A 67,013-nucleotide genomic window follows, 5' to 3' on the forward strand; every position below is an offset into this window, starting at 1 on the left:
TGGCATATTCTAAATAAGTCTCTTAGCAGCATATTAAAACATTCTATGAATTATTTTGACTGTATTTTATCGTAGTATTTAAAAGTTTAAAAATTGTCCTCTGTAGTGGACATCTGTAATTATTTTTCTGTTTTTTCTGTATCCATCCACCCATTCATCCATCCGTTCATCCACCCATTCATCCATCCATACATCTACCCACTCATTCATCCATACATCCACCCCCTCATTCATCCATTCACTCATTCATTCATCCATGTTGATGTTTGGATATTTTCTTTGGGATAAACTGGTTGCCATCAAGGTTCAGTTTCAAATGCATGGGGTTCCGATGTCCACTGTAGTGGACACATCATATTTCAAAAATTAAATTTTTTTTTCCAAAAACATTTTTTTTTCAGTATTCTAATTACCTTACAAAGATTGCCAAATTAAAAAAAAATAGGGATTGGACAATATTTTTTTCCAAAGCTGCTTAAGTTTGAGGAATTGCTTATTGAGGGAGGGTGAGGGTTCAGAACCAGAATGTCAGCGGAACCCCTCAGACCCTGTTATGCCCCCCCACATATTGGGGGTAACCTATTCATTCCATCAACACTATTTATATAACTTAATGGAGAAAATTGGCTCACAGTGGTTAACTTTTCCATTTGTACCACACAGTAAAAACGCTGTTTAAATAATTGGCTTTTTTACGTCACCAAACGCTCTTATGCAGTATTTACAGTAAGAAAATAAAGAGGAGACGCATGTTGAGAGACAGAGAAGGGAGGGAAGGAGAAAAGGGCTGATCAGCAAAGAGAGGGGTTTGACAATTCCCCCAACGCAAACACCTCCAGTATTTTTTAGTTTTATTTTTTCTTGGGTCTGTGAGGTACAGTAGCTGGTGGAACAGTAAGTTCTCAGAAGGTTTTGTGTAACTGGTTGGTCTGGTGTTGGAGGTGGTTTCCTTCTGCCACAGAATGCGCCCTTTCCATACTTTTGTGGCCGCCTTTGCCTTCTCTCACGTCTGAACTTTGCCTAATTCAGTAATATGCCATTAATTCTTTTTCGTTCCTCGAAATTAGATGAAAAAAAAAAAAACACCCAACAACAATGAACCTGGATCCATTTGTGCTTCTTGCTTCACCTACTGCCCAGCTGGCATCCATTGTTTGCAATTACTTCTAAGGCATGTGTTTGACAGCATGCGCACTTGCATACGTGCAAACTTGCTTGTTCTTTTCTTACTTTGTTCATGTGTGTGCCAGGCAGCAAATGTGCGTACGCATCAGAATACAAACATATTTGGATTATTTGATGATCAGCAGAAAATCAGCCAGTCTGAGAAAGCTATGCAAGGACCAAGGTCTTACCAGGAGTAATTATTAAGAACTATCGATCAATATGCAGGCTAAGCCCTGAAGCAGGCTCAGCAGAAAAACATGGCAAAAAAAAAGTGAAAGCAGGAAAAAAATGTGGTTCATACTAGTAGGGGGAGAAAAATCTGTCTTTACAATCCCCCTGTTTTGGCTTGCCAACTTTCTGCTGGCTGTTGGCAGTGCGGAAATGAGAGCGTGCTAGATTCTCCCCTCCCGAGAATAACACAAACCCCTCAAAGCTCAAATCAAACACACAATCCACGTCACAGGAAACCATTTTGAAGCGTAAAACCTCCCAATGGGAGCTCCATTTGAATGCTGCGGGTATGCGCTGCCTTGCCTGCCCCCTGCGCCTCCCCGCTCCCTCCCCTCCTGCTCTCTCAAGACTTCAACCACAATCTAACCCGAACCACACCACCTCTCAGACGACAAGACTCCCTTTCTATCACCCTGTCAACTTTCTTTTCACATTTCAGATAGATAGATAGATAGATAGATAGATAGATAGATAGATAGATAGATAGATAGATAGATAGATAGATAGATAGATAGATAGATAGATAGATAGATAGATAGATAGATAGATAGATAGATAGATAGATAGATAGATAGATAGATAGATAGATAGATAGATAGATAGATACTTTTATTTAGTAGCATCAGAGTCTGAAAACAGATCTAAAAAAATTAAATAAATCAGTATTTAAACCTTGTGGTTGATGAGATCAAACCAGAAAAAAACTGGCTGGCTAAGCAGTTTTAAATTCAATTGAATTCAGTTTTTATATAAAAAGTAAATTCACAACAAATCTCAAGGTACTTCACAGAAAAATGAAAATTTCCATTAATCACACATACATTGCAATTGATACTAGTTATCAAACAGTATAGCATGATCAATACATCATTCAAAATGCTTTAAAAAGTTTCCGTCTAATGAAACCATGCAGATTGCATCGAGTCGCTGACTTGCAGCCATCACTTCTCCTCGACGAGCACATAGCGACAATAGCTTGCGTTGTGTCATTGACTTTACAGCAATTCCTCAAACTGAACATCAACAACAGCAGCAACAGTGGAGAGGAAAATCTCCCCCTTAACAGGAAGAAACCTCCAGCAAATCCTGGCTCAGTACAAGCAGCCATCTGCCATGTCCGACTGGGGATTTGAGAAGATAGAGCAAAATGCACGAGAAGAAAGAACTGATATTGGATTATTTTTGATGTCCATGAAAGTAAAAAGTCAATTATCAGGAGAGGAAGAATGATTATAGTAGATGGGAACATCATCTTAGCCGATGCCCTCCTCCAGGGAGGTACCAAAGCCAGATGGATTGCTAGACCAGGTGTAGCTTCGATGAAAAGAAAACAAAAAGCTAGCATTTGAAATAACATAATGCAAATTGGAGAGTAGTAGAAGAAGAAAGTAAGAGCAGGTGGTCAGTTTGTCATCCAGTAGTCTACAGCAGCATAACTACAAAATAGCTTTCATCGTTTTGGGTAAGAGATGGCTTACTGTTATTTTCTCATGTCTACATATGTTTTCAAGACCAATTGTATCGTGAAGAAATCTCTTATCCATAGTACTAATTAGCCAAGCCCGCCAATTTAGTGCCAGAATTAATACTTGAATTTGCCTGAGTAATTTCATAACTTCAATGTTCTTTTAAGGAAGGTATTCTTTTGTTTTTGTTGTTTCCTGGACTCACTGTAACTCTAAAAAAATGAAATCTTTCATTATCTCAACTTTGCAGGACACACCAGAAGGAAATTTAACCTCTTACCCTAAGGGGTATAAATAAATTTCGCCTGACAAAACACACAAAAGTAAATCACTTATAGCCTCAGCTATTAGATTAATAAGAAATTTGTACCTCTGTAAGGTAAGATGTCATAGAATGGTTTTTGGTGTCAGCACCATTGTAGCTTTGACCCTGCCTAAATATTAGGGACAAATACAAAATATTTGCATTTTTTTAACTCGCCAAAATTTCTTTGAAATAAACATTGAAAACACTACCAAATAGTATTTGTAACACAAAAAGTAGTACAGACTTTAAATCTAAATGTTGTGTAAAAGTATACCAATTTGGACTCATCAGATGAATCATATTTATTTAGAATGGTATTAGTGAGAAATTTTTTAGGCGGAGAGGCCATTTTGGCACATTTATCCAAAATGTCACCAAACTGTGCCAAATGTGTTTTTTACATCAATACTGGGGGTTTGTTAAAATTAAATAGCTTATTACCACCTAATGACACTTTCTACATATAATATAACCATTGGTCATGACATTTACCCCATTTATATGCAAAATGTACCATTGTGCACAGTGTAATATGTATAATAATGATGACCTGAAAGCTCTTTCTTTGACTCCAAATAGAAAACTTTTATTGAAATAAGATAAAACAGTCAAAAATACTTTTTGAATAATTTAAAAGAGCAAATAAACAATTTTGAAAATCCACCACCACCATCACCACCAAAAAATGGACATCTTACCTCAAAGAAGGTGAAGAATCATGAGAGGTGGGGGAGGTGGGGGGAGGTTCAGCGTCACCCGAGCTTGATGGTTCGGCTTCCACTCGACTATAAATAAAAATAAAGTATTTGAAGAATTAGAGGTTTATTACAAAGTAATGAACCAAAGTAAACATGAAATCCTTACTAGTAAAATAAAACATATTTTAGTAAAACATAAGTAAACAAATAACCACATGGTTTTACTTCCTGCCGTTATTACAAGCATATAATCACTGAAATAAATAAATAAATAGAACCAAAACATCAAATATTTTGTGTGAAATTGCGGGGGGAAACTTACACATCACCGAGATCAAGTCTGTCTGCTGTGTCCTGCTCTTCCTCTTCCTCCTCTCCGAATCCCACCAGCTATCAGAAGATTTAGCTCCACTCGTAGCAAATCGAAAAACTGTTGTTGTTCAAAAGCCTTCAAAAGCCTCTAAATCGTCCAGTTTCTGCTGCTATGATCGATTTATCATAAATAAATCAAAACTGAACTCACGGAACCGAGATAACTCCACGTGCTCAGACTCCCATGTACCACACGTGCTTATGCACGGAGAGCCACGGAGAGCGCAGCGATAACGCAGCGAGAACGCATAAATTACGCATAGATTTAGATCGGGTTCCGGAAAATACGTCATGATTTTTCATAGCCGACATCTTGTGCCATACTCTGAGAGTCTTCCACTGTCTCGTGAAGCCATAAATGGCCGTGATGATCAGCTGATCGGTGTTTCAGGCAGTTGCGTCATCGCCCGAGGACCTTTAAATCTCATCAGCTGTTTTTAAATAGCTCTAAATCTTAACATTTGGCAAAACCTTTATGCGGAATAGTTTTGAAGATTAAGCCTTTTAGCGGATAATAATAAAAAAAAATTTAAAGCACACGGACCTTTGTTTACAGAGCGAGTCGAGGTCACATGGCAGCTGGAACCTCGGAGGGTCCGGGCTTAACAGGTATCACTTATTTGTATTTAAAACTGTTTAGAATATCACCTATTCTGATGAAGAGTCTAGTTCAATCCGAAGAAAGGTAACCCCAGAGGGTATGGTGTCGTTTTGGTGCCACATTACATTTTTGGAATTGTATCCAAAAATACAAGTTTGCTTTATTCAGACTGTAACATGTCCTTCCAGAAGGTATTGGGAGATTTCAGTGAGGCCTTGATGTTTTCTTTAGAAAGAAAAGGCTTCTGTCTTTCAGTCTCTAATACAGACTTATGGTGAATACAAGCGATTTGTCTCATACAATATTAAACACAATCACTATTCACAAGAATTTCTTGTTGCTTCTCCAGCTTTCTGACAAGTTTCCAGTATCAGTTATGGAGAAACGTCAAGTTTTAGAAATGTCTCTGTTGATCTAAACTTTCTTCCGATATTGATGAATGACTCAATGCAATCTGCTGGGTTTCCTGAGAAGAATGGCTGTCTTGTTTTACTTTGTGTCATTATGTTTTATCTGTGAAACACAAAGATGCTATATAAATACAATTTATTATATATACACAGGTATCTTCTCAAAAAATTTGCATATTGTGATAAAGTTCATTATTTTCCATAATGTAATGATAAAAATTAAACGCATATATTTTAGATTCATTGCACACCAACTGAAATATTTCAGGTCTTTTATTGTTTTAATACTGATTATTTTGGCATACAGCTCATGAAAACCCAAAATCCCTGTCTCAAAATATTAGCATATTTCACCCGACCAATAAAAGAAATGTGTTTTAATACCAAAAAAGTCAACCTTCAAATAATTATGTTCAGTTATGCACTCAATACGTGGTCAGGAATCCTTTTGCAGCCTTCAATGCGGTGTGGCATGGAGGCAATCAGCCGGTGGCACTGCTGAGGTGTTATGGAGCCCAGGATGCTTTGATGGCCTTAAGGTCATCCAGAGTGTTGGGTCTTGCGTCTCTCAACTTTCTCTTCACAATATCCCACAGATTCTCTATGGGGTTCAGGTCAGGAGAGTTGGCAAGCCAATTGAGCACAGTAACACCATGGTCAGTAATACCAGTGGTTTTGGCACTGTGAGCAGGTGCCAGGTTGTGCTGAAAAATGAAATATTCATCTCCATATAGCTTTTCAGCAGATGGAAGAATGAAGTGCTCCAAAATCTCCTGATAGCTGCTGCATTGACCCTGCCTTGATAAAACAGTGGACCAACACCAGCAGCTCCCCAGACCATCACTGACTGTGGCTATTGACACTGGACTTCTGGCATTTTGGCATTTCCTTCTCCCCAGTCTTACTCCAGACTCTGGTACCTTGATTTCCGAATGACATGCAAAATTTGCTTTCATCCGAAAAAAGTACTTTGGATCATTGATCAACAGTCCAGTGCTGCTTCTCTGTAGCCCAGGTCAGACGCTTCTGCTGCTGTTTCTGGTTCAAAAGTGTCTTGACCTGGGGAATGCAGCACCTGTAGCCCATTTCCTGAACACGCCTGTGCACGGTGGCTCTACTGTTTCTACTCCAGACTCAGTCCACTGCTTCCCCCAAGGTCTGGAATCGGTCCTCTCCACAATCTTCCCCAGGGTCCGGTCGCCTCTTCTCGTTGTACAGCGTTTTCTGCCACACTTTTTCCTTCCCACAGAGGTGCCTTGATACAGCACTCTGCACAGCCTATTCGTTCAGAAATTTCTTTCTGTGTCTTACCCTCTTGCTTTAGGGTGTCAATGATGGCCTTCTGGACAGCAGTCAGGTCGGCAGTCTTACCCATGATTGCGGTTTTGAGTAATGAACCAGGCTGGGAGTTTTTAAAAGCCTCAGGAATCTTTTGCAGATGTTTATAGTTACTTTGTTGAATCAGATGATCATGTTAATTGCTCTTTCAGAGAAACTTTTCATGATGTGCTAATTTTTTGAGACAGGGATTTTGGGTTTTTATGAGCTGTATGCCAAAAATCATAAGTATTAAAACAATAAAACACCTGAAATATTTCAGTTGGTGCACAATGAATCTAAAATATATGGCAGTTTAATTTTTACCATTACATTATGGAAAATAATGAACTTTATCACAATATGCTAATTTTTTAGAAGGACCTGTATATATAACTATGATGTTGCATTTATTTTAACATTTGGTCTAATGCAGTTATTTGTTTTTAAGTTAGATATAGCAATGTTTATATCACATACATCTCAGAAAAAGTGATTTTTATTTGCCATCTGGATAATATAGATTTCCAGCGATGGAACTTCGATTCCAGATCCCTCGTCACATTTTGATGGGACCTCTAATGTAAAGCAATTTCAATGATCAGTACGGTGATAAAAGTGCCATATAAACTGAGACTTCTTACAAAAACCTGTTACTTTGTGTGGCTGCCATCGGTGGCAGTTATACAGTTTGGTTTAATTTTATGATTTAAGTTGATGTAAATATTTTGTTTATAAGTTGTGAAAAGGTTACCAGAGCGGAACCAATGTTAATTTGTTGTTTCATTTAGGTACATATTTTTAGTTACACACCACACACTGCAGAGGGCAGCATGTTTTTCTTCTTTTCTTTGTTGGAGAGATTTGGTGAGGCACCGAGGCTCGTGTTGCAAGAAGCTACACGAAGTTTACTAACCCTTTCAGGTTGAAGCGGCCAATGAGGTACTCGTTTTGTATTTTAGTTTTGTTTGTAAATGGATTGTCTTTCTTTATGTAAATGTATTTTATCTTTTGTACAGTTCTCACGGCGAAGTTATTAAATGCCAGTAACAACCCAAGAACGCCTTGTGTCCGTTTTCTGCCTGGAGGGAGTTATAGTGAGAACTCAGTCTGCTCGACATGAGGTGAGGAGACGAGGAACTGTGCCGTCCAGCCACTGAGTAGCAAAGAAGATTCATCGCACTCTAGCATCACACAGATAAGATTGTGCTACACCAGAAACCGAAGCAGCAAGCGCTTTAAAGTTTACATTGATGTTCCAACAAGTGATACATTTAAAACAAGTTAAATGTTAGGAAGTGGATCAACTTTGTTAAGTACTTTTAAGGAGTAATCTGGTGCTCTGCATACGTTTTTTGTCCAAGTTAAAGGTTTTATCTAAGATTTTTGTAGGTGAAGTCATTTTATATATTCCTGTCATTTAGATGCTAAAAGTGTTGAATAATTAAGTGCTCAGTTTTGTACGTTGTTGGTTCTCGAAACAGTTCACGTTTATGTAATTTAAGCTGATATTTATTCAAGCATTTTCTTAAGGTTTGAAGTGGTGTGAAAAATATTTTCTATTATTCATTCTTATTATTCATTCGTTTGTAGCTATTATTTCAACTACTTGAGTTGTTATTGTTAAGTCATTAGTTCTGTAAACTATAGCTAAAAGTTATCTTGAGCCAAGTAATAAGTAAAAGTTGCATAATGGAGCAAATGACTGACACTGAAACTAAGAAGGGCGACTTACTTAAAGACAGTAATGGCGCAGCTCTACAGCAGTCATTTGAAACAGAAGAGCCAAGAAGAAGCCACAGGACTAGAAAGCTTACTGAAAAGGCTCAAGAACTGCATGATGACAAATCAAAAAAACTGCAGGATCGTTTTACCAATACTTACAATAAATGGAAAGTGACTGCAAAGCAAGCTAAAAAGGTGATAAACGGAACTCCCTCTATTGAGGTTGTGCAGGAATTGATGAGTAAGATAACTTGTGCATCTGCAGATGTGAAGCACAGTTATGAAGAACTGCGCAAATGTGTTCCCCCATGTAGTGAGATCCGTCGCAGAGTAGACACCTGTGATGCTGTATCTGAAATAATCTTGAAAAATGCATCCAGTTATCTTCACAACCAGGATGACGAAGATGATCAGACAGAGGATGTTGTCTGGCCTGAGTCTGGTTCTGTGTTTCTATCTTCAGTCTCTAAAGCCACAGGTAAAAATTCTCGAAGTTCAATCTCTGCTAGCAGTTCAAGCATTAAGTCCCGACAGTCGAGCCTTTCCTCTATTAGGAGACAGGAGGCTGCAGCAGAGCTAGCTGCTACACAAGCTGCTTTAAAGGTTCTGCAAGAGATAGAAAGTGAACAACAAGAACTTGAAAACCTTGAAGAAGAAGATAGAAAGAGGATGGCATTACAAGAGGAAGAAAATGTAGCAAGAAAGAAAGCACTGGAAGAAAAACGCAGACAAATAGAACGTCTACAGACCGTTAAGAAGTTAAGTGCGGCAAAGGCACGGCTGCAAGTTTATGAACAAGAAGCAAGCTCAGATGAAGAAATTGCAGAGTTACTTCATAACCGGTCAGTTGAACGACGTCGATCTTCAGGAGCTAAAAGAAGTTCCTATGAGCATCCACCCCAAGCAGACAGTGCCACAGTTCTTGCTGAAGCAATAGCAGAGTCTATTAATGTGAGCCGTCTCCCAGTACCTGAACCTTCTGTATTTACTGGAGACCCACTAAGATACAAGGACTGGAAGATGTCATTTCAAACACTAATAGGCAGGAAAAACATCCCAGTAAACGAAAGAGTTTACTACCTTCGTAAATACGTTGGTGGATCAGCAAGAAAAGCCATTGAAAGTTATTTCCTGTTAGGAACAGATGCAGCTTATGATTCAGCATGGGTTATCCTGGAAGAAAGATTTGGAAGCTCATTTGTGATAGCTAAAGCTTTCAAGGATAAGCTTGCATCATGGCCCAAAATAGGACCCAGAGACAGTGTTGAACTGAGGGATTTTTCAGACTTTCTCAGGGGCTGCCAGGCTGCCATGTCCCAGATTAAAAGTCTAGATGTATTGAACACCTGTGATGAAAATCAGAAACTTCTCACAAAGCTTCCTGATTGGTTGGTAGCCAGTTGGAACAGAAAAGTGATTGAGATAGAAGAAACTTGTAATGATTTTCCTACATTCAGTCAGTTTGTGGAGTTCATCACAAAAGAAGCAAAAATAGCTTGCAATCCAGTAACTTCTCTTCACGCCTTGAAATCTGGTGATGGTGAAAAAATAAAGACAACAAAGACACGAAATGTTGGTGCAAAGGTGCTTGTGAGCAACTCTGAAGAGAATCCAGAACAGAAGGGGTGCATCTTTTGTGAAAAACAAAACCATGGCATTCAGAAATGCTGGAAATTCAACGAAAAACCAGTTCAGGAACGTCTCAGGTTTGTCCAAACGAAAAGATTGTGTTTTGGATGTTTGCAACCAGGACACCACTCTAAGAACTGCAAAAGAAGAAGCCTTTGTGAAACATGTAAGGGAAAACATCCAACGTGTTTACACGAAGATCGTGAAAGAGTAAATAGAAAAGAGAAAAGCAGTGATGAGTATGGGGAAAGTGTAAAAACCTCTGAAAATAAAAAATCAAAGGAAAAAACAGAGCACAACCACAATATTGAACCCTCAAATGAAGCTACATCAAACAGAGTAGTGCAAGGGATGGACAACATGTACTCTTCTACAGTTGTTCCAGTGTGGTTATCTACGTCAAGTAACCCAGAGAATGAAATTCTTGTTTATGCTCTACTTGATAACCAAAGCGATACGACATTCATCGTGCAAGATAAGGCAGACATTCTGGACACGAAAGGAGAACCTGTGCAGTTAAAACTCTCCACACTTTCGTCCAGAAATACAATCATCCCAAGTCAGAGATTAGTTGGACTGCAGGTGAGAGGTTTTTATTCATCAAAGAAGATTTCTCTACCTGTAACCTATTCAAGAGAGTTCATTCCTGCTAATCTAAGTCACATTCCGACTCCAAAAACTGCGAGAGTATGGCCACATCTAGAGCATCTTGCAGAGGAGATTGCTCCACTGATAGAGTGTGATGTAGGACTACTCATAGGTTACAACTGTCCACAGGCTTTGTTACCCCGAGAAGTGGTGCCGGGTAAAGATAACGAACCATTTGCTCAAAAACAGATCTTGGATGGAGCATAGTCGGTTGTGTTAGCCCGTGTGTCGACTATGGTGATGCAATTGGAAGCAGCCATAAGATCATCATGAAGTCTGTGAAACCTCAGACATCTAAGAATCTCACAAACGAAGTGAAATACATTTGCAGAACTCAAGTTAAAGAGTTCATTTCTCCACCAGATGTGTTGAGGATGCTTGAGTCTGACTTCAGTGAGAGAAGAGTTGAAGATGCAAATTTATCTCAGGAGGATTTGCGGTTCCTATCTATAATGGAAAAAGGAGTCAAAATTAAAGCAGATGGTCATTGTGAAATGCCACTTCCTTTCAAGAAAGATCGACCAAATCTCCCAGATAATAAGGTGTGTGCAGTTCACAGACTCCGATGCTTGAAAAGGAGATTTGAAAGAGATAAACAATACCAAAGTGACTACACAATCTTTATGAGGAAATCATAACAAATGGAGATGCAGAAAGAGTCCCAGAAGAAGAAACTAACAAAGGTCCTGTGTGGTATATTCCTCATCACGGAGTCTATCACCCACACAAGCCGGGAAAAATACGGGTCGTATTTGACTGCTCTGCAAAGTTTGAAGGTGTGTCATTAAATGACTACCTGCTCACTGGGCCAGAATTAACGAACAGCCTGATAGGTGTTCTCTGCCGTTTTCGTAAGGGACAAGTTGCCATAATGTGTGACATTGAGCGCATGTTCCATCAATTTCATGTTAAAACAGAGGATCAGGACTACTTGAGATTTCTCTGGTGGCATGATGGAAACTTTCAGGCTCAACCAGCCATCTACCGCATGAGAGTTCATCTATTTGGAGCTGCATCATCGCCAGGATGTGCAAACTTTGGGTTGAAGCACGTTGCTGCCCAAGGTCAAGGCCACTACAGTGAAACAACCATCCAGTTCATTGAACGAAATTTTACGTGGATGATGGACTGACAAGTGTTGCAACCAAAGATGAAGCTATAAAGTTGGTGAAGGAAGCAAGACAACTTTGTAGTGCTGGCAAGCTGCGACTTCACAAGTTTATTTCCAACAACCAAGATGTTCTTGTATCCATTCCAGAAGATGACTGTGCAGATTCAGTAAGAAATCGTGACATGACTCTTGGAGAGTCACACATTGAGAGAGCTTTGGGAATTAAATGGTGTGTTGTTTCGGACCAGTTCCATTTCAGAGTGATTGTGGATGAACGCCCCCTTTCTAGAAGAGGTGTTTTATCAACAGTAGCATCCATCTATGACCCTCTTGGGTTTGTAGCACCATTTATTCTGGTCGGGAAGCAAATACTCCAAGAGATGTGTAGAGACAAGATTGGATGGGACGAGCCATTGTCTGAGGATCTCAAACCACGATGGGAGTCTTGGCTGTTTGACCTAAAGAACCTGTCCGACATCAAAATACAAAGATGTTATCTCCCAAAGGGTTTTGAGAAAGTCGAAAGATATGAGTTGCATCATTTCTCAGACGCAAGTGTTAAAGGATACGGCGAATGTTCTTACTTGAGAGCTGTCAGTATATCAAACCAAGTCTACTGTTCTCTGGTTATTGGCAAGGCCAGGGTGACCCCTACAAAAGTCACCACAGTACCCAGACTTGAGCTGTCAGCAGCTGTTATTGCTGTTCGAACAAGTGACCTGCTTAAAAGAGAGCTCGAGATCCAAGCCCAAGAATTCTTTTGGACTGATTCAAAGGTTGTTCTTGGATACATTAACAACGATGCTAGACGATTTCACATATTTGTGGCGAATCGCATTCAGCGCATACAAGAAGGTTCCGATCCAGATCAATGGAGATATGTGGCTTCTGAAGACAACCCCGCGGATCATGCATCGCGAGGTCTGACAGCTAAAGGACTGATCACTTCCAACTGGTTCACTGGTCCAGATTTTCTCTGGCATGACAAACTTCCTGCTAATGATGTTAAGGTGGGAGAGTTGGAAGCTGAAGATCCAGAACTACAAAAACCTTTGTACATAAGACACTGACGACAGAAGAGTCTCTGCTCAATCGTTTCTCTAGGTTCTCAAACTGGACAAGACTGGTTAAAGCCATTGCACGACTCATGCGATGTGTCAAAGAGGTCAAGGGTTTGCTCTCCAGAACCAACAAAGTCACCAGTCTTGAGGAGAGAAAAGAGACTGAGATTTTCATCATAGCTACAGTCCAAAGAGAAGTGTTTTCTGAAGAAATCAAAGATCTAAATCCAAGGAGGAAACAAAGAATATCACAAACAGGCTGCATAAACTGAATCCTTTCTTGGATGAAAAGGGTGTGCTCAGAGTAGGAGGTCGGCTGGAACGTTCTTCTTTACACGCATACATTAAACATCCAGCAATCTGCCAAGCAAAACCATATATCACAGCTGCTCATTGGTCATTTCCATCAAAAAATTCATCACCAAGGACGTGGGATGACCATGAACGAGCTCCGATCAAATGGCATCTGGATATGGGATGCAGTCACACAGTGTCTTCTTACATTTATAAGTGTGTGAAATGCAGGAAGTTCAGAAGAAATGCTGAAGTACAAAGAATGGCAGATTTACCGCGTGAAAGAGTGGAAGCATCGCCTCCCTTTACCTATTGTGGAATGGACTGCTTTGGCCCATTTTACGTTAAGGAGGGAAGAAGGAGCTTAAACGCTACGGTCTGCTATTCACATGCCTGTGCTCGCGTGCTGTGCATATAGAGCTACTTGATGACATGACGTCTGACTCTTTTATTAATGCTCTTCGAACATTGATTGCCATACGTGGAAATGTTCGGCAGCTTCGGTCAGATCAGGGAACCAACTTTGTTGGAGCAAGACGAGAGTTCTTGGAATCTGTAAAGAAATGGACCAAGAAAGCCTAAAACAACTAGGTTGTGAATTTATCATGAACCCAGCATCTGCTAGCCATATGGGTGGAGCCTGGAAAGGCAGATCAGGACAGTAAGAAGTGTGTTGACATCCATTTGGATCATTCATCCAAAAGGCTTGACATTTCATCTTTACGTACATACCTTTATGAAGTTATGGCGATCATAAATAGTAGGCCCTTAACAACTCACCTGCTAAGTGATCCTACTTCTCCACAACCTCTTACGCCGAATCACATTCTGACCATGAAGTCTTCAGTGATTTTACCACCACCTGGTGAGTTTGTGAAAGAAGATCTTTATCTTCGTAAAAGATGGCGCAAGGTACAGTACTTGGCCAATGAATTTTGGACCAGATGGAAAAGGGAATACCTGCTGAATCTTCAGCAAAGAAACAAATGGCACAAGACACAGAGAAATGCCAAGATCGATGATATTGTGATTCTGATGGACAATAGTCTACCCAGAAATGAGTGGAAACTGGCCAAGGTCACTAAAGTGTACCCTAGTGAAGATGGAGTCATTAGGAAACTCGAATTGTTGATGAGTGATGCAACACTTGATGACCAAGGAAAAAGAGTTAACAAGCCAGTATGTCTTGAGAGACCCATCCACAAAACAGTTACTCTTGTCGAAGCCGAGTAGCTCAGAACACGTGACTTTCTATAACTCATGTTGGACCACAAGCATTTTCTTTTGTATTCAGGTTTAGTAGGAAATCACCTGTGATTTGGTGGGAGTGTGGCTGCCATCGGTGGCAGTTATACAGTTTGGTTTAATTTTATGATTTAAGTTGATGTAAATATTTTGTTTATAAGTTGTGAAAAGGTTACCAGAGCGGAACCAATGTTAATTTGTTGTTTCATTTAGGTACATATTTTTAGTTACACACCACACACTGCAGAGGGCAGCATGTTTTTCTTCTTTTCTTTGTTGGAGAGATTTGGTGAGGCACCGAGGCTCGTGTTGCAAGAAGCTACACGAAGTTTACTAACCCTTTCAGGTTGAAGCGGCCAATGAGGTACTCGTTTTGTATTTTAGTTTTGTTTGTAAATGGATTGTCTTTCTTTATGTAAATGTATTTTATCTTTTGTACAGTTCTCACGGCGAAGTTATTAAATGCCAGTAACAACCCAAGAACGCCTTGTGTCCGTTTTCTGCCTGGAGGGAGTTATACTTTGACAAACTTGACAGATAAAGCAAGATGAGGCAAGACGTAATTCTCGGGTCATAGAAAAAAAAACATTGATTATTCCAATGTCATTGTGCAGAGCAGGAAAAAAAAACTTTGGTAAAAGTACATAAGAGCTCATTGATCCAAGGAAATGAATGCACCCAATCTCAGAGGCTCATTGTTCCCATGATCTCTTCTCTGAAGTGTGTTTCAAGTAAGGGTGACCTCCGGGCAGGAGCAGAGGGGGTGATAGATTTGCTGATCTCTTCTACTCACCTTTTAGCCGGGCAGCAGCTGGACCGCTGTGCAGGTACATGAAGCACTGAGACTAGCTGGGACTTCCAAGAAGTTCAGCATCAGGGATCAGTCTGTGTTATTGACTTGGCAGCGACTCCCGCCAGTATGATTCCACCGGCGAGGGGTTCACTGACAAGTGCACATATGTGTATGTGTGTAGACCGGAGCTAAGTGCTTTGTAGTCCAGATGGGTGGCCAGGTCCCAGTTGATTTTTGTTGAGCTGAACTCATTTTCCTCTCTCTCTGACATGCACACATACTGTGCAGATTAAACCAGCTGCCTTCGATTCCTTCGCTCCTTCTCGTGTATGAACCACTGTTATCAAGTTATTTAAAATAAAATTTATGTTCCGACAGCTGGCAGCAACAGGGCCACCCGTACTGTAGAGAATTAGGTTGTCAGTAGAAACGTAGAGTCAAAATATATATTTTTCCTTTTTAGACAAAAGCATGATCATCCTATAAGCCTTTAATGACTGCGAACAAATTTTCTCAGTCCCAACTACCAGTTGCTGAGAACATTTACAATGCCCTTGCGGTGAGAGGATACGTAATGTCATAAATAGAGTTGGTTTTGTCGCATAGATAAAATAATGTTATGAATGCACAAATCTCAAGCAATATCTCAAGGTTGAATTTATTTAAAGAACAATATAATAAAATCAAGACAACATAACTGAATGAAGACATTTTTAATAAAGGAACATGAAAAGGTTTAAAATCTGAAATTCTGCGGTTGAACATTTTTTTCTGTTTATATTAGATACCATAATGTTGGATCTTTCTTTAGCATTGTAATGCTAAAGATGACAAAAATTTTGCTTTTTATTCCTGTTTTACATTGCTTAACTATCACAGAAACTTGCTGCACAGCTGTCAAAAGTGGTTATTTTTGAAAAAGCCTATTTCCTTCACAATTTGATAAACTAATGAGTAAAATGTAGCCATACGTCTGTGATAGTCTCTTTCTGAGGTTCTTTAAATGTGTTTTACACCAAATTATGACTGACTTAATTTTAGCTATTTTTTTATTGTTTATTCATGACTATTTGGTTATTTTATCTGGCATATCAATTAACACACATCCTGAAACATCCTGTACATTGTAAATGAACGAAACTGGACTCTTAATTTTTCTGCACATTTTTCTTTTGTCTTTTTGTCTGTTTACCTATTCTTCTTAGTCTTGTTGTTTGTTGTAGTAACTGGATAAAATGTGAAAACGCTCACGAGCCACGAATACTTTTGCCTGGCACTCATAATTGCAAAATTACAGTAGAAACGCAGAATCAACTTTAGTTTGCACATCAAGCTAAACAAATAGCTTACATAAATTTAGCCTTCTCTCCCTTCTCAACATTAGAAAACAAGTGGTAAACTCAATTGCATATTGATTTAGTTTCGTCCAAGCAACGATACACCCAGTTGACCTGTTTTCTGCTGCGCACTCCTTCAGTTGTTGCTCCTGGCTCATAGCCAGCACGCACACAGTAGTGAGTGCAGTCGGGCCCTGCACAGAGGGCCATATCATGGTAATTTTCTGCATGGCTGAGTGGTTCACAAGAAGCAATGAATAAAATCATACAAACATGCCTTTGTGTGTACACAAATGCTGAAGATAACTTTCTATTAAGTTAAAGATGCATGCAGAACATGGGCCCACACTGGAACAGGCACGCACACACATACACATATGCATGCACATATATGCACAGACTTATGGGGTGACAGAGTGCACTGGCTGAGCTCAGATGAACCAACAGCAACCTGGGGAAGGAGGAATGCATATGGCGATAGTCCAAGAGAGGCCGTCAGAATCCTCAGCAGGCAATCCCGGTTGTCTTAGAGAACAGAAGTGAGTGTGTGAGAGTTTGTGCATCTGCACAAGGGACTGGTAGGAGTAATAATGGTCTTACTGTATGTGTACATGTAACTTTATCAAGAGGGCAAAGAAATGTGTTGACGTCTTTCAGTTTGTCCTTTCTTTTTTGTTAAAAAAAAACAAAAAGTGCATTTGTGTCCGTTTTGCATATAGTAAAGTCTTTAACAGCTATTTGATACAGAACCAGCCGTAGACGCAGACCTTTAAAGAAGGCTGTTATTACAGACAGCCAAAAAAAAGAAAAGAAAAAAAAAGAGATCTGCAGCCTCCCTCAGCTGCAGAGAGGCAGAACAGACACTCACTGTACCGCTGCTCATCCCAAAAATACAAAATGATGTCATGCAGATTCCAAAAGTGGACTGCAGTGACAGAAACAGGGTCATGTGTGCACTCTACTAATGCACAGCTGAAGGAGGAGGGGAAAAAAAGACAGACGAGCAAGGAGAGGAAGGATGAGAGTGAAGCACAGTTTAAAATATTCAACCCCCCTTCCATTAACTCATCATGTAGGGAAGAGAACACTACCAGCACTGTACATCTCAAGAGAAAGTGAAAGGGGATGGAGGTAGGAGGGTGTGGAGGGGTAGCACTGTGGGATCAGACCTGTTTTATCCAGTAGCCCTTAAATCCAGCTCAGCATTTTCTCAGTGATGTCATCTAACTCCCTCACCTCCTGCTTTCTCACTGCGGCCTTCCTGAGCTTTCCGCATCTTGCACGAAACAAGCTCGCTGTTCCTCTCCTCTGCTATTACACAACGTGTGGTGCATAACAATATGGTGGTATTCTCCAAACAGAGATCAAATATAAATCAGGAGCTGCGTGCACTTATTTTTAGTTTGGGTGAAATAGGAAGTGCACGGCACGCCTACTTGTCTTTCACAGACAAGAACGCTCCATAAACAAACACGGACACAGAACAGGTCTGTTTTGGTGTCGACAGCTTTTCATGTGGTTTGAAAAGACGCGAGGATGACGAAGCATAAAAACCTCTTTCGACAATGTCAAAAACAATTTCAGTGTATAACTCAGATTTGCAGGACATTGTGATAGTTCGCATCTGCAACTGAAACCAGATATTTACATACACTGAGTAAAAAGACAGTTTTTTTCCCCTCACTGTCTGAAGCTAAGGTGGACATGCTTTTAATGCTAAACCTTTTACTTAAGGGTTATATAAAGTAAAACTGCAATACGTGGTCTAAATTCATAATTATTGTAACTCCACAGATCCCCATATTTTAGAGCAACTCGCTTTGCTGCGTCTTTTTAAATATTGAAACATTTCACGCCCCGCGTGACGGGGCGGAGTCAAAAGCTCTCCCGGTCGCAGAGCTTTTGGCTCCGCCCCGTTCGCCCATTTTTGTAGTTTCACAGCAGCAATACATTTATCTACCAAGTTTATTAAAGACGTCAACAACGGAAGACTTGTCCATCCAACCTTGCATGTTGGAGCCAGAGTCTGAAGACGATAAACCCGCAGAACCATGAATTCAAATTAATGCATCACAATGGTGTTATTGCGATATTTACCATCTGTCCAATTACATCCTCAACGAGGCAGATATAGCGCACAGTGCTAACAGACACAGAAAGCGCAATGACCAGGATCTTATCAACACATGAAATTCATGTCCAAAATAAGCTTTCCTGTTATTTTTAATGTTATTTTGGAGCTTACTGCTCTGTTGTGTACCACGTTTCCACAGAGAGAAGAAACTGACCCTCAATCAAATGAAATATTTCGGAAAATCCCTCTTGATATTGGCGGAGGTTGCCGAAACACTTGTACTTAAGTGCTCCGCGCAAACAAACTTTCCCTGCTGATGTGGGTACATTTCCAAGAAAAAGAAATGTAACCAGACACTTGGAGGAGTCTCTGATGTCAGGGAGCAATGTAATGAATTGTAGAACCAGATTTCAAAATTGCTATTCACAGATGCTTCTATCCAATCAGAACTGGAGTTAATTTCAAAAGAAGAGGAAGAAGCTACTAAAAGGCATACACCAAATGTCCCGCCCTTGTTAATGCACCAAAAGGTGAGATGAATATACTCAAACCAGAAGTTCACATACACTACATAATAAGACACATATGTATTTTAGGGCTTTTGTAAAGAAATATTTTAGTAATTGAGTAATTCTTACGATTAATCGAGTAATCGGATAAAAAAAAAAAGATAAAACATTGGTAAATCTAACATAACAGCATCAGATATCAACATGCTTCCCTAATAATAACTTTATTAACAAAGTTATTGTTAGCAATAATAAAGTTAATAGTAATCGAAATAATAGCTCACTTTCTAAGTTAACCTGAAGAAAAGTTGTACAAAAATCTGAAATTATATTAAATTTAATAAGAAAGAGGCAGGCTCACAAATATGGTAATAAAAAAATGCTTATACTCTAGCTTTTGGTTTCATCTTCAGTAGCCCTCACCTTGTCCAGCCATTTATAGTTTTGTGCCTATGGCGGGATTCGACACCTGGTCACACATAGAAACGCTACCAGCCATGTACCGTCACGATGCGCTCCGCCAGCCATTTGTTGCGAATGACATGAACGATATTAAATTTATTTCCAGGTTAGTCAGTAAAGCTGTGCATTTGAAGCACAGCGGCCCGTAGTGTTCGGTCTATCCGCTCACCTGTATAAATAATCCCGCCGTTCGCTCTGAACCAGTGGCTCCTGGGGGGGAGAAAAGCTGCTGTACTCCAAGCATCAAGCAGTAAAATCCTCCCAGGCCGAACTTGAAAATTGGACTTTATGCTGCTAACACTTAGCTAACAACTCAGCCGGAAGTGAGAGCGCTGCACAACGCAAATAGTAACGGTCGGAACAGGGTGCATAAAAAAAAAAAAAAAACATAAATTAAAGAAGCTTCGAGGCAGATACATTTTCCTTGAGGAATTTTAATAATCGAGGTGCTCAAATCATTGGAGGAATCGTTTCAGCCCTAATAGTATTTTTTCCACACTGTCTGACGTGAAATAAGAATAAGGTTTTCCCCTTTTTGTTAAATTAATTTTACCAAAACCTTTTTCTCAAGACAACAGCCAGGAAGTTGAAGCTTGAGCGCGAATGTGTCTCCCAAATGAACAATGACTCGAAGCATACTGCCAAACTGGTCACAAAGTGGTTTAAGGAAAACAAGGTCAATGTTTTGGAGTGGCCATCACAAAGCCCTGATCTCAATCCTATCGAAAATGTAAAAGCTGAAAAGGCATTTCAGCTTTTAAATTGAAAAGGCATGTGCGAGCAAGGCGGCCTACAAACGAGGCTCAGTTCCACCACTTCTATGAGGATAAACGGGCAAACAATTCCTGCCTACTATCGTGAGAAGCTTGTGGAAGGACATCCAAGAGTTATATAGTTTAAGGGCAACAGTGCCAAATACTAATTAAGTGTACTTAATTTTTTTTATTTTAAAGAAAGTAATGCAAATTGCCTTAAAGTCTTTTTCTCATTATTCCGGCATTTACCAAATGGGAAAAGTTTTGATATCCTAACTGACCTAAAGCAGTAAACTTCAATCAATATGGAAACTATGCATATTTGTCTTTTTATAGGTGTATGTAAATTTCTGGTTTCATCTGTACTGAATGTTCACAAGTTTTTAGATTTTTATTTGGTAATAATTTGAATCCTGCATCCTTTTCCTGCCCCATCAGACTAACATTTGTGTTAGTCTATCACATACAATTCAAGCAAACTTGACTCGTGTCTGTTTTTGTGTTTTCACTCCTACACTAAATTGTTTTCCCATTCCTTGTGTTGTACCCATTTAGTCAATCAGATCATTAACAAAGTGTGTCTGAGGAAAAACTGTAGTTGTTTTTTTTTTTTATCGCAAAGCAGTAAAATAATTTACGCAAAATGCTACACAACCAAAACTCCTAACAGGCTTTAAAAAAAGAAGTGATTTAATCAAGAGTTTAATGAGAAACAATTGTGGTAGGTATGTGTTGTTGGTTTTAAGAGGAACAGGGTATCCCCAGCACAAAGATCAAGGGGACAACAGGGAAAGATTATGGCTTGGCAAACATCAGAACTTGATTATCCAACTATCATAAAGGGGTCTGTTCAGGCCAGGAGGTGTGAAACAAAATGAATTTGGTCTTGCACCTTAGTTGGTTTTTCAGCTGTTTCTCACAGGTTCAAAACTAGGCAACAGACGAGATGGAGGAAGAGAGAAAGGGCAGTGAGAAAAAGAACAGACTAATGGTGAAACAAGAAGCTTGTTTTGTTCAAAATCTGATTGCTTTATAGTAACAGTGGAGGATGGTGGGGTGGTTCAGTGGTTCCAGGCAGCAGACAATGGGCCAACAGGATCAATATTGACATTCTCCTTAGTGATAGATGAGTTGGCTGGATGAGGTCAGGGACCGGACCTTTCTGTTAGCCAGCCGACATTAGCGGTCATGGCTGGGGACACTTACTGTAACTTTGGCCTCTAAGCATAATGGAGGGTCTGAGTGAGCCCAGAAGGTCTCCCCACCCTCCGCTTTATGGGCTTTATTACGGTAAGAGAACTCAGTCCTTCACTGGCCCGATTCAAAACACAGATCATTACTTTGTCAAAACAGCTACCAGACCACATTGGCACTTGCGAAGGCCAGCTTGCACTGCAAACAGCTTCTCGAAGTGCCAGTTTCTCGGCACGGCATCAGTGAGAGAGCAGGCAGAGTGCTTTTGGAAAGGTGACCATTTAATAGTTCCTATGAAAACAACTTTAACATTTAAACACACACACACACAAACATCGGGTAAAGACTTTATTTATGGTCATGGCAATAGTTGTTACCACAAAATATAATGATGCCACTGCAAACTGCACATATCTGCTTTCTGAAACAACATCCCATCTTTTGTTTACCAAATCCAGGTAATTAATCCAAGACAAATTCCTGGAAGAGGAAATGATGCGACTGTTCAAGCAGTTGGATCCAACCAGCTGGGAATATATATATATATAGATATATATAGATATATATAGATAGATAGATATCGATATATGTGTATATCGATATCTATCTATATCTATAGACATATATAGTTATATTTATATATATTCTGCTGGGGCTGAGGATCAAGTATCTCGCAGAAAGATAAAGACAAGAGAGACAACAGGGATGACATACGAGAAGGATACTTTCACAAAACAAAAAACGAAAAGAAACAAATGCGGCATGTGTATGGAAAGAACATCAGGACGAGAAAGAAGAAGAGGTTGTCTGAGGTGATGGACAATGTGTGTGGTGGGGTTGTTTCATTAAAGACGAAGCCTTGCTGCTCTCCTCCTCCAATTCCTCTTGTCTTTTGGTTCTTGGACTCCAGCCTCAAAAACACACTGAACACATGTCTGCCATATCCCACACACACACGCACACGCGCACACACACACACTTGCTCTTTTTCGCTACACGCTCGTGTTTCAGCAGTGAAATAAAAGTGACATCACAGAGGTTGCATTTCAAATCAATACATGTTGCTCCAAGGGCCCCCCGGTTCAGAGTCCAAACCACTCGGTGACCCCTCCTCTCCTGGGGTCGGGTTTCTGTCTCTGCTTCTCGTCCTCCATGAACTTCTCCTGCATTTCTTCCATGGAGCCCTCCTTCGGCGTCCGGTCCTTTTCTGGGAAGATGTCGGGGAAGGTGAATGTCTGGCTTTGTGCCTGGGAATAAAATAAGCTGTGAATGTTTTTTTTTTTGTTTTTTTTTAATTAATAACAACAGCTACACATCAGTTTTCTACTGAATGTCAATTAATAAAACACAAACAAGAGAAATGAGATACCCATCTGGAACTCAGGACACTATTTCTGTCACCATATCCTTCTTCCAGTTACACAAATCCTCTCTTTATATCTGGCATTGAATGTCTCCAACTCTCTCCCACATTTAATCTCTCATCTCTCTCCATTTCTCTGGTCCTGATTTATTTAGAGGGAAAGGATGGTATCCATTATTTATTCCATACCAACCCATCTCTGGCCATAGCTAATGCATTACTGGCCCAACTGTAGTCTGTGTCAGGGTGCTATAGAGTACAGTACACACACACACACACACGCACAATGCTAAATAAAAGATAAGAGGTCATACAGTGCAGGTATGCACAGGCCTATTATATCACTCTCAGTTTCTTCCAAGTACACCTAGCAACAAGAGCTACACTGACATGTTTCTTCAATCACATTGGACCTCTAAAAGTGCACATTCCCATATTGTGACAAAAACAAACAAACAAAAAAAAAAAAACAAGCCCATATTAAAATAATTTAAAACAACATTTTCCACATATTGTGACATTTATGAAGTACAATTCACCTGAGAAACAAACTGTTGGGAAGGACATGAAGAACATTTTTAAAAATGTGCTATTGCCTGGTTGCAAAAGTGTGTGCAACCAATAAACTAGTGCTTAATGAAGCAACTCCTTCTTGAGGTCATACCTGACCTGACATCAGCTATATGGAATCTGAAGCCGCTTGAATAATGTTCAGATTTCCAAGCAGGACTTTCATGAGCTATCCATGCTTACATCTTTTGGCTAATGTAACAGTTTGTTGAGAAGTTGTGAAGGATAAAAATGATAACTGCAATACAATGATATCTGTCAGCAGACGGGTATAAAAATGTCCAATTATGAAAATGCTGTAACACAGTGACTTTACAAAAACTTGTTTCTACGAAAATCAAATGTCAAAAACTGAGATGAGAATAAGCTGCACAAACAGAAAGTTGTACAGCTGGGTTATTGCACCCATTTTCAGTGAAACTGAATAGAATAACTGCACATATGTAAAGAAAGTTCTTGAAATTATGCATTACGGTCTTACTAGTCACAAAACAGGGGTTATTTAGACTTTCGAGAACAACTCCATAAAGTCTGCTTAAATCTGTTGTAGCACTTTTATATTACATTTTTATTGCTGTGTTGGTCTTTCATGCAAAATGTTAATGCTCGCAAAATACACCAAAGCGATTAGAGATCACAAACAACAGATTTTACACCAGCAGCTTCATCTTAATGCTGACAGTCAAATGTCTGGATGCGAGTCATAAACTTTTCAACAACTCTAGAGTGGCCCGCCACCAAAAAAATTAATTGCCTCAGTGAACACATCTGTCAATCAACTGTTCAACTTAAATATATGAAATATTTTTGCTTGGGGTCAGTGCGTAGGCGTCAAAGAATGGTGTGGCGCTAATGTGAATGTTACTTTGTCTCCAACCCCCAAAATACCAAAAGAAACATGCATATAATTACACGCAGCATGTTTTTATTCCTGACGTGGGAGACGCAGAGATGCAAGCTTTTGTTTACTCTAAAAATATTTAAAGTCCAGATCCCACTACATGCCCCTGGACACCGGCGTGGGTATTGTAGGTCGTAGAGTACAGTTCAGACAGAGCACAGTATCTGAACTGCATCTATACATGTTTAGTCGGGAGGCATCCAAGTTTCATCTTTAGATATTTTGTGCAGTCATTTTTGACAACAAATTTGAAATTGCTTTTTTGAATTTGGGAAATTGCGGAATAAAAGAAATTATAACATATGTTTTTGCACAGTCCCATAACCGAATTATATTTATTTTTATAAGAAGTTGTCAGACCAAAAACAGCCTGTAAATCTGAGTCGTTTCTGTCTCTGTATTCTACAGATCCACTAATAGTTTGGTTTGAGAGGGTGCTTATCTAGCTAAGCTCAAAGCAAAAAAAAAAAAAAAAAAAAAAATTAGGGTAAACTTGCAAACTCTTTTTGCCAAGGAAATTAAAAGCATTTTGAAATTAGCAACATCTCCTCATTTAGCATATAAAAATCACAGCCAGCTTTAACCTCAGACTGTCACAATGATGTGCCTAATGCCAAACTGTCACATTCTTTCTGTTTTTACAAGGAAACATGACATGCCCTTGAGAATAAAGCATTTTGTAAACCATAAATGGTGGGTAATTTAAGGCTGATTTATGGCATTTGTGGAATGTTGACAAAAAAGCAAACCAAAACCAAATCTGTGACCCCAAAACTATGAACTTTGTATGTAGAATTTCAACAAAAAATAAATAAATCTTGTATACTTCATTTTGTTTGTTTATTTTTTTAAGGATTAAGGTTTTCAATGTTGTGTCCAGATTTTGTCTACACAGTTAAATGAAATACAAAAAATAAAAAATAATGATAAAGATACACAGATTACGGTACCAATAGAGTAGCAGCTTTTGGTAGGGGCTGTGTGATGATGTGGGGAGGTATATCAATCACTTGAAAACTAGTTAATCTCAATGCCGGGAGATAAGATTCGGCAATCCAATATCTTCACAGTCTGAGACCGAACTATATCCTCCAAAATGTTAACAGTTTCCTCCATGAGGAAGAGTTTAGCAGAGACTACCTCCAGAATCTGGAAGTGGGAAGAATGGAAAAGTCTCATAAGATCTCAGATCACATTATCATTTTAATCTGTGGTATCAGCTTGCCATTTTTGCCAGAATGAAAAGCACAACTACATTTGCTAAGTTGCAACAATCCCATCTCGGAGCATATTTGGACCAAACTGGTGACCAACACCAGTCCACTTCAACCTCAGACTGTCACAATGAGGAGGAGTTATCAGGGTGTTATGGGTGTGTGCAGGGTTTCTACTTAGGACACTGGATGATAAATGAATAACTCAGTAGCAAAAATGTTGTTCACTCTGCTGCTCAGTATACAAGTACAATAAGTGGTCCTTGCAAAAATCCCATTTATGGGATGTTTACAGTGTTTCAAAGATATCCGATCATTCATCCATCCATCCATTTTCTTACACCCTTGTCCCTCAGTGGGGTCGGGATGGTTGCTGGTGCCTATCTCCAGCTAACGTTCCAGGCAAGAGGCGCGGTTAACCCTGGACAGGTCGCCAGTCTGTCGCAGGGCAACACAGAGACACACAGGACAAACATCCATGCACACACACACTCACACCTAGGGGCAATTTGGAGAGGCCAATTAACCTGACAGTCATGTTTTTAGACTGTGGGAGGAAACCGGAGTACCCGGAGAAAACCCACGCATGCACAGGGAGAACATGCAAACTCCATGCAGAAAGACCGGGGCCGGGAATCCAACCCAGAACCTTCTTGCTGCAAGGCAACAGCTCTACCAACTGCGCCACTGTGCAGCCCTATCCGATTATTCATGGGAAGCAAATTAACCATGTACAATGTTTTAGGTATTTGGGAACATAGATGGGCACCTGAAGGTCCTTCCAAATAACAATAATAATTTATAATAAAATCCTCCAGTCTCTCCATCTTTGCGTGATTTTAAGGTTAGCAAAAAGATTTCAATCATGGTTTACCAGTCACCTATAGAATCCATTTTTCCTTCAATTATGCATTTCGGTACAACTTTATCACTCACAAACAGAAAACAAAACTCTTACATAGAGCAAATAAAGCAAATAACTGCTTCATCACAAACTTCAGTGTCCCATCTGTTGAAGCGCACTGTGATCAGTAAAGGCTTCCCGATCTCAGAGGGACCCTTTGGTCCCTTCTGTCACACTGTCTCCTCCCACTGGGTCAGAGATACAAAGTCCTAGACTAGCAAGGCAATCACCCACACACACACAGACACATATTAAAAAAAAAAAAAATTATTTCCAATAGCAATTATAGCCTTCAGCAAAAGAGGTATTTGTATAACCCATTTATGATTTTTATCATCTGTATATGTCACCTTTGGTGTCAAATATGTTTTTCTATTTTACAAGTTTTATTCGAAAGCTGTAATCTCACCAAAGAAAATATTCTTATTTTTAAGGTAAGTCTTATTTGAGTCTTGCTTTTTGAATCCAATTACTACAATGATATTATTTATTGAGATGCACCCTTATTTAAACATGGATAAAGCAGTAATACTAAGGTGTATGGCGCTAAAAGGTGTGTCATCCTTCATTCTCTATAGTTAATCATCTACTTTACTACAACACAAGCTTTAAAAAACAGCAACCTTATGATAAAAACCCTTCCCCTTTCTGCTTCTGTTTTGCAGCAACACTTGAAATTCAAGCTACAGGAGGTTTTCTCGTGAAAAAAGCCAAATGTGCAAACCCTGTTGTAAGAAAAAAAGCTTAGTCAAGCACAAGCAGAGAGCTGCCAAACACCACAGCAGCACCTGGAAACCAGCGGCACGGCCAAGGTCCTCTGTGTCTTTCTGCACACACTGCCATTGAGGAATCCCGAGTACAAACACTGAATCAGGCAAAGGCAAGTTTGCTGCAGGAGTTAAAAGGAGGACACCAAGAAGCAGAGGGAAATATTTTGATGGATGAAAGGAGAAGGCTGGGAGAAGAAGTAAGCAGAGGTGACATAAAAAAGGGTCTACCCCTGTGCTATAAACACCAGACCTGGAAACAAGATGACCAATGAAGCATTGAACCAAACAAGACTTCTCCAAACTTGAACCAAACATTGTCGCATGACAACTCCCAGTTAACAACGCTGCCTTGGACGCCTTATGTATACACTCAGTGAAGATTAATACCGGCCTCGGAGAGTGCGATTCACAAGAACAACAAAGCCCTGAGACTGAAATCAACAAAGCGATGAGACTCATTAAACAAGTCTTATTATTGGCAGCAGGCTACAGCCCGCGTGTGTGTATATCCAATGTCTGCTGGACACATTTCCGCAGCCGGTGTAAGTGCTGCCAGAGAGCATTCATATTTTTCTTTGAAATATGTACATCACACCACAGCAGAAGCAAATGCCCATGTCCTCTCCACCTCCATGAGCTCATGTTTAAAACAATCTTTCCTGACTCTACCGCTCCCTGTGTATGTGCACGTCATATACAGTGCGCATGTTGACTGATTTATGGCGGGGACCTGCAAAGACTGGCCAAGAAGGACAAAATCAGAGAAAGAAATTAAGTTATTATGAGCCTCCAAGGGATTTATTTTTGTTCCCTATACTTCCTACACAACAAATTGAGGAAGGGGATACTTTCACTGACTCTACCACAATCTTTATATTGCCACCGATGGAATCTAGTCGCTATCCAGGAACACAGGGAAGAGGCCTCAGACTGCTAGCTATATAAATATACTCCTCTTACGCACATGAGCAACCCATTACACCCACAGTTTCCCTCAACAGGGGAAAAGGAGGAGAAGTAGTGTAGAGTAATGGAATGGAATAAGGATTAAAGGAATAATGTATACTTTGTATGTTCTTTATTTCTGCGAAGATATACATAGGTCTTTAGTAAGCCCAAATTTCATGCCTTGTTTTGTCTCAGAAAGTGAGAATTTATTGTGTTTTTCTGCGCTGCGTCACATTTAAGGACCACAGTCACACTTTTAACCTGTTAATTGACAACAGCTGCCAAAATGAGTAAACAATTGGTGCCTCGCTGTTTTCTTAGCAGTTACATTCAGCAGACGTTACAACTGACTTGCTTGTGGTTAGGACAAACCTCTGAGGCAGAGCTACTTCAGACAAATGTTCCCAAATAACAAGAAACGTTTTTCATGATTATTGGTCTGATTTGGGGCACGCTACGACGCAAAAGCAGATATATATGCGTGACTTGAGTAGTCATGCTTGGATCTTCAGAAGAGAAGAGTTAAAGAAAAGGAAAAGGTAAGAAACCAAGTATTGCCTAGATGAAACGGCAAGATTTTACAACCAGCGGCCAATTTTCAAAACCCGAGAGACCACACACACATGACGATTAAGTGTCTAAGGAATAACGGGTTTGGTCATACGATGTGTGGTGTTGAGCTTCACGACAGGAGAAACACACCACACACACACACACACACACACACAAAAAAAAAGCACTCACCAACATTCAGATGTCAGACGAGAAATCTCGCAAAACCTCTCAAGACCAAACGTGAAGTCAGAGCAAACAAACTGGGCTGACTGGGGAGAAGCAATGGTGATAGTTTGTGGACTTTCTGGTGCACCATGGCAGTTTTTTTATATCTTCTGTATTTTAGATTCCCCTCGGTGTTTACACTACACATCTCAATTACCCACTCCAAATGATGTTTACAGTTTGAAATGCAGATCTGAGGACAGCTTGGAAATCAGGGTCTTACCCAAGCTGGAATCAAACACACAATCCAACAAAAAAATACTTGTTTTATTATAACTTATGAACTTATCAAGGAATAGCTTTAAGCAAGGCCTGTCCAAAGCGCGGCTTGGGGGCATTTGTAGCCCTTGAAATAATTTCGTGTGGCGCCGGCCGCAGTTCAAGAATGGTGAAAATTTGAGGTGAAAAGTTTAGGATGAGACTTTTGGTAACAAATATGGCTCTTCTCAAATGAACAAAGTATAAGATAGAAAAAAAAATCTTGCCATGTTTTTCTTTTTTTTTTTTTGCTTTGGTAGAGCTTTAAGTAGAATCACGTACATCCAGTGACTTTTAGTCAAAAACAGTCTTGGGGACACTCATTATTTAACTGGGCTAAATATAGCAAGGGTTTTTGAAAAAAGCTCTTGTTGGTGATGGGAATAACCTTAAAACACTTTTTAGGCCAACAAAATTAGGTGAAAATACAAGAATTAACAATAAAACTATTTATTAAAAAATTTAATAAATAGCTGCTTTCATCAAGTATTAAACTCAGCGAAACAATCGTAGCAAGAGAAATGCTGTCTGAAATTTAAGTTTCATATAGTTTTCTCTTTTTACATGGACTAGTGTTGAAAATGTGCATGTTTGCGAGAAAGTGGTTTACACTCGTGTTTGTATTGTCCTGTATATTGTATTGTATACATTATAATCAATTAAGTTCTTTCAAATGCCTTGGAAACTTTGACCATACATGATTATTTTTCTTCAATGACAACTATAATCAATTCCTCCCTTTAAACCCTTATTGCATTATCTAAAAATCCCCAAAATATTTAAAAACCTAATGACTAACATAAAGAGCAGGATAACACAAACAGTCTGATGATTACAGAGAATTCCTGCAACAAGGCTTCTGGGTGGACCACACATTCAGTCTCCCTTTATCTCATAGACACAATATTAGAGTGGTGCCTCCTTTAGTGCTCTGATAAAAACGAGGAAAAGAAAACTGAGAAACCTGAATGGAAAACGGACTGCAGGGGTAAAGAATGTCAGTATCGAAAAGACAAACAGAACGACTTTCTTCCTTTGTAGGGACAGGCTGTCGAAGAAAAACTCTCCAACTTAAAATGTGTTTAAACTTCCTTCAGAAACCTAAACTGATATTAAAGAGTCAAACTCTTTGTATGAAAAAGACTTTGAGAAAAATAACTGCTGAGCATGAGAGCGGGAGAAAAGTAAAACCATCAGTCTGTAAAAGTATGTGGCAGTGAGAGTAGACCACTAACCAAGAGCATCCTGCTACGAGTTCACTCAGGGTCATGAACCCAGCGCTCCTGCCAATTACAGAGAAATGTCCACATCCCGCCAGTGGTCAAATAACTTAGTGGGCTTTGGCTCACAGCAGTGTGTGTTTGTGCATGCCTCTGTGTCATTCATATTAATGGTGACATATGGTTCACATGATGATGACATAACAATGTTTTGGATGCTGTCTGAACACTGGTTGTTTAAATTCATATATTTGGAAAGTAGCTGACCGTGGAGTTTGCATGATACATACGTGATTGTGGTCATGAAGAGCTAATGTTGCACTCATTTGCGCCAACACCAAACAAATTCAATTCAATTCAAGCTGTAAGGTGCAGGTCTATTAAGCAGGAGACGGCCTTCTGGCTCGCTGAGCAGATATCCTAAATAATTAGGATTGTGTCACTCTCTAGAATAATCTGAACATGTACAATGTAATAAACATTAGTCTAACTTAAATGTGATTTTTTTATTAACTTAGAAATAACTAAGGAGTAGAAATATATGTTTTTCTATTTTCAAACAAAAGTAATAAATTGGCAGCAACGTTTGTGAAAATGGCCCATCAAATTATTACATTTTTCACTCAAGGTTATAATAATGCAAGAATATTATGCAGGCCTACGCCTACTTAGCATGGAAAAATGCATTAGCTCAAGCTTTATCAATGTAAAAATATTAGATAAGTGTTTGTTAAGACTGGATGACTAGTAGGTGTGTAGCAGGATCTCATCGTAGAAGATCTTGTGACATTAAAACACCACAATGCTTCTCGTTAAGGTGACTCATGAGCACTAGCCAGCTCTATTCCTTATGAAGCTGGAATAGAACAACACTTCAGTCATTTGTTAAGCGGGGTTTGGGGTTTCTAGTGGGAGCTATAAATGCAACAGAGGAACAAACAAGACACCAGAAATGTGTAAGCACAACCAAGAGGCAGAAAACGTTGCCATCACAACCGAATAAGGGTACGTGGAGCAGCAGAACAATCACGGTACACTCTTACCGAAAGCAACTATGAAATGTTGTACTGCACACCATGCATAGTTAAAACACTGTCGTAAGGTCTGAAGAGATAAAAAGAAATCAGAAAAAGGAAGAACAATTACTTGAGTTTGCGGCAAAATCCATGAAAATATGCAAGAAAGGGTTTTTTGGAGAATCCATTTTTATCTTCAAAAATATCAATCCCTGTCATTCTTAAAACTCAATATCATGTCTTGTTTCTTTTCATGAGGATTCAGCATTATTACACCCCTAATGACCAGGTGCTCTTTGCAAAAAAGTAAAAGAGTTGCACTGCATTAGAGATTTTGCTGGTGGGAACCATTTTATGCAACAGAATTATTCTTATATATATATATAGTTGAGAGTTTGCATCTTATTATCAATGACACTGCATGAAATTAGGTTATTTACATGAAAATAAACATTTCATATGCAGTTCAGCTTATAGAGATTATTAGATTTGGAAGTTTTCTGCTAGAAACAAGCTCATTCTAAAAAATCCAAACGATTGTACATTTCCAGTAAAATGTGTGGTGAAAAGCATATTTTTCTTTTTTCTTTTACATATTGCACAAGCCTTTTTTATCATGACGTCATGCAGAAGAAAAATGTGTTTCAGTTTTATCTAATTGTTTGGGATGATAAGATTCCAGCGCTAATGTGTACAAGATTACTGGGAAAAAGACCAGGAGTTGGAAGGATGGGTAAACACCGCCTCTGGTGTTCAGCTGAAAATACTTGATCTATCGCAGAAACCCCCTTGACGTATGGTGGTGCACAAGCACACACTTCTGCCCAGAGACAAACAGTGGGAGTGGGTGAACAAATGTGTGTGAGTGCGTGTGTGTGTGCGTGTGAGGGGGTGTGTGCGTGTGTGTGTGTGTGTGTGTGTGGGTGTGCATGGTAGTTTTCATGTCTGGGCATGTCTGCTTCCAGCCTGCTACTGGAGACATCGGACCCTGGTAACAGAGCTCTCAGGAAAAGATCATCACCATCTAAATACACACCCAGCCACCCACAAAGACATTCCCATCAATCTAAGAACTGGACACTTCTTGGAGAACAACAACAGTAGCCAATAATAACATTAGTAAATCTGCCCACATTAACAGTGATGATCAACAACACATGAGCGATGGCAAAAAAAAAAAAAAAACATTTCGACTTCAGTGATTCCTACCTAGTTATTAAACCTTAAGCCCATATGACACCTCAAACTTATTTTTGCAGCTAGTTCTCATAAGACACAAATAAACATATACGTAAACATCTGCTCACCATCATTATCCTCCCTCATGTATGTCATTCACCCCTACAACCCCCACGATGTACCCCATTTCTTTCACAAAAACAACCCTTACCTACCCTCCCCCTCAATTTCAAGCATCCCCTCCACCAACCCCACCCACCTCTCATCTTCAGACCCAAACATCCAGGCTACCAAACACACACACACGCACACACACACACACACCATGAGACCCTTAAACAAAACCTCGCAGACTCACTCCTACTTTGCACTTGAACATAAACATCCAAGCAACACCCCTGCCCCCTCCGTGACACTAACAGGAATGCTGGGACCAGCTGGTTGAGAAAATAAAAAACGTAGAACACCAAAACAGGAAATGCATCACTGGGGCCTATCAGAGGGCTTTATCAGGCTTGGTGGCACCCCTTCTGAGAACATGGGTGGTGCCATGGATGACTGGTTGATCAAAGTGGAAGCTGTGTTGAGAGGTGAGTTACGTGCATGCAACTCAAGAAAAAGTTACATGCGTGTGTGTGTGTGTGTGTGTATTGGTGTGTGAATGAGTGATATATAGATAAGGGGAAACTGAAGGAAATGTGGGTAGCAATAGAAAATGCTGCAAACTCAAATTGAGGATCTAATAATAGAAATAAAGATAAAGATGCAGAACACAGAGTTGAGACAGATTGCAGAAATAGTGAAAATATTTGAGAGAGAGAAAAAAAGAGGGGTTCATTTGCTCTGCATTTCTATACTGATCATCATTTCTTTACTGCATCAGTATTTCATACGGTGATGAGTTGAGTTAAAACGAATTTACTGCAAAGAGCTTCAAGCTTAAAAAAAAAAGATCTGCGTGCAAGATCCTGCTCTGTTCTCCATAATTCATGTTCTCTCCCCACCAAGCTTTTATGAAACCTGCACACATACACTCCTAACAAGCCACATAAACACAAAATTTTACTTGAGCGAAATCTCCAAATCAAAGAAGGGTTGAGCAAAGTTTCAGCAGCACCAAAGCTCCTCTTTTGATTGGCCTCACCACCTACAAATGCAGTGAGTGAGTGCACTAGATCATTCCTTTCTTCTATTAGCCTCCAAACCTACAACACTTACAAGTACTTTCAAGTGAAACTAAAGCTGCAATGCATGAAAACTGGATAATAAATGGCTTTATTATCCAATCACATTTTTGTTAACTTTTTAATGAGGCCAATTTTTCTCAGTCTAAGTGTACAGAAGCAGCCTCATTGGTAGTCCCTCAGAGCTCCTCACAACCCTGCTGCTGGCCCCACCAGCTGTTCTTCCATCATCGCAGCAAAAGATATCAGGAAGTTAGTCCTTAATGTTTTATGCCATGTGTGATCCAGGCTACTGATCATTGCCTAAAACTGTCAAATTATTGTAATCTACTAACATAGAAAGGTGGTTTTGCCCCAAGGCTCCCAATTTCATCGCTTTTCCGTTCACTAAACTTGAACGGAAGAGGAAATTATGTAAATCGCAGTTTCTTTGTTAGAAACACGAAAGTTCTTTTTATTTGTTTTGAAGAGCTGCAACAATCAATCTTTCCTTGGTGAAAGCTTTAAAGTTTTAAAGCTAACAGTAAGTTAAGGACTTACGAGATTATCCTCATTAATGCATAAAAGAATAAACATTAATTTGATTGTTTATAAAACTTAAAACCCAGTGCATAAAAAGACAACCTGTTGGTTGGTGAAACTGAAAACCAAACACACGAGTGCCCAATTGATTGGTTTAACTGCATAACAACTACATTTTTTGTATTATTTTCCTTAAAACAAATGGTGTTTTGTCAAAATTTGTTTCAAAAGAATAAAAAAATAACACAAATATTTTCAGATCTTATTTCAACAAAAAGGTACAAAATCAAAAACCCACCTCACCTTCAAAAGACAGCATGTGTTTTTTTTTTCTGTCTAACAAAACTAACCAAATACACACAACGTGGGCAGTAAATACACATCACATTACTACTGAGCATATTTGTTCTAGCTGCCAAGCTAATAACCGCCAAGATAGGAACTTGAATAAAAGCAAATAAGAAATCCACCAATCAAACTAATACTGATTTCCAGTTTTCTTAAATATCAATCCCAATTTGAACAAGTCCTGATATTTTTCAAGCAGCACATCCACTCTTTTTGTATTATAGCTAAAACTATAAAAGAAAAATAAAAGCAGGAAAGGTAAAATTGATGGAAAATCTATCCCTTCCTCCCTGCCTATATATGTACCCATTTACTTAGTAAGTTCTTAACATCATGTAATAATGCATTAAACTAATACAATCATTTATAAAATGATTTCAAAATCATTTTTAAGGATTAGTATTGTCATCTTAAAGTAATTAAACTATTTGTGTCATAATTGCCGTTGATCGTAAACAAAAATTATGACTGATTTGTAAATAGATCATTTGTTTCCTTTTTGAAGATGGATATTAAGATTTTAGCAAATATTTCAATACACAATATATATTTAAATTCTTTTTTAAACAATATTGAAGCATAGAAAATGTGACATCAAGTGAAAAGCAGCTGGACACAGAGAAATGTCAACTAAATAACTTAAACTAAATAAATTAAATCCCAAATTTTCATAGCTGAAAAATGAGAGGCACACCAAGGGAAGAAAGCTCTGAAAGAAAAGTGGCAAACGTTAAAAATGTTAATTGGTGCGATAAGCAAGGGTGAGGCAGCACAGGAAAGGGAAGGAAGCTCAGCGGCAGACAGGCAGGCCTGTGTGAGGAAAGCCTGCGGTTGCGTGACAAGGTGAAAAGGGAAAGGAACGAGGGAGAGCAGGAGCGATTTCGATCCAAATACTTGAAAATAATAAAATTCCTCACAGATAAGCAAGATTTCCCGCTCAGCCCCGATTCAGCACCTCCAGCTTCGTAAAAGCAGACGCTTTCCTACAGAGCTGAACGGAGGGGAGACATGGTGGTCGGGGTCTCTGGGGGGTTTAAAAACCTTCCTTCCCCAACGTGTACCCCCTCTGTCATCACCCTTAGTCAGCCTAGCTAAACACACACACACACACACACGCAGTCACACAACTCATGTCCATTATTAAGCAACACAGAGTCAATAACAGATAGGAGATAAATGAAGTTCTGTAAAGGAGACTATACAGCAAAACGTTGCCATCTAGTGTTAGGCTAACATGACTTAGCCTTGCTCTCATCATCATTCTGAATACAGCTGTTTCCTCCCCCCACTTCTCCCATTTGAGCTGTGTCTCAACTCCTCCGTGCTTGCTGCTTTCCAGTTACTAATGTCTTCTTTTTTTCCCCCTCTTTACAGCTGCCTATTCTCATTTGATACAACTCAACTTACCTGGGCACTGACGGGAAGCAAGTTATGGGACAAAAAGAGACCAAAGAGAATGCACTGAATTTTCATCAAAGTAAAGTACAACTTAACATTTCTTCAATTCTGAGAACAATGACTTGTGTTGTCATCAGAAGCCTGGTCATTTTCTGTAATGTACTTCTAACTCCTTCAACAAAGCACTTGTCTAAACATACGCTGTATGATCAGCTACACGTCACACTAACAGCAATACAACTTTGCCATAAAAATGAAACATAACTTAAGACATTTGACTTTGCAATTTGACGCCTTGAAATTGCTTTAAGAAGTTCCCACTCGCTTTCAGAACAGAGTCAGAATAATGCTTCTCCATTGTGCCATTTACTGTTATTAGGAGCACTGCAGTTTGCATGATTAGCTCAGTTTCACCAGGTGTTTGCCAGTTGCTGCTGCTACTGCTGCTAGTCTGGTGGAGCTGTGTGGGGAAGGGATGCTCAGTGGGGCGGGAGCTCAGCTGGAGGACAGAAGGTCCAGGGAGGAGCACAGCGGGATTGGATAATACAACTGAGTAGGACTTTATCCCAATACAATTTAAAGAACTAGGAGCATAGAGATGTACATTTTTCCAAAGCAGTTTTTAATGTCTGCAAAGCTCTAGACTGCTAATAACCATTTCAAAGTATTTTTTTGTCATTAGGTTTTTAAGTATTTTCTTCTCATGTCTGGTTGTATTAAAAGTCGACTTCATAAAAATTGTTTTTTTATTTTTATTTTAAAAAAGTCTTCTAAGTCAATGTTGAAGAGCTTTCTTTCTCTTGGTGTCCATAAATCCACAAATATCGTTGACGGTCTTTAAATAAGTGATTTCTGTGACAGGTTAAAAACTATAGAACACCTGGAAACATAAATGTACACCATATCACAAATATTTTTATTCCCCAAAAGCCTTGCATTTAAAACTCTGGCTGAGTCACAACGTTTGTGCAAAACTCAGATTTATTGTTAGACTTGCTACATTGTTAAATCATTCATTCATTTTATTGTAACCATACTGTGAAATTTAACAAGCCTTCCCTGCTGTGAACGGTCATTAGTTACAGTCTTGGTAAAAAAAAAAGTACACCCTCATTACATTTAAGGGTTTTATATCGTTTATGCATATTTAGGATTTTTGGGATGTACTTTATTTTTCTAAACTTTTTTTTTATTTTGGCTCAATGTTTCTTTAATAAATAAGGACGTGTTTATAATATGTAATGCGTGATTACGCTAGAGGACAGCGTATATACCTTATTTATAACCACCAGCCTGTAAAAACATCAGATATACTCAAAAAAAAAAAAAAACAGCTACAGTTTTTGTAATGTTTTAAACCTTTGGTGTTTTGTGAGGAGACAAAGACAAGTGAAGCAAGTTTCAAGTCATTGTAGAATAAGGGGTTGGATTTTACCAGGCTGGTTTTTTGTGCACACTGGATCTTTTTGTATAAGATATTAGAACTGAGAGAAAAAGGAAATATTTGCTCATGACATAGAGGTGCAACGTCAAGATGTGGTGAGGGAGCTAAGTCACTTAGAGCCCTTTAAAACACTTAACTGTACTATGACACACTGTAAATAACAGTACAATTATAAATTATAGACTGCAGTGCAAGTAAATGATAATTCTTAAATTATTTACAATGTCTACTACATTGGATAGTAGCTGTTTTAAATGGTGCTCAATACTTAAAAACGTATTTATAAATTAATTATATAACAATAATATAAAACAGCAACCCATTTATCAGAATACCATTGTCCGATATATCCTCCACAAGTTTTATCTTCTCTTCATAAATCTAATTCGTTAGATTTTTTTTTTTTTTAAATAAGGCCACAGCAATATCCCCAAACTAAAAGAGATATGTTGCTGTTAAACTTACTGGATGCTGCAAATATTTCTTCCATTTAAAAATAAAAATAAATTATTTGCCTATCTGCGTAGGCTATGATCTAGCATTGGAACCACTTCGGTGGAAGAAAATGTATTCTCTGAGACCTTCTGTGGGTCATTTCTGCAGAGTCATTGTAATACGACACACATGTATAAGAATCATAAGAGAAAAGTACTATTTGCTTAGTGAGGTGTGCGAGTGTCCTGCAAAAGTGCAAGTATAAATGTATCCAAATTGCTAAAAGGAAGCACTGCCATGTCAACGGATCTACAGTGAAGGATTTCCCACAGCAAAATGCAGATATATGAACAGAAACTGGTGAGAAAAGACGAGCATAAATCTCTGCACATTCTCCAAAACACATCATTGCTTTTTTTTTTTTTTTTTTTTTTTACACTGGCTCAGACGACATTTTCAGCAGTGTAACAGTAAACTGAAAAGATGGGTATGGTCACATGTCCCATACTCTCAGCATCGCTCTTCAACAGCTTTCAACTTGCACTTCGAGCACTCAGCCCACTGAAGTGCTGCTGCTTGTCCCAGTTGGTGAAGCTTGCATCTAACTGATGCGAGCTTCGCTGCTCGGTTAGAAGCAATGACAAAGTCTCCAAAAAAGTGTAGAGCGTTTTTGTCAAACGAAGCACGGAGGACTAAGTTGTAAATGTTTGGAAATGATATTATCTAAAAAAAAAAAAAAAACAAACAAAAAAAACCCTGTAGGTTTCAAATAGGAAAAACAATTACTTAAAATGGAGGGGTAACATATGTTAGATGGGTGAGATTAACCCAGGTAATTTAATAAAGGGCAACCACAAGGTTTGAAATAATAATAATATGTCTCAGGAAAAAAAAAAGCTTTAAAGCAACAGAATTCACTTTTGAAAAAGGCTTTGCGGCACACTTTTCACACAGCATTCTCTGATAAACGTACTGCTATTTTTAAAATTTCAGAGGTTATTTAAAGCCTCATGACAATTTTGTTATTCGAATGCACCGTGAACCAGACAAATCTAATTATACCAACTGTACATGAAGTAATGTCTACCACAGAGGTCAAAATGTGCAATCCAGGATCAGATTTTCCAGCATCCACCCATTACAGCATCAAACGGACGGAACAATATGAGTTGGGTGCGAAAATCTGAACCAAGTGTTACCTTGGGCACGGCGTTGGATAAAAGCAGTCTGAGTTTAAACCCTACTACAAGGCAGCAAGGCCTAAAAGTTGCAAGCTCCAGGCTTTTTCATTTTCTGCTGCTGTTTTTGTCACCCCAACACCACCCCTTCCTTCTCTTACATTCAGCTTCCTCCTCCTCTGCCCGAGAGCTTTGCCCCATCTCTGGACCTCCCTGTTCTGGCATAACTCCACCATGGCCTTAGTCACCACCCCCAGTTACCCCTCGCAGCCCCTCACACACATATATACACAGTTTCCCACACACAGCGCAAATTTCACACATGCAGATGCTATCTCTTGCCCCGATACTGGGGTCCCCCTCTCAGCCTGAGGAAAATGGCCGTCACGGAACCCCGCTATTGGGAGGCCTCCCCTCAACCAAAACCCAAGAGCAAGGAGCAAGAGAAAGTGCACAAATCTATTACTGCTGCAACACTAGCTGATGGAGGGAACAGGGGAAGCGAAAGGGGGAGCGGGAAGGATGAGGGTTGTTGAACAGGGGGGACTGCGGTGTGAGCATCTACCCACAGAACACTCTTGGACATGTGGAGTCAATTAGGAACAATCTTGTTTTCTCCCGACCGCTGCAAAAGAAGGGAGGGTTTTTCTTGGAGTGTGTGTGTGTGTGTGTGAGCGTGTGTGTGAGTGGACCTAGAAAAGTGTGTGGTAGGAAAGGGAGTTGAGGGAACATGTTTTTCTGAAAACCTGCCAGAGAAATAGGCCGGATATTTGGTTTTGTATCAAGCCATTTTATGCACAAAGAGCTTGCATCTCAGCATGCCTGCATGCTGTTCATCCCTAAATGAGCATGTCTAGAGAAACTTAAACGGAATTTCATCCAGAGAGTCAGGCAAGTTATTGAATGATGGAGCAGGTCTCAGATGTTCACATGTAGGTGTGTGTTCAACAGCCCCCTACCTATCATTGTCTGGTCCAGCTGGAAAAACCAGTAACAACCCCCTCACCCCCCCACCCCCCCCCAAAAAAAAAATCACAAGCCACTTCCTTATTGTCAAACAAGAGGAAGTCTTCTCTTTAAAAGATTCATTATCAGATCAATTATGTATCGCCTTTCAAACTGTCTTGTTTAAACAGTTTTCATTATTCATCCTTTCATGATTGATGGCTCCAAGGTGCCTCACGATGTGAGGTAAAGAAGTGTCTACACCACATCCGATTCATTTGAGCAAGTTGAAAATATCTATCATGAAACAAAAGCCCTTTGTGTTTCATGTAAGTATCAGGAGCAGTTGAAAAATTATTTTGTGAGGTTGGAGTTAAAGCATTCTTAAAAATTGGCAAACCTCAAACTCCCTGAATTTAATCTAAACTGATATACTGCCATAAAATGGCATCATTTTTGTACAATTAATTTGTGGCACAACGAACAAACCTCAGCGGAAGAAGTACGCCACATAATACCATCTCCATATTTACAGTAAAAGTAAAAGAAAGAAAAGAAAACCACCTTAGGCTCTGTGAGAACTCAGAAGGGCAGATAGAGTGCATAAGCCACTAAAGAGAAACATGCAAAATAAAAATGGTTTTGTGCAAATTGTACGAGTGTATTTAATGAAAAGCAAGTCAAAACTCACCTTCCACAACAACAACTGCCCAATTAAGCCTGTAAGAATTGACAACCACTGACCATCTCATCTCTTTCCCCGGCAGGTTTTTCCCACAAAAACATTTAACGGCATTTGACAGTTTTGTTTTCCCTTTTCTGTCACTCCAAACCGATTTTAATGTCAAAGATAACACGACTAAATACAAAATGTAGATTCTAAACGTTGAGTTCATTAAGGAAAATATCTATCTAAACTGACAACACAAAAAAAGCCATGATTTCTCTTATTAAATAATGGATGTGCTTATATATTTTCAAAGTCTGGGTTCATTTTAATTTGCCAGTCCGTGTCTGATTAATGCAAGAACTGTAAATTTAAGAAATAACTGTGTAATAACATGAAGTAGTTTAAACATGCCATTAAAAAGAAATCAAAGGACAGATGGGAAACAAAGTCATTAACATTCATCAATCTAAAAATGGTTTTCAAGTCATTTTTAAAGCTTTTGAACTTCAGAGAACCACAGAGGAAGCCAGAAGCAGAGGTTGTGGTAGACTTTTTTTTACTGCCCGTCATTTTGACAGATGGGGTCAAAACAATCCAGTTACAATCGTTGTGCGTCAATTTTAAAAATGATAACAGCACATTGAATTTAATGTTCGGCTCCAACAAGCTGAACCAAGAATGCAAATTGTGCCACCACATTAAGCAGAGAAATACATGCAACTTTTTTTTTCTCTGCAGTGATAAAAATCACTGACTGTGGTCCCTGGAACTACATATAAACAATGAAATTAAACGATTACTCTTATGAACGCACACAACTGCCTCCTGGTTCTCATAACCTGTATTTCTTACCCGCTTGTGCGTAACAAAATGTCTCAAGGGGACTTGCTGCGCACGCTGTCGTCATAAGGTTTCGGACCTTTGACTTGGACAGGCAACTTATCATGGGTGTTTTGATGTTGATCTGCCATGGAGGCTGGAATTACGAGCCTCACTTCAAACAAAGTTCAGGGAAGATTTCTCCCATTGAAGAGATCAAAAGTCGTCAAGACTCTCTGAACCAGGGGTTTCCTGATCCTGCAAGATCTTGCTTTAGCAGGATAAAATCCAGCAGCAAGCGCTCCTGTGGAGCTTTGAATGGCTTAAAAAGCTAGCTGAAGTATAAATGGACGTGACAAAGTCAAGCTCTCGGTTTAACTGACAGAGACGCTGTGGCATGACCTTAAATATGGTCAAAAACACTACAGTGTGGCTTTTTCCCACATAACAGAGAAGAGGGGGGGACAAATTACTCCATATCAATGTTTAAAAATCCAGTTATTGCAAATGCTTGATGGCATTTATTAGCACCAAATGTGGCACAGGCAGTAAGTACTTTTTCACTAATGGCCAAGTTGGTTAGGCTAGATTTATTTTCTTTAATAAATTAAATGTCTTAAAAATAAGAAACAGAATTTTGATCATCTGTCCTCCTTGTTGGTGATAAGAAACATGTCGGTGCCCCCCTGGCAGCTTTCTGAAATACTTTTTTCACAGCAGTGTAAATGATTTATAACTTTAAAAAAAATAAAAAAATAAAAAAAAGGAGGGCGTACTGGTTGTTAATGTGGTGAAGTCTCTGCCTCCCACTGTGTACTTCACAGGAGTTAGTAAAATAATCCTGCTTACACAAAACACTAACCAGAGAAAAAGCAGATAAAATGCAAGTTTAGCACCATTCACCCTAAGCTGCTTTGGCTTCATTAACCTGATGACAAATGAAAATGCAATTCAGTTTGATATTTTGTCATAGTACCAATTAACTGAGATAACAGATTAAGGAAGCCTATTAGAGCTTTAGCCAATGTGACTAATTATAGTCAGTCAACATTGACAATCTAATCAACTACATTTCTCAGATTCAGTTGCACTGGATCATATTTAAGGGTATCAGAACAGAAGAGGCTTACTACAAAAGCATCCCACATGTCAAATTTTTAGTTGCAAAAAAAAAAAAAATGTAAGAAACATGTATTCATTTACATCCATATGATGACATGCAATAAAACACTTGCAGGAGTGAATACTTTTGAAAGGCATAATGTTAACATGAGTTCTCACCAGCTGAACGTAGGCCACTTTATAATCTGGCTTCTTGACCTTCTGGTTGAGGTGATTCCTCTTCTTGTTGGACCCTGAAAAACACAAAGCAAAATGGTTTTTAAATGCAAAATGTGTGCCAATCTTATTGTGACACTACTTATTGATAACTGTGAGGAGCTTTACAAAAAGAAAAAAAAGATATTCAGTGTATTTTTCACTTCAACAGTTTAAAATCGCATGCTTTGAAATGTTTTGAGGAGAATGGATGTGTTTAATTTCCCTGTTGGTGTAAATGCCTGACAATGCTCCATCCCATTGAGAGCGCAGCATAGATTACGCTCTTTATCAACCTCTTCTGTCTCACCTTTCAAATACCTTCAAGTCTAGAAAACAGGGGACATGCTGAGCTGCTCAGTGTAGCAAATGTGTACACTTGTGGGAGTGGGGGAGCATTTAGTCAAACTGAGATCAATTAATTCCTACAACTTCAAGGGATTTCACACAGGTGTGAATTTGACAAATGGTACCGTCAGTGAAAGACAATGGCAAATTATCAAATAGATTCTCCCTCCTTGAGATGCAAATCTCAATAAGACCCTGGTGGTCAAGTCCACAGGCCCATGGAGTAACTGCCACTGCCATGGGAACGGTTTATGACATGAAAAACAAGGGAAACATTCCCCTGTAATGACTCATTTGTACATAAGTGTGTGCCTGTGTGCGCTTTGTGCCACACACACAAAAACACACACAATATATAGCTAGTAATCACTAGCTAGGCAGCGCACAGCTCAGGGAAAGCCCTAAGCAGGGTTGTAAAACACCCCCTCCACACCACCATGCTTAAATGGAGGCCCCTGTGTGGGTGGGACACAGAGGTAACCAAGTGTATGTGCCAATGTGTGTTTGCACATTCGTGTATGTGTTCAGGTTGCTGAGGAAAACCAAAAGGAAACTACTACTATAACTCTTGTACGGCAATATTATGACAAATCGAAAACATAACTGCACACCTTGAAAAGACACCAAACGAGGTATTTCGCCTCTTGAAGGTTTTTTCTAACAAAAAAGACACACAGACAGAGCTTTCACAGAACACTCGCAAACGCAAGCACAACTTCTCCCACATTGAGATTGCGGTCTGGCAACCAGCTATCACGTTACAAATCCCAGACTGGAGAGGTAGCCATGGTAACACCTTCCAAAATACCCCTGCCGCACAAGAGGGAAGAAAGAGTTGCTTGCGCCCCTCGCTCTTCTTGGTCCAGTCCCGTCTTTACACTGCCAATGGAGTGGAACCCCTGACGCAGACAGGGATACCTTCTCTGACGCACCTCGGGAATACCAGTGGCCTTCAGCTGCCCTTTGTTCTCCATGCCACTTCATCCCTTGAAGACTCGCTGCTTTCCTTGAACTCACTACAACAAGGAGCATTCTTTCCTCCTGTAGCCTCTGACACAATCCTAATAAACAGTGTTAATTGCTTCTCCACTCTATATGCTAGGCGCCTCTCTCCCCATGATACCTTCTTGGTCTGACTGGCTTGACTGACCAATCTCTACCTCCTTCACAGGTAGACAGTAGAAGCTTAGGAACAAAAAAAAAAGAAAGAAAGCAAACAGCTTTTTAATTTGTTTGCTCTCTGTATGGAGCAACCAAATGAGTCTGTAAAAAATACTTGGCTGCATTTTTCTTCCTTAAATAAAAACAAAGATGTTAGAAAGCATTGTTAATGCGGTAAAATACCACTAATCTTTTTTGCGTAGAAATTTTTGGCAAAGAGATAATCAACGCTCCTAATAGAGGATCCTTAAGTTAGGTAGACTGTGAACTGTATGTGCATGTCTGGAGGAAGCATGGTGTGTTCTGGAACAGCTGGAGGCCAGAGTGCTGCAACAGCAGATTGTCAGATAAGCAGCTGTGTGTGTGCACAGAAAAAGGAGGACCAGGCATGAGAACCAATACCACAATTGGCCGCTGAAAAACACTCCTGCGGCTGCATTTCAATAGAAAATTGTGCACATAAGATGAAACTGCTAATCACAGTTAAATGTCTTTTAAACAGAATCGATTTGACTTTATGCTTCCCAAAACACTTTTTCTGTAAACCTTGCAAGCCCTAAGTGGAAAAAAAAAAGATTTCAACTCGATTAAACATTTTTTAAGAAAAGTGGGATGGCTCAAAATGCAACAGCTGATTTTCAAATTCATTATTCTGACAAATTACTAGAGAAAGCAGGCTCATTCAATTTCTAAATATTCTAAATTGTTCTCAAGATATATAAATTGATTGTTCTTTCTATTTATGATTAGCTTTAAAGTTTAGTAGAGTATTTGGCAGACAATAAGTTTTTGTTCAAATAGCTAGGAAACCTCACCAAATTGTATCCTGGTGCGAATTACTCCAACGGGGACGTTATAGATCTTCTCCAAGTAGTTCTTCACGTCGTACTTGGTCATGCTGTTCAGAACAAACAGGAAAGAGAAAACAGATCAAAGCAAAGGTCATAAGATGTCAGCAGTATCACAATTTATGTGCCACGAAGAGCCATCTCAATACATATGTGCTGCGGATTCACATTCAGGTACGACATTTCATCGTATAACGCAGCATTCTCTTAATCGACCTTAATATAGGAATAATGTAGCCCATTTCCAAACTGCATTACAATAATCTCTGCAGTTATATCATGTGCTGTAAAGGGACAGGACACTCATGTGAAAACCCATTCAGCTCCTGCTGAATGGACCATAAAGTGGGGAGAGGAGAAATGTGAGTGTCAGTGTTCATCCAATTAACTGTCTAGGAGTATTGATCGTGCCCAGTGAAATTCTACACAGGAAGTGGACCTGGCACCAACTGATCTGGCGGGCTGGCCTAGCTCAAGGTAGCCCACTGGGTAGCACTGGGAACAGATTCCTCTGCCCAGAGGAAGAAAGGCTTTTAACTGCTAATCAATCTAGTCAATTGAATTAGCCCAGTAGAAAGCCCTTCTCAAATGCGTCAGACAAAGTGCTTAATAGCGACGCTGTGGTCTGACAAGAGAGCCTCGGATGTGGTGTCCTCTATCATCTCATATGTTTCTTTGACAGTGTAGGACACGGTAATTTTCGCTGTTTGTAAAGCAAACAGCTCGACACCTTGAGTATTTAGTAACAATATAAGATGAAGCAAAGATCTGCCTGAGGAAAATCCCATCTGTGAATACAAAGACTCTTTGTACCAAAGAGTGATGTAATATTTGTTTCCATGCTGTAACTAACAATTGCTGTTCCTCCATAATAAGTTCAACTTTGGCAAAGCTCGCAGTAAAGTAGAAAGACGATGTTTGCATTTTGAGAGTACGGAAAAAGGTAGGCTCGGCTTTAAAATGATTACATGTTTCCATATTTGATTACATAAATTCACAATCATTTCCCTTACTTCCTACAATACAAGGGCTTTCTTTCATTTCATAATGAATGAGTTGTTAATTAAGATCTCTGCGTTAACGATGATTTGAGACAACTGTGGGTGTTTTTGAAAGATACAAAAGAACTTCCCAGCTCTCACTTAGATTTTTTTAATGCTTTTAGTTAGAAAATCTGTGCAAACAGCAACATTTGAACTAGAAATATATAGAAAGTAAAAACATAAAAATAAAATCAGTTACAGTTGTTCTGTCGACATCCTGAAGCAAAAAAGATGCACCTTAACAAAATATATTCACCATAAACTATATTGCAAATGGTCAACTCTTTGGCTGTGGTGCAGAGATGCTCTTGTACTAAGTGGCTAATCAGCACTGTTAGTGTTTTCAGTCCACTAATCATCCCCAACAACTAAAAGTAGCATACCAGACCTTGTAAATTGGAAATGTTATGAATTTATATAGCAAATATATCGAGTACTAATCACATTAACTTCTCAAAGTACTTTACTCTGAAATCTAACCTATTGCACACATTCATACACTGATAAAGACTAACAAACAACTTGAGGTTGAGTGCCTTGCAAAAGGGAAAAAACTGGAAATCAATCCACAATTTTTTGATAGCAAAACAACTACAACTCCAACTGAGCCTCAGTCATCCACTGGTGACAGAACAGGAGCTTTGCATGATACAACTTCAACTTCATTTGGTAATAAACATCACAAATGGGTTTTTTCCCCCTCAAACAATTAAGTTGGATGTGCTTGATTTTGTTCATAACCAACTCCAGTAATCTCAACATTTTCAAAGTTTCATTAAATTAAACATGATGCCTTAAAATCAGTATACTCTGCTTACAGATACAATTATAAAAGCTGAAGTCTGTAAAACTTATCAATAAACAGCGTCAATTTTATTGTGCCCAAATTCACAAAATCTTCTAAATAGAAGGTGGATGGTTATAATGTTTTGTCTTTTTAGGGTGCATATGCAGATGCTTGCAGGAGAGCACTCACTGAACCTTTTTTTTCCCACTATGCCAATTTAGAACGAAGGATCCCAAGATGTAACACGCAGATGAGCCTTTCTGCTCCATTTGCACCCACCTCTCCCAATAACCACCGTCTCACAGAGAGTGTGCCAGAGGGAAGCAAAGCAGAGCGGAGTGACCAGGGGTACTTGAGTCCATGAGAGCTGGAAAGAGTAATTGCTTAGAGAGGTGGGTTTTCCTAGAAAGCAGGGTCGGGGAACTGGAGGAGAGGGAAGTAGCTTGAGGTCTGTTGAGTCTCATGTGGATCATTAGCAGGACGAACACTGATCCTGATTAATGAGAAGAACGTTTTCTAAATAAGCAGTGCTTTTAACACTTCAGATATCCAGCCACCACAAACCAACAGATGGTATACATGAGGTCTTGGCACAGTCATGTCTTTTACTATGCTTGTAGTTAATGAATAGGTACTTGACATAGCTCAGGAACTGAGAAAAAAAAAAACATCAAGAAACATCATCTTAAATAGCTGCCAGCTAACAAGATTTTTTGGAAAAAGCTTTGCATCTTCTCTCAAAGAAAGAAGGGGAAAATATGATCCCTCCCCCCCTCCTCCCTTGGAGAGCAAAGCTAAAAGCATTTATTCTCAACATATAAACAAAACTATTTGCAGACATCAACATATTTTTTACAAGCAAGAAACTTCCTCCAGGTTGGGAATGCCTTTCTTTACTGTCTGTAAAATATAAAGTTTTAGCCAATGTAAGAAAAAGCATGAATTGAAATGAAAGCAGACATGAGAAAGATGATACATGGAACTCATACATTTGTGTTTTCCTTGAAATGGACTAAATGTCCAGATGTAAATCAAAACTAGCTGTTAACAGATGATGATTTCCAGGCAGATTTCAAAGCATTCTGTTCCCTCCTAATGTATATAGAAGGTTACATTAAACCCATATACAGTAAGACAACTACCCCAAACATTCAGGTATGTAGTCGTAGTGTTAAAAATTATTCCCTGTGATGACAAGACCAAGGAGTTATAAAAACAAACTAAGAGGCCCCGAGATCGTCAGTTAAACGTAGTAAAAGTTGAATTTTAGAACAGCACATCATAGTTGTGGTCAAAGAGAAAGTCTACGTAGTATTTTGTTAGAAAAGATGCAACATTTTTTTCCCCCATTTTCATCACCAAATTTGGCACAAGATGAACACATTTATCTTAATAGTCAATTTAGATAAGAACTAATTTAAAGCCCCTTTTAGCTGAGAAACCTTCTGTAGTACTCAGAAATACTGACTGAAGATTGCTGAAATAAAATATGAAAGTTGTTCCAGTCACTGTTTCAGTAAAACTCAAGTTTGTTTAATCAGTGTACATGCACTTAGAAAGCACAAATTAATGTTATTTCCCTGGGAATTAACAGTAGCATATAGTTTATTGTGTTTTGGCTAAAATAGTTACTATGATCGGAATAAGTCATCAGAATCATGTTTGTTCGCCAAGTTTGTGAACACAAGCAAGGAAATTGACTTTGGGCGCAGAGATTTTAGCTTTTCCTAACCCTAGACCTTTACAACTCCTGGATGGAGGGAAGATCAGCCTCAATGATCCTCTCTGTAGACCTAATTGTTCACTGCAATTTGGACCTGTCCCATTTTGTGGATGAGCCAAACCACAGTGATGGATGATCACAGGACAGACTGAATAACGATGTATAAGTGTAAAAGACTAGCAGCTCCTGTGGCGGGTTGTATGTTTTGTCACAAGAAGTGGAAGTCTCTGCTGGGCCTATTTCTGAACAGTGTCTATGTCTCAGAAATATCTCAGCACCCAAGAAGGGATAGCTCCTGTGAACCATAAGGGAGGCACAGTAGTTGATGTGTTGTTGAGAAAGGAGTTTAATGGAAATCAATGGTCATACAGGCTTAAGCGAGTTGAGTACAGGTGGTTCTGACAGCACCTGTGGACCAGATGAGCCACTTCCTGTCTCTATGGACACTGTTGGGAAATGAGATATTTCTACCTGTTGCTCGTCTCTCCAGGTCCATTAATGTCGTGTGTAAAAGTGAAACCACAAAGACAACAGTCACTGTTCAACTTCACAATCAACCAGAATTTTATTCAAACAATCAAGTGCATAAAATCACCTCAACAGCTCAATGTAATCATCAGAAACCAAAGCCACAAAGAAGAAATTAAATACCTTAGAAAAGTACAAAAATACGAAGACGCGCCTTCGGAGACCACTGCGTGTGGCCGTGGTGACAATCTGATATGCATCTTTCAGAGCTGTGTTGCAGTAGTCCAGTGTGTTTATAAATCGCTGTAGGTGTACAATATGTGCTATCTGTATTTTGGAAGTACATTGGAAAGATTTGCACTGTAAAAATCGCCAAGAACAATGACAAGAGAGTCTGGGTGCATTTCCTCGACATCAGTTAACTAGCCGTTGTTCAACTTCTGATCTGCAGGCTTACAAGGTTGCATCTTTATGCGCAATCTAACTAAATTAAAAAAGTACATTATTTTTGGACTTTATTTTTCACCAACATTTGGTTTGCAAGACTGGCTGTTGGCAATGACAAATTATTAATGTTTTTTTTTTAAAAGCTCTTTATGTTCCTCTTCATCCTCATTGCAAGAAATACCGCAAATTATCATGATAAAACTTCAAGTCCATATTGCTCATTGCTAATATGTATTCTAATTCGTGTATATGATTACAACAGGCAATGTTGTATCAGAAAACCTTTTTCCTCACAAACCTCAATCAATTTAAGCCTCCCATCTTGGCTACAAACTGGAATACAGTCTGGAAAAAGCCCTGGGCTGAAAGTTGAGGAGAAAATGTCCAGTTGCAACTGTACATAAACAAGGCTAAACTTAGACAAAGGGTGTGGTGTCCCTAAAAATGATGCAGGCAACATCTGATCATCGTCCCAGTATAAACATCCACCCGACTCCATAAGCTAACATTTCACACTTCTGCCTCTTAAGAATAAAAACCAGTCTCGAGCAACTGCTGAGGCCGAAGGCATCGTTCCATACCAACTGGTATATATTTATAAGCAAACACAAATGCTAGAAAGATTCCTCGACTGAGACGATGAAAGAACTCCAAGCACAAAACCTAGAAGGGAATCAGGTGACGCAAACCAGTGATAAGGTTCAATTTTGGTCTGTTGTTGCCAAGCAAGCTTAGGCTGAGAACACTGGACTTGATGACAAAAATCTTTTTTTTAAACTTATTCTGTTTTGTCATTTGAGAAAAAGTGTAAATGGGAGATATTTATGACTGTGTGCACAAAGGAAAAGAAAAACAACTTGGAATCCACCTCACTAAAACAGTTGCTTAAACACAGTCAGTATGTCAATTTACAGATTAGATCATACATCTCTATCAGCTGCTTTCAATGCAACCCTTCATCAGCATTAATCTACATGCTCTTAGATATTTCCTATTTTTAAATGTGTGCTAACTCACGCTAACCCGAGAGGATTATGAGTATCATTTACAACAGTTTAATGTGGTTCATGTACACCTGTGCTCCAAAAGCACGAGAGAAGTAGGTGAAAGGCCACAGTTAGAAACTCAGAAGTGAAACAGAGGGCAGGGGCAGCTCTGGTTAGTTTTAAATGACATTCAGTGATGCACTGTTGCCAACAAGTACTGCATAATAATTTTATCCATAAGTGCCTTTGCAGTAGTATATGTTTGGACAAAATGCACAAAAAAAGCTTCTTTTTTTGCTTTTCTTGCCTTTAACAGTAATTAGCAAACAATACAACTGCATACTTTTCATTTCAAGATTCCAATATTTTTTCAGACTACACCGTCTAGATTTTTTCCCTGTAATTTTTATAACATTCTGAACAACAGAGTAGAAGTATTTGCCATATTCAGTAGTTTCAAAATACATTTATAAGAATCAAAATGGTAAAACTTAAGAGTGTGGTACAGGGGCCATGTTACTGCTAATTATGACCTGAACACACTTTTGAACTCGCCAAATCAGGACTGGAGTGTCCCATCATGAAGGAACCTCATTTAAAAACCCATTTATGAACTTTGAATCCTTTTTTGATATCTTTCTTGGAACCCCCTAGAACTGCAGCCTTAGACTTGGTTTTAGTCTTTAATAAATTTGTGTGGATTCAGTCAGTAAGTCGAAGGTCAAATCATTGATGGCTGAAATATTCAAATCAAGGGTTAGTGTGGCTAATCAAAACTAAAACATATCAACTGCATATTAATCAATGTAAGACCTGCACGATTCTTTCTCTAGAACTAAAGGCAACAAGAAAATGGTTTTTTTTTTACTTTTTTTACTTTAGACTTTGATAATGGTAAAAAAAAATTCTATACATTTCAAGTTTGCATAGGAATTCCCTTTTAAACTGCAAGTTTGACCTAAAATAACCCATTTGAAGACACAGAGGAGGCAAACTGATGTAAACCCTTTCATACAGTTAGCAACAACACAATTGGTTTGGCAGATGGTGAGTGGGCAGTCGAATAAATATTGTGTGAAACAATGATGATCTGGTGTCTACCTTCATTTGGGTGGAATTATTGGTCAGCACGGTGATTCATATCTTGAAAACGATGAGCTCACTCTGAGGTGTGACTATGTGAATGCCAGACCCCTTTAGTGTGATCAACTTAGCGCCCAACACTGGTCAAATGAGAGTACAAATATGAAGCAGCATGTAAATCTGATGAACCCACAAGCAGTGGCAAGCTGTATCCCATGTTTTTTTTTTTAAAAGATTATTATGCATGGCAGCCTGAGTTGACTGAGCATGTTGACATTTAAAGCTGATAATTATTGTCAGCATCCTAAAAAACTGCCCAAGCATATTCTATTTATGTCAAAGCCCCTCTCATAATAAGCTCAAACAGAAGAATTAAAAAAATTGTGAGCAATAGTGGAACCATAAGCATTTCTAGGTCTATTAGCAAGCAACGTTTTTGGCAAGAAGCTCACTTTTTCTACTTTGCTCACATGCTACAAAAAAGTAGTTTGCGATAATTACACATCCTGTCCACACACATGTAAGCTATAGTCTTTCTCCAGCTAAAAGAAATACAATGGTTACTTCCACTTAAGCTGAATACTCTAAAATGCAGATAAGTAATCTCATTGTCTGCTATCCAATTGGACTAAACCACTGAATCATTGGTAGCATAGAGTTGGTCTCCATATGTTTGTATGTGATGCAAGGCTCTGAAGACCGTCCTCAAGCTCACCCAAGGATGCCAAAAACAATCACAAGATCGAAACTGATAAACAGCGTCAGCGGAAATAAAACTGTGTCAAAACGTGGCTGTAAGTCAGTTGTTTCAGAGTTTCATTTAATACAACTTGTAGTTGATTTAGAGTTTAATCTTTTTCACCGTCAATTTTTATTTATGTTTTTCCAATGGAAAACTTTTCAATATATTTATTTCAGAGTCCGTGTTAATATTTTTGGTTACAATTATTTATTTCAACGCCAATATTTCTTTTCAGACAGTTGGCCCGTGCCCATTGCTGGTTGTCTTAATATCGGTAACGTACATGTTTGATAACATCATGTACAGCATGTTAATGTTGCAGTCTTCCTAAAATATTTAATAACTCTGCGCGACATATTTAATCTCTTTGATTGGCCATCAGCAGTTATGTATACAGGGTGAAGCACGATGCCGCACTGATAGAGGACAGTGTTGACCCCCACAATGTGTAACAGCTGTGATTACCCTAGTTGGTAGTAGAGTCAAACATGAGGTATAAATTAATCCAAACTCTTAATAAGAGCATGCTAGGTAAGTCAAATTATTCTAATTTTATTTCGTTCATCCCTGTCCAACAAGCAAGCATAACTCTTTCCCTAAATTAAACAAGTTTTTCATGTAATCTAGTTTTTCATTAAGAAAATACCTCTGTAAAACCAGGAGAAACAGCCTGAAATTAATTATTAAGACAAACAATAACCCAACAAAACTCATGCACAAGCACGCTCTCATTTAAATAGTTGATAGCTCACAAAAAACACGTACACACCATGTCCTTGGATGTTCTCTCTTGAGCATTGCAATAACTCAATTAAATCAACTAATTTGACACTGCTGTCATTATTTGAGGTACACAAACTCAAAACAGAGGAACTGAACCCCTGGCACCAAATACTGCTCTGACAAAAACAACACATGGACCAATATTAAACTCTTGCAGTGGCCTGGACCATTGTCCTGGTTTGAGCTCTGTGTTGATTGTTTTATTCAGGAATAATTAATTATTATTTTTATTTTTTTTTTTAAAGAACTGAGCAAAAATATGAAACAAGGAATGGAGGTTTCCTCATGTCATGTTTTCCTTTCTTTACTTCCACATGAACTTTCCTTGGCACTGGGATGATTCAGAAACCCTCATGACTCTTGTGGCTACCACGATTCCTTTTAAGAAAGGCTGCCCGTTTTAGCAAGTTGACTTGGCAAACCACTGGAAGGCTTTTTATGTGGCTCCTTGTTTGATACAAGTTTGGTTAAATCTACTTTGAGGCTTTTTATAGTGCTTTACTGGTTGGTGAATGAAATATAAGAATTCCCTGGGAAAGACAGGGAGGAGGACATCGTAACAAATGGAGGTGTTGCAAAGCTGCAGACGACAGGCACTTACTGCATTCTGGAAGAATCTCATACCATGAGGCTCATGTTGCCCAAGAAAACCGTTTATCAAGTAAGTGACAGCCAAACAGTGCTTAAGTTGACACAGATATTAATTTGTTGACAGAATTCATAAACTAAATTGTTCTTAGGTGAGCTAATACAGAACAATTGTGCAATAAGACTAATGGAAAATACCATCACGATATTTGATACATGCCAAGCTCAGGACAAACTTAACCAGGACTCTTTTTCCAAACCAAGACGATGCTTAAATACAAAATGTTATCTCATGAGTCTCAATATATTACCTATCTTAACACATTATATAAATGTGAAAAAAGTAACGATGAGTTCTTTATTAAGAAATCTTGACACACCACTGTCTACTTGTTTTAATTAATCTCTGACGAATGTGATTTAAGTGCGGGTAAGAAAAAAAAAACTAAAAAACTAACCTTGTGTTAGCCAAAGAATGTATTTTCTGGATGAATTTTATAATTGTGAGCTGGCAACGTCAAATATGCCCACCTTCATCTCCGCACTTCACATCTGGTAGGTTCATTTCGTGGAAATGAACCTCAAAACAGAACCCTCAAGCATGCATTCTGTTTTGGTGCATAAATAACTCAGTTTTAGACTCATCTGTCCAAACATGACTGAAGAAGTCGTGGTGTTTGTCTGGCAAATTTCAGTCTTTTCTCAAGCGGCTCATCCACGGGAGCGGGTTAAAACCATTCATCTTCAGCCTGTCCCAGCCGGATGAATCTCCATTAGCAGATCTTTCGCAGTTCTGCACGACTTTTCAGTTTTTTCTAACAGGAGAAGCGCAGACCACACCACGTCGTGTATTACGCGCAACTGTTTCGATAGACAGCAGACTGCATTTTTTTGATTTACGTCACTGAAAACTCTAAGCAACATCTCAACCACCGCAGTGTGGAGGAGCGTAATCATCAGTGTAACCTTGAGCAGCTGCAGGAGCACATGAGTCAACCTCGGGAGCAGTTGACCGTGATTTCTCTCTGAAGACCGCGTACGCAATGAAGAAGAGACAAACGGTGCAGCTTTGGTCAACGTTCTGTGGAATTTATTTATTTTTATTTTTTTTACATCGCCCAGTGTGAAACACTGGATCTACATAATATTAGTTTGGTGTGATGTGCATTTTAGTCTTTGTTTGGAATCTTCTTCTCATGTTTGACTATTGGTTTATGTCTTTTGACTGCATTACCTAAATCCAAAAAAGTTGCAAATAAAAAATAAAAAATAAAAAAAAAGAGAAATTGTTACAATACAGATAGATTTGTACGTAGAGCAAACTATGCAACTAACCCGAGTAGTTTATTGTTCCCAAAAGAAAATTAAATAAATTCACTTAATTTAAATTATTGTAAATTTTTTTTATGCTTGAGCCAACAATGAATTTCGGTAAGAAAACGGAAGTAGATGTGTGAGTCCATAAAAAAACACAACACTCCACACTCCATTGTGGAGTGTCACCGCAAAAAAAACATTAGAGCAATGACCAGAGCTCCCGTGCATTCACAGCGTGCCCAAGTTCCCACTTTCCTACCCATATTCACACCCACAGTAGAGCAGCATAGACTCCAATGAACAAACTCCAAACCAACCTGAACCAGATATTAACCAGCTCGAGTGAAACTTGACCACAGAGAAGCAGCTTTAGAGTGCAAAAGTTTTCACCTTGCCCAGTCGGAAGCACCAAAGACTATATACCTGAGGTTTAAATAGGGCGCACCTTATTCTGCAAAATACTGCACATTGTGATTTTTTAGTTACGTATGACAGCTGTCTTTCCCTCTTCTCCTTTAATTGCTTAGCTACAATAATACATTTCTTTTGTATTGTAAATTTTCACAATAATTTTCTCCAAAGATGTTTGAGAACCACATGGAGTGACCTAATTTTCCAATGAGACTGTATAAACAAAGCTACACACAGCACATGTGCACTTATGATGTGCATAGTATCAAAGTGGCTTAGTGGTGCAAAAGAAACAGGAGAGTTGTGCTCAGCGCAGATGAAAGGCAAAAGAAAGCCGCTCCTCGTTGTTGGTTTGCCCTTTGTCAGGCAAGGGTTGAGATATGCACACTCTCTACTTTTACCCTCCCATCAGCGGAGAACAATAGATGTGCAGAAGTTGCTCAACGCTAAGTATCAAGATCATAATAGGTATTGTTTGGAGGAAAGCCATCGGGGAACCTGAGACTTCAGGTGAGAGAAGAGACAGTTGAGAAGATTAGAGTAAAAGAGCAGCGTGTGAAGGATTACATTTATTGTTCAGTATTTGGGTCTTATAATCATTCAGCAAAACACCAAATACAGGGGCGACTGAACTTTTTACATAAAGACAGTTCTGTAAAGCTTGTTACACTCATACAGAGGGAGTGGATTTAGGCAATCAGTATTCAAAAATCATTAGCCTAAACAATGACCTGGTTTCAACAATGAGATTAAGTGGAACATTTATGGTGGGCGATTGCCATTGTGTGATGTATTGTGTTCAACTCCGATGGCCTAAGGCCACTGCCAGGTGAGATTACAAGAGGGGTGTGAGTGTGTGTATGTGTGGGTGTAAACCTGGAAATTTGATGATGTCCTAGAGCAGAGAGAAAATACTTACAGTGCACAAAAGGCTTGAGAACAATCATAAAGATGAACAAATGCTACCCTCCCACAGGCAGAAACAGAATTGAAAGGAAACAAAAACTGCCCAGGTGTTTCAAACAAGAGAGATTGGTCTTAGATATATAGTATTTAAGAAAGCAGAAAATAGTAAAGATCAGGGTGACGCAGAAACTAACAATAGCACTTGACAATTAGATGAGAAAAATTTTTGAACAAAATAAGCTGAGGAGGTCTACACAGTACAAAGTAGGGGTCAGAAATAACAAGATGTAGATCATGAACTATTAAAAAAATGTTGAGTGGCCAAAGCAGAGAAATCATGAGACTGTCCATGAGTCACACTCCTTCAACTTCAGAAAGAAAAACAACATATGTAGATGGGGTTTAATGTTGAAATTGGTACTGTTATTTGAAATAAAATTAACTGTAGAAATAAATTAAGTGGTCGTTTGGCAATGGCAGCAGAGGAAGTCACTCAGTCCATTCTGTCTTTGTTGGCCACGCTTTCAAATATTGAGCAATTAGATTTGGAGCAAGAGCGGGGGATGGTGGTTTACAGCGCATACAATTTCTGGTGAGTTTCATAGAGCACCTTCCTTCACAATCAATGTGGCACATTGCATGCATCACGGGCAAACGTTAGCGATTGGGTAAACTTTAAAACCTCAACACAGTCCACCCCTCCAGCAAGCAATCGTTTCTCAATAGCCAAAGGTATTCTTTCTCATCCTACTTCATAATCCATTACCATTTTGTGATGGACCATCAGATAAAATCCAAATTAAAAAAAACATATCGAAGTTTGCCAACGCAATGTGGCAAAATGTGCGGAAGTTCAAGGGGTTATGAATACTTTGGACTGCAACCCCGGGGTGTCATTAAAATGAAGATTGCCTTATAGTACCAACTGGCTTCATGATATAATCGTCACTAGCTCTCATTAACAGCTGCTCAGTTCAAGAGTGTACTCACGCTTCCACGCCTACAACAGCTTTCACTGCCTCCCTGACTCACTCATCAATAAGCTGGGAGTGGGAGTGATATTTAGTTTGTGTCATCGACTCTCAACGTGGGAACTCATACTACATGTTTGAATAAATACAGAAAAATAACAACATTTTGAGCGCACAATGAGGCCCCAAGCAGCGTATCAATCAGCTGTGTACCTCTCGCAGGCATCAAAGACTGGAAGGAAAAATAACATTACACACCCTTTTCAAAACACACACGCACCCTGCACTTACCCACTTTTGTGCATGTGTACACAGAGACGCACACCATTCTCACTAACTGGCTCGCCCACACTGACAACGGTGCACGTGCGCACACACACATACACACAATTACATAAGCACCCTAGGAGTTTGGCAGAGAGGAGGCAAAAATCAGAGTGGGAGGCCAAGCACCTGGATGAACAGATTATGGTCTAAACCCCACCAGAGACACATAGACGATCTGCTGCAAACTTCAATTTTTCTCCTTAGCATGGGTTCTGGGCCTCTCTTCGCCTGAGGAACACTACAAGCCTCAGTAACCTTGGCTCACAGACGTACCCAAAAATCTGCTCATCTGCAGTTGGGATGACTGGAAAGGGCATGCGTAAGAGCTTCATCGCAGAATATGAACTGTCCAAAACCATCAAAGTAAAACTCTGCATGCATTTATTACTATATATGTTGGACGTTTACACGAATTCATCACAGGAGCAATATGATGCCAAACCCTGGAAGTAGTCTTGTGGTAAAACATTTAGCATACTGCATTAGATATGACATTTGGAGAACGTTCAAGAACATTTTCTTTTTCTCAGAGGTATTAGCATTGGCTCCTGGTGGTGATTGATGTTTGACATCTTGCTGTCAACAACTTCCTCTAAACTCCCACAATCTCGCTAAAGAAAAGCACTTTGAAAATCATCACCTATATTACTCGCCTTGCAACTGTTGTGCTCAAATATTTAAGATTTGTACAAGACGAGCCTTTCAAATGACATCACTGAAACTGCTGTGCTCAAATATTTAAGATTTGTACAGTACATACAGTTCACTCTTGACTTTGTTTTCTATTCTTGATGCGATCATGCCATCTGGTGGCCAGTTCAGTTAAATTCACATTTTATTTAACACCTTAACTGTCACCCTGAAAATGCTTGCATGTTAGCCAAATGGACACCAGTGTCAGTGAAATAAATCAATAAATGTAAGTAATAAGGCAATAATCACTCATGTTTCAAATTAAAGAGGCTATAATATGTAGACTCAAAACTTCATCAAAACGTTTAACATTATAACATTCAAGCATATATATATATATATATATATATATATATATATATATATATATATATATATATATATATATTTGTGTGTGTGTGTGTGTGCGTGCGTGCAAAACATACAGAGGGGATCAACTTAGACTAACAAGAGCCACACAAAGAAACATTTCACTTGATTTTTTATAATCTCCAAAGAACAGATTCAAAGGGGTGATCTGCGTAATTCCTTCTTGTGATCTTGTTTTTTAAAAACTGAGTACAGTAAAAAAGTAACATTCTGTCACCTCAAAAATTTGCTATTTGTACTAAAAAACAAAAGCTTTTTACTAAGCTATACAACAGTCAATATAATGGTGCATGGTTGTCCACAGACCTCATGATACAATGAGAAAGTATTTTTAGTACTAAAAACTTACTCCATCGGGATACGAAACTGGACAGTGTCAGGAGGTTGCTCCTTCCCCGGCCTCACCAGAGTCAGAAACCAGTTGGGTCTGAAGATCCTCAGCTGGGGGTTTCCCAACTGGTAGAGAGGGTAGCTGAGACGAGACAGCAAACCATAAAATATTTTCAAATGTTAAAAAGAAAATTGTGTTAAAAAAAAAAAATCCTCTTATTTTTTAAAGAGGAGAAATGGAAATAAATTATTTACAAATGTTTAATGTTAAACTGTCTAAATTAAACAAAACTTAAAAGTGATCATTTGTAATTGTTTCCTACAATTCAAACAATAGCCAGTGTCTATGGTAATTCTATTCTTCACAGTGTTCAGAAAAGTTATTGCTCACGTGAAACTGATTATGCATCATTAACTGTTAATTATGGTTTTGCAAGGTTTGTAAGTTGGGCATTTCTATGAGGGGGATTAACAAAGTATTCTTAAATCTGAGTATAAATGCTGAATTAAAAAAAAAAACATTTAGGTGCTATGACCTTATGTTTCATGATGTCTGACAGGATGGCACAAGCTCCCCTCTCTATGACAAAATATATTGGTTCTTTTTATAGTCAACATATGAAAATAATTGATACGAGGCAAAGTCATTTGCATACTTTTCAGGCACCACAAACATATAAGCTATTGGGTTTTGGAAGATTTATTAATGTTTGCTTTTTAAAACAAATCTTCAGACATTTAAAAAAACAAAACAATCAGCAGCAGAGTTGAGTGTCTTCGTTCAAAGACATGAACGAGGCAAAGTCACTAGCAGCTCTGATAAAAACTGTAAAATATTTCCCTGCAGAACCACATTTGGACATTAAAGATTATCCTATCCTATCGAAAGCCACGTGATACAATGAGCACTATTTCTTCAACATTTACGGAAAATAATGTCAAATATTACAGCGCTCTTCTCAAAGTATATGCCTACAAGAGTCTCTTAAATCTGCAGTTAGCGGAACCTAATTCAGAACGATGCTTAACGTAATTAAGAGAAAACATATTCTCCTAAAGTACAACTTTAAGCAATTAGAGCTGCGTGTTGACTGTTTTTAGCTTAGCTTGTTAATGCTAACTACTTTCTTGCCGTGCAGAAGCTGTCAATTTACAGTTAAAAGTAAAAAACTAAAACAGGTTAATAGAGTTTTACATAAACTAATCAAAATCAAAATCAACATGAGGACACATAAGACAAGGGGCTAGGACAATGTTAGATCCCAACCGTAGGTTACAAAATTGATAGATTACAAAATTAAAACAAATGGTGACTACCATTACGCAACGAGGTCTCAGATCATTTAGTAGAAATAAACACTTATTACTTACACCATTTTTGTTACTGACATCATTGCAGCAATATAATCAGACAGATAAAATGCTAGCAACTCTACTATGTTGTTATTCAAGGTTGAAAAATGCTACACGTGAATAGATGTGCTTCCGGGGGAGCAGAGTGCTGTAGTGATGGGAATTCCGGCTTTTTTTCCGAGATCCGAATCATATGGCTTCGTTCAAAAAAAAAAAAAAAAGAGCCGTGTCTTTTGGTTCCTAAACTGAGAGAGCCAAAAGTGGCATTTGTGATAAAATAATTAAATTAATATGTAGGTATGTAAGAATCTCATCAAGATTAAACTAATTATATGAAAGAAATATATGTTTAAATGTGTAAATAATTCAACTAATACAAAACAGACAAAATTATACTTTAACATTTTACTTCACTTTTTCAATTATGTAAAAAAAAATTTAAAAAAAATTACAATTTAATATTTCCTGTGTTTATAGTTCCATGAAAGAATTCAAACTGATCTTTCTAAATCAGAAACAAATCTTGTTGGCTGCACTGCACAATAAGTAAACTTGAGACTAATCAGCAATATTAGCTCTACTGATTGTCCATATATAAAGAACACACATGCAAAACTCATGACGTGTTATTTCTGGAAATAAACAGAGTTTTTGGAAGTGTTAGGCGTACACATAGGAACGAACATCCGACCCCTTTTTGTCCAGGTTGTTGGTGTGTTCTTTTTCTCAAGGCTACAGCAGCAGAGGGAGAGCTTGTCCCATCTCTGGATCCAGCCTCTCTCAGCTCACATGAAACTTTGATGCTGTGGAGGAATGGTTTAAACCCCCATGAATGAAACTCGAGTCCCGGGCTGAAACGGTTCAGACCTAGATGGAAATGGGCCACAGTGACAGTCAACACTGTGCTTTGGAGGGAAGCTTCCGTCACTTAAGATGGAGTGGAGTGAGTGTATGTGGGTAGATGAGGCTACTGGAGTGAAGTCAGGTTTTTATTATTAGGTGGGTGTAATATTTAACAGTTATCACAGGTATTCTGTCCCCCTATGAGAATATGATCAATGCAGTTTTGTTTAAAAAAAAAAAGAAGCTTTAATTCCTTTAGAAAGAGTTTTCCACAGTTTCATGTTTTCTTGCTTGCTTGCCTTTGAAACGATTCATCTGACAGCTGATAGGAGAGAGCGTGATTTAGTACTAAAGGTGGGGAGACATATTTCAAAAGCTATGTTTTGACTTATAACTTGTAAAACCACTTCAATTTGTGTTTTGTAAGTCCACACTTGTTCCATGTGAGATTTACAGCACTTTCCTTTCACTTGGCCTGAAATCAGGTGTTTACTGGTGAGTAGTAGTAGCTTCAGTACCTCAGTATGAGTGTCTGCTGGCAGCGATGGCCCAGCCAGCATCAAGTCAGGTTTTTGAGGATCACAGGGAGACCTGCAGTTCACTCTTCCTTTGAGTGTCATAAACACTATGTCTTTTTGTAATGTTTGTAAAAGTGTGATTTTATTGTGTGAACTCCAGGATGAATAGTTCCTATTGTAGAAGAGACCAATGGGGATTCTTAAATAAACAAATAAACTAATTATATCATCTAACTTTCCTAATGTTTTGGGTACAGAGTGATTAAAAACTTTATTTAGAACATTTTTGTGGTTTCTTCAAAAACTGCTTGATAGCTTGCTGTGGAGTAAATTTACTGATTCCATTCCTTTCTGTATGTTAACATGGATTACTTTTGCAGTAGTTGGACTCTGATAAATGACTTGGCTTTGTGTGGTATTTTTACTGACACATGCTTAATTTGCAACACATACCCATAACTCTGAAATATGCACGCAGCCTCTGACATAATCAAATTAACCCTGAGCAGCAGTAGGAAAATGACTTGTTTTCTCTTAATTGAGAGCATTGCAATAATCGTTTTCTTTAAAAAAAAAAAAAAAACTTAAACTACATTTAACTCACACAATAGTTTGATGTGCAAGTCTGCAAAAGAGAGATAGAAGCAGAAAATATTGAAGGTTCAGGTCTAGGGCAAAGGAAAAGTGTTCCAGCGACAGCCCAAAGAGTGAAAAAGTTCTGGTAAGGAAGTGAGCGCACTAGCTGCAGAGGTGAACAGGGGGAACAGTGGGATTGTCCCGCCAACATCCAGCATGAACGCCGCATGGAAACTTTCCCCCTCTAACGCTCAGGCAGTCAGAGGAGAAGTTGTCGGTATTGAATATCCAAGAGAGGGAAAAAAAAAATGGTAGCAGTAAATTGAAGATCCAGACATGAAGACGGAAAAGTTTGTCAGCCGAAGCAAATAGTTTTGCATGGCACAAGTTGTGCTGTGACTACACTAAAGCATTTGAAAATGATACTGTGAATTAAAAGTAAAAAAAAAAAAAAAAGATTGATTATTCTTAATCAAAACTTATGTTTTGTTTATAGTAAAGTATATTGTGGCTATAACTAAAAATCATAACACAGCCAAGACTTTATACTTTTTTTATGTGCAACGTTTATTTTTCTTGTGGCTCATAATTGTTATGGCCTGGGTTGTTTTGAGTTGTTTTCGAGGTTTCATTGTTCTGTGTTCTTTAGTCTCTTTCTGTGATTAGATCAGTCCATCTACACAACCTACCTCACGACAATAATATTTGTGGTGTGCTATTTTCATGTATTGTAATTCAAAGTGGTCTGTGAGAAAAGAGTCACATAAAAATTACTTTGGAAACAAGAAACATAATAAGTGCTAGCTGAGTGTTCTTTGCTCTATTGGGACCTCCATCCATTTCCTCTGCATTAGGTGTGAGGAAACCCATCCAATAATCGACATCAGGGGCAGACTCAGCGACTGTAATTTGCTATGGTCATGTGGCAACACAATAATGAAGTTGTGTGTCGGCTACATGACACACATCGTCTCTTAGCATGATTAGATGTTGTAATACAAATATTAAGCCTGCACTGTAAACAAAACATAAACTTAGAAAACATGTTTATGGTTGAATTAAACTAGGAACAAAATGTCTGTACACAAAGGTTCATATTTAAAATCATAATTTACCATTTGAAATACTGTTAGTAAATGTTATTAAAGTTCAGCAGTTCCCTACGTGTTTTAAATACTGAGCAGAGAATTTAACCTGTTAATAAAAATCATACTTTTCCAAAAAGTATATTCAAATTCACATTCGAATATACACTGCTCAAAAAAATAAAGGGAACACTTTAACATTTAAGTGAACACTGAAGTGTTCCCTTTATTTTTTTGAGCAGTATACTTTAATTACATGCAGTGTTGTATTTTATGTCAATATAAAACACTCACTTTGAAACTATAAAAAATACACCATTTCCATAAATCAAGAAATGTCAATAATATTGACATTATTGACATTATTGTCAATAATGTCAATAATGTCAATACGACTACGCGAGTTTATTTATCAAAACTACTTTGCTAAAGCTCAGCACTTTTTAACTGTATTTTATAAACCCAAAGCAGGTTGTTTGGCCAATAAATTAAAGTTATTCAGATGCCTTAAGATTTTTTTTTTAAGCTGTAGACCAACAATATAGGCCTCTTGGGTTTTTCCCCCCTGTCTTTAAATTAACATAGCATGTCAGGATTGTTCCTGCACTTAGTTGATTACCATCACTGTTGCCATTAAATTAATTCCAAGAATTTAATTTCAGTATTATAGTAGCTTGCAGCTTGCTGTAATCTAAATAAGTGGGTCAATCCACTTTGACCTATAAAACATAAACCATTAGTCTGTTCACACCACTCTTAATTAAACTCTTGCCTCCTTGCCATCACCAAATGGGCGGTTAGAGGTAGTGGCCAGCTCCAGTCAGATTCTTCTCTTTTTTTTTTTTCATGCCCTGTGTTCATATAGTCAAAGCGAGGGTCTGCATGCCACGCAGCAATACTCCAACTAATAATAGCTGCCAGGGCAATCTGGATGGCGTTTAAATTTAGACCTTTCCCCGCGGATGTTCCGTTGAAGTCATAAGCTTGACCTCTGACCCAGGAGCATGGCTGCCACAAGACCTTTGGTGAACTTGAGGTTTAGAAGTACAAATGCAACACGAGCGGTCACAGACTCACAAAGATTTAGTCACATGCAGGCACTGTGCATGTGCAAGATGCCGGTGAAATCCAACAAACTGTTTTGAGGCAAAATGCAGTTTAAATAAGACACAAAGGGTACTGAACACTAACTACATTCATTCTCTGTGGTCCAGTTATCATCATATGACAAAGGAGGCCACTGACTGTGGTGCTTTCTCATGATGAACGAACTTAGTGAAAATAAAATCACTTTTGTTTCTTGTTAAAAGCAAAAAAAAAAATCTTTCTTTTTAAAAATTTCTCCACATTATCAACGCGTGACACAAATTTGAAGACGTTTTTACCATTTCTTTTAAAAAAATCACCAACAGCCTGAGGAGGATTGTTTTTAGAGAGATAGTGAAGAAGTGCTTGCATGGATGTCCACAGCCTTATCCAGTGTCTCCGATGCTGCCAGAGTTATGTGATGGATCGACGGGTTGAAATGCATAAACAGGAACGGGGCAACTGATCTGCAAGGTATGTCAGGCGACACTCTTAAGATATGTGGTGGACAGTACCACTGGAGGCCTCAATCTGAAATTATTGTTAATGTTATGGCTTCTCCTGTCTCACTCTTTTTCGTCACACCAGATGAAATGCTGGTAGTCATTAAAATAATACAAGAAGAACAAGCTTGAAAGAAACATAATGACACCGACATGGAATGAAATAGCTCAGGTTTTATCAAGTTAGAGTTAGGAATATGGATATGCATAATAGCTGTGCATAATTACATGGACTCTGACTCGTCATGATGAACTGGTTTTGTTTCCTTCAGTTTATAATTTCAGGAACAATAAAAACGAACTCTAAATGCCACTTCTGAAGAATCAAATCTCTCGCTACCCTTGAGAACTCTTAAACATCATTCTTCAGTTTCCATTTCAGTTCAGTCTATTTATATAGTGCCAATTCACAGGTGCGACTGCAAGGCACTTTACATGACAAAAAAATTATATACAGAAATATAAAAATCAATTCAATCCAGTCCCACCTGAAAGACAGTTTTAGATGCAAATAGTACGTTTCATTTAGGTATGTACGCACATTCCAGTTTGCTACTTTTTATACACCGGTGCAGTCAAGTTCAGTTTCTTCTGACAGATGGTAAAAATGCTTTTGTTGAAAGAACCCAAAACACTTGCATCACATCACTGAATTTACAGTAACTCTTCTCTGAAAGGAGCATGTGACGATGGTTGACAGTTGTTTGTTGTTTAGAAGATATCTTGTTTTCAGTTATCTTCTGGATAACATGGACCTAAAAGAACAATCAAATTCTTATGTACTAACGAACACGCTAACATCAGTTTTCAGGAAATGTTCAAATTGATTTTGTCACTGTAGTGTAACAGAATTTTCTTCTTCTTTCTTTTGCGCCAGTAAGATTTATTTTAAAAAATGACAACATGAAACAACCCTGATTACTCACTTTAAGCAACATGTGTCGCTTAGATTTGAAAAGATATCACATTTTCCATGGAAGACAAAAATATCACATTTTAGAATATCAATCAATCAATCAATCAATCAATCAATCAATCAATCAATCAATCAATCAATCAATCAATCAATCAATCTTTTTGTTATTGTTTTGAAAGCAACAAAATTATGCAAATGCATCAAAATAAATCAGAATATCACTGAAAATGCATTTATATCAGTAATTTAGTTAAAAAACAAATCTCATATTATTCTTGTTATACAGTAATACAAGAAGAACATTTTATGGTTGTGGGCTGTATAATAAAACCCCAAAATCTAGCTTTGGATAAAAATAATATACACTGCTCAAAAAAATAAAGGGAACACTTAAACAACACAATATAACTCCAAGTAAATCAAACTTCTGTGAAATCAAACTGTCCACTTAGGAAGCAACACTGATTGACAACGGGGACCCTCTTCGGGTCAATCAGTGTTGCTTCCTAAGTGGACAGTTTGATTTCACAGAAGTTTGATTTACTTGGAGTTATATTGTGTTGTTTAAGTGTTCCCTTTATTTTTTTGAGCAGTGTATATTATATAAGCAAAATATATACAGAAATGACTTATTGCTTGAATTATCGCTTTTACAACCGTGTCCAACAAAGAGTCAGTGACACGATCCACACAGAAGGTAAACAACTGTAAAAAAATCGGGCTGTTCGCAGAGTGATGCATGCAAAAACACTAGTGCTGTAGAAAAGCAGACCCTAGACAAGAAAAGAACAAGCAGCAGGGATAACGCAGCCTTGTGAAGCAAACCCCAGTGAAGTGTTTGGGGTAGATTCATATGATGAAACTGGTGTCAGAACTTCAAGAGCCACAGCATACGTGCACATCACATGAAACTCTCACATTTGTTGTGTTAAGACCTTCCTGAACCAGAGACGACATCAACCACCTCTTAGTTCCCTTAATGCCTCAGCAATGCCACACTGAGCACATTCATC

General features: G+C 38.6%; 1 protein-coding gene and 3 long non-coding RNA genes across 4 annotated transcripts; 3 read left to right on the forward strand and 1 right to left on the reverse strand.

Moving 5' to 3' along the window:
* The first annotated feature begins 7,235 nt into the window (after positions 1-7,235).
* Positions 7,236-7,630, forward strand: LOC145551973 (uncharacterized). The gene is made up of 2 exons (XR_014087875.1): positions 7,236-7,511; positions 7,589-7,630. It is a non-coding gene; the product is annotated as an uncharacterized LOC145551973 (long non-coding RNA).
* Positions 7,631-14,320: 6,690 nt separating this feature from the next.
* LOC145551864 (uncharacterized) lies at positions 14,321-14,765 on the forward strand. Its single transcript, XR_014087723.1, has 2 exons — positions 14,321-14,646; positions 14,724-14,765. It is a non-coding gene; the product is annotated as an uncharacterized LOC145551864 (long non-coding RNA).
* Positions 14,766-21,741: 6,976 nt separating this feature from the next.
* mrpl23 (mitochondrial ribosomal protein L23) lies at positions 21,742-60,650 on the reverse strand. Its single transcript, XM_008411553.3, has 5 exons — positions 60,492-60,650; positions 59,140-59,262; positions 45,114-45,196; positions 42,754-42,827; positions 21,742-22,653 (listed from the first exon to the last, which is right to left on the reverse strand). Exons 1-5 carry the CDS (start codon positions 60,512-60,514, stop codon positions 22,489-22,491), a joined length of 468 nt encoding a protein of 155 aa, XP_008409775.1. The 5' UTR covers positions 60,515-60,650; the 3' UTR covers positions 21,742-22,488.
* LOC145551974 (uncharacterized) lies at positions 32,874-49,477 on the forward strand. The gene is made up of 3 exons (XR_014087876.1): positions 32,874-33,119; positions 35,958-36,060; positions 47,198-49,477. It is a non-coding gene; the product is annotated as an uncharacterized LOC145551974 (long non-coding RNA).
* Positions 60,651-67,013: the final 6,363 nt, after the last annotated feature.

This window comes from Poecilia reticulata, chromosome 6 (genome assembly GCF_904066995.2).
Source record: "Poecilia reticulata chromosome 6, P_reticulata-male-v2, whole genome shotgun sequence".
In the NCBI taxonomy this organism is placed as follows: domain Eukaryota; kingdom Metazoa; phylum Chordata; class Actinopteri; order Cyprinodontiformes; family Poeciliidae; genus Poecilia; species Poecilia reticulata.

Excerpts from the sequence above, each read along its gene's own strand:
- mrpl23 (XM_008411553.3), bottom strand. The coding sequence starts at position 60,514 with ATGATGTCAGTAACAAAAATGGT. Across the intron at positions 45,197-59,139 it reads CAGTTTCGTATCCCGATGGA|CATGACCAAGTACGACGTGA; the intron begins GTAAGTTTTTAG and ends TGTTCTGAACAG. Across the intron at positions 42,828-45,113 it reads TCGCACCAGGATACAATTTG|GGTCCAACAAGAAGAGGAAT; the intron begins GTGAGGTTTCCT and ends TGTGTTTTTCAG.